General features: G+C 34.5%; 1 protein-coding gene across 1 annotated transcript; it reads left to right on the forward strand.

Annotated features, from left to right (window-relative positions):
- Window positions 1–45,410: 45,410 nt before the first annotated feature.
- LOC131164109 (protein RGF1 INDUCIBLE TRANSCRIPTION FACTOR 1-like) lies at window positions 45,411–47,776 on the forward strand. The gene is made up of 4 exons (XM_058121074.1): window positions 45,411–45,788; window positions 45,961–46,158; window positions 46,677–46,892; window positions 47,235–47,776. The coding sequence occupies exons 1-4, from the start codon at window positions 45,786–45,788 to the stop codon at window positions 47,463–47,465; spliced, it is 648 nt and encodes a 215-aa protein (XP_057977057.1). The 5' UTR covers window positions 45,411–45,785; the 3' UTR covers window positions 47,466–47,776.
- The last annotated feature ends 24,313 nt before the right edge of the window (window positions 47,777–72,089 follow it).

Raw genomic sequence — 72,089 nt, forward strand, 5'->3', positions numbered from 1 at the left:
ACAAAGTTTGGGGCACAAGCAACATAATTTGGAAACTTTTAAACGCTATTTTAAAATAGCCATTACGAGATTCAGGTGCCTGGACTTATTGGGTTCAGTCACCTGGACTTTGAAATTCAGCGTAATATCAAGGTCAGAATAGAGTCAGCTGCCTGAACTCACAAGGGTTAGTCGCCCGAGCCTATAATGTCTTCTCAATTTTAATTCAGCATAAATGTCAGTCACCTGACCAGTCAAGGGTCAGTCGTCTGGGCAGTTAAAAACCTGTGTTTTAAAATTTGTTTCCAAAAGTTCTTGCCAACTTGTTTTGATACTTTTCAAAGTATTTTCTAGTATTTTCAAAATATGGTCTTTTAGTCCATGATTAACCCTAATGAGCTCCAAAACATTCATTTTGACCTTTAATTGAAGTGCTTACACAAGACTTCCTTAAGACTTAAAACTTTTCTAAACTTGAAGTCTTCATATACATCTTGCTTTGAGGCCATCTTGTCTTAAGCTTTAATATTCTTTAAACTTTCATAATGTTTGTCTGTCGTTGACCTTCTTGAGCTTTCTTTTGATCACTTGGCTTTGGAATGCAATTTTTCATAAAACTTGTGATCTTGGACTCTTATGCTTGAACTTTTTGAATTTCCTATGTTTTGTTTCCTGAAACATCATTACTTAAACCACAACATGTTAAATTATCTTGATTTGTTATCATCAAAATAAGATTCGAAAGCCATGTTAGGCCAACACATTGATTATTGTTAAAGGAGTTTGGGCAGCGTTTAGCCCATTTTATTGTAACTCTATAGACCCTCTTCCACAAACTTTAATAAGAAAGAGTCCTTGAAAATACATGAATTAGAGTTGTTACATAAATTGGAGTTTAACATGTACTTTTCGTGTTCTTGTAAGTGTATCATTAAACACCATATAGGCATTCCTACAATGCCCACAAACATATAAAAATTTACAGCGTAAAAATTTCTACGTCAAAGCCAATTGACTGTGTTGCTAATAATTAATTGTTGATAAGGGATTGTAAATTAATGTAACACACATGATCAAAAAAATCTTCAAATACCCAAGAAAAACATAGAGAAAAAAGAGGAATCAAAAATCAAAAAAGAAATAAAAAATTTATTCACAAAACATTAATTTGAGGTCAGGGGATAAATTTAAAATTGGAAATTACATGAATACAAACATATAATTAAAATTGTTGCACATTGAATTTACTTGATATGCTTGTATTATTGAGACAAAGAATTGTTGCTTCTTATGGATTTTTGGTTGAAAGGAATCCATTTATACTTTTATAAGAATCTATTTATTATTGGAGAAATTTGGCATTCCATGGCTGAAGGTTCGGCTTCCAAAAACATTGTGCATAACTAATTGTTGAGAATTCCACTTGTGAGTTTGAGTCACATTGAAAAAATTGAGTGGATGATGGGTTCTTATATACATGGTTGAACCCAAGACCCAATAGGCTTAAGCAATTGGGTCAAGTTGGTATTCGCATGTGTATCAAGCCCCCCCATGGGCTCATTCGGTGCTAACAAGTGGTATCAGAGCCGACGGTTCGTAACTTTGGGTGAGCGACATCATAAAAAGTCAGGACGTGAACCTAATTTTCCTGACGTGCTAACAGTTAGAGAACCAAGTGTGTGGCCGAGGCCAATAAGGATCATCTAGTCTGGGGATGGATTCGAATAGGGTCAAAACGTGAGACGTAGGACTAGTTCGAAGGCACGTGGAATGCAATCCGACGCACGTAAGGCGCCAGTGGTAAGACTCACTTGAGCAACTGTTGGGGAATTGGAGTTACTCCCATAAGGGAGATGGTTTTTGTTCAAGGGGGAGTGGTTGGAACTCACAAGTGAGGGGGAGATTGTTAAGAATTCCACTTGTGAGTTTATCCCATATTAGAAAATTTGAGTGGATGATGGGTGCTTATATACATGATTGAGTCCAAGGCCCAATAAGCTTAAGCTTTTATGTATGTGTTGTTTATGATAGCCAGAGTGCTATTCATCTTGCTAAGAATTCCAGTTTTCATGCGAGATCAAAACACAGTAATGTATGATATCATTGGATCAGAGATGCGTTGAACGATAAGTTACTAGAACTTGAGAAGGTTCACACGGATGATAATAGTTTTGATATGTTGACAAAGACACTACCAAGGGAGAAGCTTAAAGTTTGTTGTTCGATCGCCGGAATGACAATTCCCTCCACATAGTCGGAAAGGGGGAGATTTGTTGGGTTATTTCCTTCCATGTGGAGGAAAGCACAAGTGGGCTTTATTAAAAGCCCAAAGTCTAGCCTTTTAGTGTGAAAACCTAAAGGAAGTTATAAAAAAGAGAGGGGAGAAGGGAGGAGTCGTCACTTCTAAAAAGAAAGAGAGAAAAACGTGATTTTTCTCATGCTGTCCATATTTCATCAAGAATCCGATTCCGCTTCATCTGTGGTCCGATTGAGTTAAAATTTGGCGGAAAGGTTCACGACTCAAGGAGCTACAATCTGAATGGTGGAGATCAAAATTTGAGCTCGGGAGTTAGAATTTTTGCCCGTGAACAGTAACTGCGAATTTGGTATATTCTCTCCAATTCTCTTTGTATTTGCCAAGATTGTCGATATCTTGATGAAATATATTTGTAACCTCTAATTGAGATTAGAGAAGACTTGGTGTATCCATTATTTGGTTGATAGTAGAGGTTTCAACTGGATTAGGTCCCGTGGTTTTTCGTTCTCACACTGGGGAAGTTTTCCACGTAAAAAATTGCTTGTGTTCTTGTGGTTTGGTGTGATTGATTATTTTTCTTACTATTTTCAGCACGCATGAAAGTAGAGATACGCTATATTTGCTTGCATATAGGGAGAAGAATTAGTCCCCTATGGTTATTTGTTGATATCTTTCACAACAGATTAAGCCCAAGACCCAATAAACTTAAGCTTTTGGGTCAAGTTGGTGCTCATCCATATGTATCAAGCCCACTCATGGGCTCCTCTGATGCTAACACTTATGACTATAATTAAAGGGTCATGACACAGCTAAAGATGGTGTTCATAATTCGACATGAAGAGTTGTGAGAGATATTAATCAGGTGAAATGGCCAAATTGATTATTGTTGTCTGCATTTTGGGACATGGAAGACATTTTAAATTTGAAAGGATGAATCGTTAAGGATAAGTTTGGTATTTTAAATTTTGTCACTTAAAAGACTACCAAAGCTTGGTTTTTATGAGAATTCATACAAAATTAATAGTTCTTGAAGGCGTATTCAGTTGGGCAACAATTTCCGTATTCGTTTTACTATAAAAAAATTCAGTACCCATTTGCCCAAATTTATGGTTGGATTATCAGCAAATTACCTTTAGGAAGACGTCATTAATTGAGTTCATGTCGAGCCCGCTGGTGCCTTTTGTGCAAGAGCATATAGATAGAATAGATGAGATTGTAGCATTGGAAGCAGAAGGAGATTCCTTGTGGATGTCAAATTTGCCAAATTATTTGTCTTTCTTGATGAGGATGCCAAGGAGAATTTTGAGCACTTCCTTCAATTGCTTGATTTATATAACAAGATATAAGTTGAGGAGATTAAAATTATGGCATGGGAGAGTGAAGTGCGAAAGATGAACATGAAGAGGTGCGGATGATGAAGATAAAAAAGTTGAAGATAATCAAATGGTTGTTTGCTTTTATTTTTTGTCACCTTAGGTCTTATAAATTTTTTCTTTTACGCTTTTAAAGTAGTTCAATAACTTTAATCATTCGATTTTCAATAGTTTAAGTCGAGTTTGAATTTTGACTTTATAAATTTTAAAATTAAATTCCAATCTCATTTATTAACACTTAATACCAAAAGGCACCAAAACAGCATGGCACAACCCACACATCCCTACTCACAAATAAATAAGTAACTGGGCTTTTGACGACATGCCCCCGCAACCCTCACTGAAGCTCCTTGTATTTGACTATTTATTTTCGTAAGCTATAAAGGGACAAACTGAAATCCATCTATGCTATAAAACAATATATTTAAAAAAAACAATAAAAAATGAGAGAGAGAGAGAGAGAGAGAGAGAGAGAGAAGAAAGAAGTGAGTGTGGCAAATTGGGTCGGGCTGCCAGATTGCCTTCTGGGTCAGACCTAGATACGGCTGGGCCCTGCATGGGTGGGTGGGCCGTGCTGGCACAGCGCATATTGAAGGCACACTGGGATTGGGATGTTTCTCTGACCATAGTGGGCTGGGCCAGCACAGCCTGTCCAAAATGAAGTTGGTGGGCTGAAGCCGCAGGATTACTAGGTGGGCTGCACTGGCCCAAAATTTGGGCCTCCTGGGCCTTCTCTAATTGGGAAGTGCCAGACAGCCCAATAGAAAAGATAAAACCAACAGCAGTTCTTTCCGACGAAGAAAAGCAAAGGATACAAAATGAAAAACAACAATGGATTATAGACCAAAAATTACAGCTTTCTCCAAGAAGAAACTGCTAGTACTTTCCATTCTTCTTCTTCTTCTTCTTCTTCTTGGGGCTATTGAAAGCTCACACTAAATGTGAAGGGCACAAATATTGGTAACACATCTCTTTCTTTAGATTTGAGGATAACCCTTTTAAATAAGTGTATATTCAAGTCGAGTCAAGTTAACATAATAAAGCTCTTGAACTTGACTCGACTCGAAAATGTTAAGCTCAAAGTTTGACTTGAATTCAATCAATTTCATAATTATTAAACTCGAATTTAACTAGATTACAAGTTTAAAAAACTTGAGTTTAATTCGATTATAAATTAATTTTAAATACATATATAAATATATATAATGTATATATAATATTAAATATATTTATAAATATATATTATATGACTTATATTACATAAAATAATAAAATTAAAATGCTTGGTTAGACTCAAAACTCGACTCGAGTACCGTTACTGAATTCGAACTTGACTTGTTAAAATACTTTAAGTAGTTCAAACTCAACTCAAACTCGAGTAGAATTGAATAGATTATCCTCATGGGTTTTTGACGAAAAAAATAAATAAACAAAAACAAAAACACGTAAGGATTAGTCACATGACTTTCTCGTTGCTTTTTTTTTTTTTTTTTTGCGGCTCCTACCTTATCTTTGTGTTTGCTCACATGACTTTCGCATGGCTTTATATAAAAAGCTGCGGCCGTGAATCCAATAATGGGGGGTGAATGCCTCTCCAAATTGTGAAAGATCCAACATTTTATTATTTCTTTTTTGTCTTAAATAAATATTTAAATTATATTGTTTTTCTTATTAAATTTTATAATTAAAAAATTATTAAGTTAAAGTATGTGTTACATTTTATATAAAAAATTAAAATACAATAAAAATATATATATGTTTTTAATTTTTTGTAGACGAATTTTAAAAACTAGAAAAAGATTGGCTTTACCAATTTGAAAGCCAAGAAATTAAAAAAAGATAAATAACTTTAGCCTTTTTTTTTTTTTTTTTCAAAGTCTATTAGAGGCTTAGGTTGGGCAAAACATTAGGAGGTGGCCTATTTCCATCTCGTATCCTTTTCTATTATTTTTCAAGATTAAATATATAATAGTTTTCAAGATTAAATTGTCAAACTTTAATCATTAGAACACACTGAAAATAATATTTGAAAGAATAAAATTTGAGTTTTGAATTTAAACTTATGTGAGTTAAGTTAATATAATTTTTTATTATGTCTTTGTCCAAACATAAATAATTTCAAATTTATGAATCAAAATCAAGTGACACTTAATTACACCATGTTCGGAGAGACATTGGATTTAGAATTGTATTGAATTTAAAATAAAATACAATATAAAATTATATTGAAATTTGTTGAGATTCACCTAATTCAAATTTAAAACCCGAAACCATGTTACCAAATACAATCTTACAATAAATTATCTACTTAGGTATGTTCATGCATTTACTCACTGGAGAGAGAGAGAGAGAGAGAGAGAGAGAGAGAGAGAGAGAGAGAGAGAGAGCTAGGGTAATATATATTCAAGCTTTTATTTACTAAAAGAAAGCAAGGAAGGTATGTTCATGCTTTTACTCACTGGAAAAAGAAAAAACAAGTGGAGAGGAAGAGGAAGAGAAAGAGAAAGAAAGTTAGGGTATATTCAAGCTTTTACTCACCAAGGTAATATATGTTGAAGCTTTTACTCACTAATAATTAGGTTCCATCAACACCATAACATATCTGTACTTGCTTTACAAAACCAATTAATATAAATACTTTAGTGGCACTGCCAGCGACTGAGATGATCAAAGTGAAGGACAAAAGATGCAGCAGAAGTGCTTAATTAATTAAGAGGAACAAAGCAAAGCCTCCAAAGGAAAAGGGTGCAAAGTAGGAGAGAGCCATCATTGATATGATGTTGCATGTAATGATGGGAACTCTGGGTCTCTATAATTAATGACCAGTTTCTTTCAAGCTCACGTTTTGGAATTTGGAAGACTGCCTTTTCTTTCTTTTGGCCCCTTGACATTCCATGTGTGGGTTTGGTTCAGAGTTGCTTTCATTTCTCTAGTGTCGATGACTTGTGACATGCACCTTGCTTGTTGCTCCGGAAGTTCTTAAGTAAATTATCTATGTGCCTTTCATTAGTCCTGTGCATTATTCCACCCATAACAGGGTACATAAATTTATATGGACGCAAGCCATTATAATAAACTTAAAAAATCTTATGAACATGGACGAAATTTATTGGAGACTACAACCTTTCCAACTTTGGTGTAAGAACACTAAATTTTTTTAAGAAATGACATGGGTACCGCAATAAACTAGGATGAGCAGTTGTGTTTGGAGCCTTTCACCTAAAGACTTTATTTGGTGTTTTTTTCAATTCTGTTAAAATTTGGCCAAAAGTTAATTTTCTCTATTGATTCACCTATTACAAGGATTACAAGGGTATATATAGACATACATAAGATAGTTGAAAAAAAAAATAGAAAGTGTATATTTATCTAAAATAGAAAGTATATATTTCTCTAATACTCCCCCAACCCCCTTCAAGTTAGAACATGAACATCCATAATGCCCAACTTGCATGATAAGTCTTGGAAATGTTCACGACCCAAAACTTTGGTGAAGATATCGGCAAACTGACTGTGAGTAAGAATATGCTTAGTGAAGAAGAGATTAGCCCGTAACTTTTCACGAACAATATGAGAATCGATTTCTATATGTTCTGTATGTTCATAGAAAACTGGATCCTGAGCAATGTGAAGAGCCGCTTAGTTGTCATAATATAATAGCATAGGCTGGGAATTCGATACTCTAAGATCATGTAAAAGAGTTTTGAGTCATGTAAGTTCACAAGTAGTAGAAGCAAGTGCCAGGTACTCAGCTTCGGCGGAGGAGCGAGACACTATGGTTTGTTTCTTAGTTTGCTAAGAAATCGGACTAGTACCCAACTGAATGAAAAAACCAGTGGTGGAGCGACGAGTGAGGGGACAACTAGCCCAATCCGAATCAGCATAGGTTAAGACTTTAAGAGTGTTGGCAGTAGGAAAAAATAAGCTCTGTCCTGGAGAAGTCTTAATGTATCGAAAAACACGTACAACAGCATCATAATGTGGCCGTCTAGGCTGGTACATAAATTGACTGAGAATGTTGACCGGAAATACAATGTCGAGACGAGTGATGGTGAGATATATCAAACATCCAACGAGTCGCCGAAACGAGCTTGGATCGAAGAGAAGATCACCATCAATATTATTAAGTTGAGATTTTGTTCCATGGAAAAGTGGGCAGGACGAGCACCAAGATGACCGCTGTTAGTGAGGATGTCAAGAGCATATTTGCATTGATTAAGAAATATGTCAGTGGGAGAGTGAGCAACTTTGAGGCCAAGGAAATATTTCAATTTTCCAAGATCCTTTAGTTTGAATTTCTGAGCAAACATGACTTTGAAAGTGCTAATATTAGAGAGATCATTACCTACCATAAGAATGTCATCAACATAAACAAGTATGAGAGTAAAAGATTGACAACAGGTGAAAAGGGAATGATCAGCCTGAGATTGGATGAAACCCGCAACAATTTAAACAAAAGATAATTTAGAGAACCAATTGCGAGAGGCTTGCTTAAGTACATAAAGGGATTTCTAAAGATGACAAACACGAGGCTCCCTTTGTTTGCAATAACCCGGTGGAGGGAGCATATAAACCTCCTTATCGAAGTCACCATGGAGAAAAGCGTTGTTGACGTCCAATTGAAGGAGATGTCAATTCCCAGTTGCAGCCATTGCAAGAACACACCTAACAGTAACGCATTTAGCAATAGGAGTAAAAGTGCCATGATAATCCAAACCTTCTACCTGATTGTAGCCCTTGGCCACCAAGCGAGCTTTGTGTCTCTCTATGGATCCATCGGCCCGAAGTTTTGTTTTAAACACCCATTTACATCCAATTGGTTTTTTTCCAGGTGGAAGGTGTTGAAGAACCCATATATTATTAGTTTCTAAGGCTTGGATTTTAGAAGCCATGGCATCACACCAATGTGGGTGCAGCAAAGCCTGAGAATATGAGGTGGGTTCAGGATATTGGGACATGACAGAAAGAAAAGCCAAATGTTGATTAGAGAAACGATGATAAGATAAAAAAAAGGAGAGACAATGAACCGTACCTAAGGAACATCTTGAAACTTGTGAAGTCGTGGAGGACTTTGGTAAAGTAGGGCAGATATAATCAGCAAAGTATGAAGGATGTGTGATAGCTCGTTTGGGCCGTGAAGAGGTGGGTGGAGAGGGTGGTGGGGAAGCGGGTAAGGGTGGGAGTGGCGAGGAGGAGACCAAGGAAGAAGGAGGGAGAGATGAGGGGGCTAGGGTTAGGTGTGGTTGGTGGAAGAGGTAAAGTGTAGGAAGGATATATATCAGGAATAGGAAGAGGAAGGACTGGAGAAGATGTAGTAGTTGGAGAGATGAGATGATAAGGAAAAACATTTTCTTCAAAATTGACATCACGGGAGATGAAATTTTTTTGTTTTGTTTTCAAGATCGTAGACACGATAAGTCTTATTATGAGCAGGATAAACTAAGAAAACACATCGAAGAGCATGGGGAGCGGCGTTGATGAGCAGTTTGGGCATAGCACAAGCACCCAAACATTCGCAAGTGTGTATATGACGGTGATTTATGAAAAATAAGTTCATAAGGGAACTTATGATTGAGGCTAGATGAAGGAGTGCGGTTAATCAAATAAGTGGTTGTGAGAATGCATTCACCCTAAAAAGAGATGGGAATATTAACTTGAAAACATAAACACCGAGCCACATTAAGAAGATGACGATGTTTACGCTTGACAACACCATTTTGTTGAGGTGTATCCACACATGTGCGCTCATGAAAAATGCCTTGATCATGGAAAAAGGTTTGAAGTGGAGTGAATAGAAATTCTCGACCATTATCAGTGCGCACGTGCTTAACAGTGCAATTGAATTGATTTTTAACCATGATGCAAAAATTCTTAAGGCAAGTGAAAGTATCAGATTCCATGCACATAAGATAGACCCATGTAGCATGCAAGTAATCATTCACGATTGTTAAAAAATAATGTGCACCAGAAAGTGAAGCTGTAAAATAACTACCCCATATATCACAATAAGTCCGATTAAAACAAAATGTGCTCTTATTTGTGTTCAAAGAAAAAGGTTAACAAGTGTGGTTTGCTCTAGCACAAACATTATAAGGCAAATGAGAAGAACAAATATTTAAGGTTTTCGGAATACATGAAATAGAAGGGTGACCAAGACATTGGTACCAAAGAGTAGTGTTAGAAACACGCTAAGAGTGGAAAACTAAGGCAGAGGGAGGTTTATAGTGGTAAAGCTCATCCCATACTTCACACGTTTCAATCAGCCTCCTCGTTGATAGGTCCTGAAAGACACAAAAAATAGGAAAAAATACAGCAACACAATTGAGATCAGTGGTAAGTTTACTGATGGACAATAAATTAAATTTAAATGAAGGTACATAAAGAACATTAGAAAGAGAGAAATTAGGAGAAAACCACATAGTGCCGGTATGAGTTACTAGAACAATGTCACCATTGGGAAGCTTAATGCGGCATGGCGAATTGAGAAGTTGAATATTATCAAGAGAAGACAAATTGGAAGTCATATGATCGGAGGCACCTGAATTAACAATCCATTTAGTATTAGAAAGAGAAGCAGAATGGCAAGAGGCAAGGTTACCAGCAAAATTGGTAAAGGTGGTGTTCAAGGGCGATAAAAGATCCAAGAGTTGACGGTATTGTTCATTGGTGAGACTAGGGATAGCAATCTCAGAAGAGGTTGAAGAATCTGTGACAATATTTGCAGCCATTGAAGAACCAGATGCTTCGATAATGGCAGATCAGTTCAGATGAATCAAACCACCGAATCAAGTCAAATCTAATCTTTGTGGTGATAAAAAATAAACGTTCGATTTGATAATCTCGCCGTAAGAACTTGCAATTGAGAGATGAGAGAGAGCCAGAGGCCAGAGATCTACTGCACTGACCGCTACTTCGCCGGACTATAATAATGCCAGAGATGATGACGCCGGAGTACTAAACCGATACGGAATCGTCAGAGAAGACGGCTGGGGTAGCTGGTTGCAGAGATGATCGAAGATGGAGGGATGGTTGCTGGAGATGATAGAGAGAACTAGTATGATGCCAAGGTGGGTGCAGATGGAGATTTGAGAATGAGAGGAGGGAGATTGAAGAGCCCTAAACCGTGTGCGTGTGCCCCCCTGTGCGTGGAACTAAAATGAAGAATCCCCTATCTGCTTTCTACCTTGTGCAAGTGGCGAAGGTGACGTGTTAGCTTTGGTGCAATCCCAAGACGGGGGTGAATTGCTATATAAAAATTCTTCTTAGGTTTAGCTAATCCAGTAGGCAATATTTCACAAACTTAAGGTCTTTCTACATATTCACAATCCCAAACAAATATTCAAATAATAAACATAAACATACAAGTGTAGAATGTAAATTGTGGAGAATAAAATCAACACCAGATATGATATCAAGGTTCAGCCAATACTGCCTACAACTCCGCCCTGGCACACCCGCACAAGGATTACACTATAAGCTCACTTAACGGGTGGAACGGCACCGTTTACAACCAGGTCAATTCACGAGACTGACCTCAACCTATACCTTACTAGGATGGTGCACTTAGCTTTCCTAACCGGGTCTAAGCCAATTCGGGACTATTCAACAAGGCTAATCTCCCTCTTCAGGCCCATGCTTGGAATACAATCAATATGAAATTTTCGTACAAATAAACGCTTCTTACATAAGAAAATATGTACTACAATACACACAATATAATCAATGCACTACCAAAAGATAGGATTTGATAAGCTTAGTGTAGTTTTAGTGTCTTCTCTCAAAATTAATGCCAATAATGCAATCAATACATGAGAGTGTAAGTGATAGGATCTTTGTGTCAAAATAATATTCTCACTCACAATGCATTAACAATGATCACAAGTATACTTCAAATATCTCAACAAGAGTTTTTATCAAAATAAACCACAAGAGATATTCGACAATGGTTTGTAAAAATTTATTTGATCTTTGTATTAAAATGATAATCTCAATTAAGAGGTATAGCAACAAAGATCTTTTAGCACTCAAGCAAATATCTCAAAATATATATTTCTCAAATATAAGCACAAGAGCTACTTTGAAAATGATTTGTAAAATATTTTAGCAATCAAAATCCAATGTGAACTCCTTGAGTATTGCAATGACAATGCAAAACTCAAAGGCTCAATATATTCCTAAGGAAGGCTTATTAACAAAGTTTCCTAAGGAGACTTGAAACTTTGCTCTCTAATAAAATAATCTCAATCAATCAAGAACAAGGGAGAGCTTAAACTTAGTGAGATTAACACAAGAAAACTCTTACAAAGAAGTATTTGCAATATGAATGAGTAAGAGGAGTAGTATATGGCTTGAATATGAGATTTTGGCTTTTTGAAAATCAGAGGATATTTGCTAATTATAATTGCTAATCTCTCACTAATTTTTACAAATGAGGGGGTATATATAGAATTCTCCAAAATTATAACCATTCAAGACATGTAGGGTATTATTAGGATTATTTTAAAATATTTTAGTAAAGTTAACCCCATTAAAAAAATTTAACCTCAGAAAAAAAAATGTCCAACTCGAGAGCATCGGTCGACCGAACTTAAGGTTCGATTGACCAAGTGACAGAGTTTAGTCGGCCGTGCAAAAAATGAACTGAGAGTTCAGTCGACCGGACTTGCATGGTTCAAGGGCAATTTTCCAATACCGCGTGGTTTGGTCGACCAAGTCAAGTTGGACTATGAAGTTTGGTCGACCAGGTGGTTGAGGCTTCTCCCGAAGATGTTCGGTTGACTATAGTGCTGGAGTTCACTTTCTGGTCGGTTGACCGAAGAGTCAATTGTTGACCCCAAGGAGGTTCGGTCGACCAGGGTATTGGAGAACATTTATGGTCGGTTGGCCGAGCAGTCAACATGTTGACTCGGTGGAGGTTCAATCAACCGAAGAGTTTTGCGTGTAGAAGTTCGGTCGACCGAACATGCCCTTTTTGTGCATTTCGGTCTTTTCTACTTTTAAAGTTACCCCTATTCATATGATAATCAACACTAAGATTATGGGGGTCATTTTAATGTTATTTTGTGGGTCTTATGGTCGATCTAAGGCCTTTGAGTATATACCTTAAAAATCTGGCGTCAGTCAACTGAAGGGTGATTCCTAAAGTCCATCTATGGTTTTGAGCTTATCAATCCTACCATGCAGGTAAGCCATTAATTATTACAGACCATTTTCCTATGTTACTATTATAGACCCAAAATGATAAATATAAATTACAATAAACAAATATGTATATATATCGGATCTTTATAATTCTTCAAGTTGCTGCATGCTATCAATGTGATCCAGTTAGTATGATCTTGGACACAAACTTGAAAGCCATCAAATACAAAGAGCATTTGTCATTATCAAAATCGGGTATGACCCATAGGGTCAACATGACAAGTCGGCGGCGACGTGAAGTAGCTGTGTGGATGCTTGGCGCTGGTGCAGGAAAAGGGTGTGGCAACCCGAAGTTGTGGAGAGGCCGACATGGCACTGGTGATACTTGAGGTTGAGTGAGTGTAGGCGGTCGTGGCTGAGGGATTTTGCTAGTGTGGCTGTTGACAGCAGAAAAGAGCCAAGTGACGACAATGTAATTGAGAGAGAGCCGAGAGAGAGTGAGACAACGCTGAAAAAAATGCCACCGAAAAAAACGAGATGCTGCGAGCACTGGGAGGGAGGTCGGAGAAACAGATCGAGACTGAGGCGATGCTAGAAAAGACGAGAGACGGCTGGACAAACTGAGGGATGCTGCTGAAAGCCGGGATTACACCGGAGCGCTGAACGAACCGCCGGAGAAGAAGAGCTAAGAGAGAGGCGGCCTGAGAGATAACGAGAGAAAAAAAAAAATGATGGCAGCCATAAAGGAAAAATGGGTTAAGAAAACCTAAGTTCTGATACCATGTTAAAATTTGGAGAAGTTAATTTTTCTCTATTGATTCACCTATTACAAGGATTGCAAGGGTATATATACACATGAGATAATTGAAAAAAAATAAAAAGGTATATTTGTCTAAGTTGGAAAGTATATACTTGTTTAATAAATTCATAGGCAAAAACCTTTTTACTGTGGTGAGGTGGTGATTTGGCTTTGGGAAGATAGTAGAAAGTGTGTTTAGGATGTTATGCTTGCCACTATTGTAGGGATGAATGAGAGAGAGAGAGAGAGAGAGATAAAACAACATTATGGTTTATTGTATTAGCATTAGTTGGTTGAATAATGTTTGTATATTCTTACATGATTATCATTAGGACTACTTATACACAATTTTAAGTCAACTCTATAGTTACAAATGACCCATTAAACTTGCGCAAAATTAATAATTCTAGGCACAAATTTCGAAGAAATTTCCAAACATAGAAAGGTCTATTCACAACAATTTCATTTATTATAATTGACTTTGTCCATATTTCTTTTATAAAATCAACCTTCTTTAAAATATAAGTATAGTCAACTCTTTCTTTTGGTTGTTGTCGCGACGTCTCAGACCCGCCAAACACTAGTGCAGGTGCGGCTGTGAATTGGGAAAATAGGGTGAATTTTGAAAAGAATATTTTTCGTGAAAAATATGGTATAATGGAGTCGTCACTAATCTTTTGGAGTATAGTTAGAACACTTGATTACTACCCAATTAAAAGTAGAATCAGTTTGCATTACCAAAGTTGGGTTTGGGAGTTCGGTTACGTGAGGGGAAGGTATTAGCACCCCCTACGCCCCCGTTCTTAGGAACAGTACCTAATTAATTGAAAATGATCCCAAAATAAATTTAATAAGCCTTTGAAATATTTTGAAAATTTTTTATTTTTGTGATTTTTCAATATTTTTCCCAAAGTATTTAAATAACAGAAAGGGAATTAAAGCAAAATCCGTGAAGATTGAAAAAAAAAAAGATGAAAAATAAAATGGAAGGTTAAACCGGTTTCATATCGATTCAGAGGACTCAAACCAACCCGAGAATGAACCGATTAAAGGGGGTCGACCATTTAGGCCCAGTCAAAGCCATAGTGAACACGCGTTGCCTTCCGCGTGGGTTATGTGTCTTCAGGTGTATGTTAGAGTGCATGAATGATGCATGATGCATGTATAAGCATGAATGCATGACTATGTATACACATGGATATGAATGAACGTGCACGTATGGCGTGTGAATGGGCACACATATGCATGCATGCATGAATAAATAATGACCTAGATAATGACATGATGCATGAATATGTGTATGCATGGATGAGAAAAAAGATGCATGCATGATGTGTGAACGGGCGTGCATATGCATGCATGAATAAGGACATGGATAATGATGTAATGCATGTGTATATGTTTGCATAGATAAGAACAAACATGCATGCATGGTGTGTGAACGGGCATGCATATCCATGCATGCATGAATGAACAATGACGCGTGTAATGATATGAGGCGTGAACATGTGTGTGCATGGATAAGAACGAACATGCATGCATGCATGATGTGTGATGGGTATGCACATGCATGAACGGATGAAGTCATGGGTGATGATATAATGCATGAGTGTACATGTGCATGGACAAGAATGAGCATGCACGTATGCATTATGTGTCATGGGTAGGCACATGCATGAATGGATGAAGTCATGGGCAACGATGCATATGTGCATGCATGGGTATATGTGTATATGCATGAGGGTATGTGAAAACGTGTATGGGTGAGTGTAAATGTGTGCATGAATGTGTGTAAAGACTAATGCGTGCATGTGTGTGTGTGTGTGAGTGTGTGTGTAAATGTGTGCATAAGCAAGTAAATAAGTTAGTACAAAAGTTAGTAAATGAGTTGGTATACAAGTAAATAAATGAGTTAGTATACAAGTAAACAAATGAGTTAGTAAGCAAGTTAGTAAGTGTTAGTATGCAGGTAAGTAAATCTTAGTAAGTGAGTAAATAAATGTTAGTAAGCACGTAAATAAATGTTAGTAAGCAAGTAAATAAAGGGATGGTAAGAGTTAGTGGATGTTAGTAAGCAAGTAAATAAGTGTTAGTAAGCAAGTAAAAAAATAAATGGGTAAGTATACAAATGAATAAATAAATGTTAGTATGCATGGGTTAGTATGCAAATGAATAAATAAATGTTAGTAAGAGTTAGTATAAATTAATATGCAAGTAATCAAGTTAGCGTGTCAACAGTGTGTGAAATGGTGTGTGAACAGTGTGTGTAAGGGTGTGTGAACAGTGTGTGTAATGGTGTGTGAAAAGCGTGTGTTAGTGGGTTGCAATATTCACAAGGCGCTCATATCAAACACCTGGCGTGTATGTGTTAGTAGTGTGTGTAGTGTTGTGTTCAAACAGTGTGTGGGGTAGGTGTGAATATGTGTGCAGACCGTGAGTGTGGAGTGTGTAAACTTGTGTGCAAATAGTGTGGGTATGCGTGCAAATGTGTGTGTTGTGTGTAACAGTGGGTGCCAATGTGTGTGTGAAGGTGTGTATAGGAGTTAGTGTGAGTTGTGTTTGTAATAGTTGGTGCGAAACGCACTCCCTGTTACAATATCTAGTTTGGGCATTTCATCAAACAGTTTGCAAGTGTCTTCTCTAAGACCCGTTTTACAGTTCATGTAAAAGGTACCATGCCCAGAAAAAACAACAGCAATCTAACCAACCTTCACTACGAGTGTATGAAACTGTTTTTTGACTATTTCACACACCTTGTTCACAATCTCTGGTTTGGGAGCACAAGAAACACGTAAGAGGGATTGTCTCGTTTGCAACCTGAGTGATGGATAACTAATTCCCTTGACAGACAAAGAAATTGAACCCAAATTTGAGATTCTTGTAGGTGCCAAGTTATGCTTGAAAGATCATGAGAAAAGGGCCTTTGAAATCGATGTAGCTGCAACTGGAGACGAGAGGGCAAGGTTGTCGAAGTTGCTGATAGGGTCGGGATCGCTAGTGGTGAACTGGGTAAAGGAGCAAGTGTAATGCCCCAGTCCTTTATACGAACTCAGAGTGCTACTACACATACGTTATACCTGTATCTGATAAACATACATAAACAACCCGCCCTAAACAAGGACAACCGAGTGTATTACATATATATATATATATATATATCCATGCACAACGGAAAACATAAACATTCTTACGAGATTTTATTAGACATATACCAGAGTTCTATCTGTATTCTTCAGTACATCAGGTCCATACTTAAAACATAAACTGTATTACAACACTTTACATTCAACCAGGCTAGAAAGCCAGTACTGATACAAAACTTACGTCTACTAACAAGACTTTACGCACCAAAGGCTCTTTAGAAGACTAGGACCGATGTCATGTGGGACCTGAAACAAAGGTTGTAAGATTGGGGTGAGACAGTTCTCAGTAAGGTGGCATATATTATATCAACACGTGACTACATGAGTTTATTCTAATTAGAAATGTTTGCACAATATCACATCCACAATGTTGTACAATAGGAGATATATAAACATAATTCAACATCATTAGAAGTGAGAGTTCCCGAGGTTAGGGTAGGGTACAAGCCCATACACTGTATGATCCCTCCATATGGTACTCAGCCTTATGACTTTGCCCATTTTAGTTTTAAAATCATGTATATGAAAATTTTGGACAATGATCAGCTTTGGAACTTTCATAAATATGTCTAATTACCTCGTGGCACAGGTTGTGTACTGATAAACTCTAACAAGGTCTTGTTCATGCAGGCACTGTCAAGCATCACATATATAGTTTGACTGCTCCACCTGGTCAATTATTTCACCAATGGCCCCAACACTCCTACAAGCCGACTATCTCGATACCCACACTGATTCACATGTGTGGTTACACTGTACGTCAGTTAGCAATGGAACCACGCCTCAAGCTATTTAAAGCTTCAGATAATCTAAAGTGTCTTTCAACTCCTTTAAAGTATCTTTCAACTCCTTTAGTAACAAGATGTGGTCCCAATTTATCATATATATAAATTACAATGAAAACATAGTAGCATGTGCAATTCCAATAATTTCACAATCGTAATCATGCAATATTTCATGCATTCTTTCTTTCTTTCAGACAGTGGTGTTAACTGGAACAAACACTCTCAATTCAACCCTTTATACATATAAAGCTCGGTAATTAACCAGCACCTGTTTTCCACATTTTCAGATAACAAAATAGAACTTCAATTCTCATAGTTCATTACAAGTATAACAGTTCAGTATATTCCACTTCATATCATATGTCGCGCTTGTTTCGTCAAAATCCACTATATATAGTGTATAACTCGAAAAATACCATTTGGACCACAAACATGGGTATCAAGCAGCTCTTACTGTAGTTCTAAAACAAATAAAGTAGTTTTGGAAAGTTTGGAGTTCATATGCCAAAACCTCATTTTTTTTCCAAAAATCGTAAGAAACAGCATATATACCCAGTAAAACTTTGCAAATAAGCAGTCAAACATTCATAAAGACATAAGCCAACTTTCTAGAGGTTTAGTTTTCTAAAAATGCTGATGTAAACAAATCCCGTTACCTTAATCCCAGAAATCGAAACACAAACGAATTGATCCAGAACAACGACTCGAGATCCTTGAAACCTAAAAACCAAAGAATAATACATTACTATAATCTCAACTACTATATAACTACCGAACCAAAAACGAAATCAGATCCTTCCCTTGATTTTAGGGAAAACCTGAAAATTCTCAGAACGAAAATCTGATCCGCTATAACTGTAGAGATTCTCCTCCTAATCCACATAGTGATGTCAGATTGTTGATTCCGGCAACAAACGGCACGAAATCAGAGAGAGAGAAAGAGGGCTGGTTCGGGTTCTAGAGAGAGAGAGAATGGAGATAACTTAGCATGGAAGCAATGGATATTTAATTTATAACTAGGTTAACCTAGCCAGCCTTGTCGACGAGTTGAAGTTCTCATCAACAAGCCAAAGGAGGTCGCTCGTGGCCGAGAAAGTGACCTCGTCGACGAGCCTAAGATTTTAGAATCTTTGAAAATCCCTCGGTATCTTCTCTTCAATGGGTCCCTGCGTCTCATCGCCAAGCCATAGAAGAGACTTCATCAACGAGAAATGAAGCCTCGTCAATGAACTCCGCTATTTTATCCTTTTTAATTTCCCTTCTGTTTTCTTTATTTATTTTTCGAATTCGGGTCCCTATAATCTCCTCTCCTTATAAGAATTTCGTCCCTAAAATTCACCAACCGATACCAAGCACACTCTACCTTATGTCGGAGACCTACAGAAAAGTTGGCAGGTACCCACAAAGCAGCTCTAGCCCGAATTTATTACCTACCCTCACTTATGACGGAGGAATACCGTGGTTACAACGTAAAGTTTTGGGAGCTTACAATATGCATACAAAACTCTCCCAAAGATCTACTTACTAAACATACTAACATACATACATTCACTTACGTGACTAACTTATCCGTCTTTGAACATGTATAGATGGGTGTATTCCTCGGTACCCCACCTTAGGTCCAGGTTGACTTTATTATTATTATTATTATTATTATTATTATTATTATTATTATTATTATTATTATTATTATTCTGGTATAAGAGATATATAATAAAAAAAATGGTAGAGAAAATAAAGGCGTCACAGATGTTTCCTAGTGCCAAGGTGAGAATTGCATATAAAGCTCTTTAGGGGAGGGTGAGTGTTCATCAATCTTGTAAAACTCACTAGGTATTATAAACTTGTTTAGCCTACTTGTCACCCTCGCTAAACACATAATGTTAACGGTGGTGTTGTAAATGAATTACGTTGCTTCAATGTTTACTGCTTACTTGCCACTACTTTCATAATTGCTTACTACTTTCACTGATATTTGATTGAATGATAATGAAAGTGTTTCGTGGATGAATTGTGGTAAACAATAGGTTGGCTAGTTAAGCAAGAGTGCTTTAACTAGCGTGGCACGATCCTTTTACAAATGTGTGAAATAATCGGCCCGTGACACCTAGCATGCCTCAGCCAATAAGCAGTACAAAAAAACTGACTTTTAGTGACAAAATTGAATTCATCACTAAAAGTTCATATTAGTGACGGTTTTAAAACTTCACTAATACTTTCATCACTAAAAACAGTGCAGTAAACAATTTTCGCGTGAAAATTTTTTCGAAAAAATATTAGCGACGATTCTAGGGTATTAGTGATGGATTAAATTCGTCACTAAAAGTCACTTATTAGTGACGATTAACTAACCATCACTACTAATATTTATGAATAAAAAAAAAATTAGTTAAGTGTATTAGTGACGGATTGGGAGAATCGTCACTTATAATAGGGTATTAGTGACGGTTTTGAAACCGTCACTACTAGTGTTTTTATTTAAAAATATATATAAAAAATTAGTTAAGGGTATTAGTGACGAATTGGAAGAATCGTCACTAATAATAGGGTATTAGTGACGGTTTTGAAACCGTCACTACTTGTGTTTTTATTTAAAAAAATATATAATAAAAATTTGTTAAGGGTATTAGTGACAGTTTTGAAACCATCGCTGATGCTTAAAATCTAAAATCCCTTCCTAATTAACCTGCATCTCTGCTCGTCCCTCATCAAAATTTGAAATCCCAAAATTTTCTTCTCCCTCCTGCCGTCTCCCGCCTCCTTCTCCCATTTTTTTTTTTCTTTTAAATCTGTGCGCCCCATCTGAAAAATGATAAAACTTCCGACCATGTCTGAATTCCCGGCCTTCTTCTTCCTCCTCTCTGTGCTCGTCGTGATCACCATCGTCGTCCCAGTGCAGTCCTGTACTAAGAGCTCAGACATCTCAGCCCTCAGAGACATCAAAGCCTCCATCACAAGAATCCCTTCCTCCTCCTACCTCACCTCCTAGGTTTTCTCCAATCAAGCCACAGAACTTTGCTCTCTGGCCTTTTGCGGCATCGTCTACAATGAGACCTCCACCCGAGTCACTCGACTCAACCTCACCACCCAGCATTGAGAGTAGGTGTATATATTTTAAGGCACTCCTCTATTTCGGAATATTAAAATGTTAGCTAAAAATATATAACATCTGTTCAAATGTTGAGCTCTTTCCCTTATTCCCCTTGCTATTTTTTGGGCTGTTAGGAAAGAAATAAACAGATGGGCTTTTGATGGGATGACCTCTTCTCTGCAAGCTGTCAAGGATAATTGAATTTCTATGTTAAGTGTTAACACAGTTTAAGTCTCCCTCTGAATTTCCTGTATTTTCTCCTGATTCTCTCTGAATCTTCCTGATTCTTAATTTAACTCAGAAATACAGCCAAATGTAAAGAGCATGTCACTAAATGAAAAACATATTTAGTTTCTTATGTATACGCATATATATATGTCTTGTGTTTTCAAAAAATGTTCACTCTTAGGAATATCTGTGACAACCCGAATAAAAATGGAATTTAAATAATAAAGGGGAAAGGAAATTATCAGAGGACTCATCGACGAAGACAGGTTTCGTCGACGAGGGTATAATAAAATTCGTCGACGAAGACAGGATTCATCGACGAGGAAATACCGAGAGAGATTTTGAGTCGACTGAATTTTGTCGACGAAGACTGAATTTCTTCGACGAAATTATTAAAGGACTCGTCGACGAATGACGTGGCTCGTCGACGAATCCCCTATTCTATAAATATCAAAAATCCGAATTTTAACTTCTTAACTAAACTAACTCTCTCCTCTCTTTCTCTCTCTCTCTCTCTCCCATTCGGTCCTCTCTCTCTCTCTCTCTCTCTCTCTCTCTCTCTCTCTCTCTCTCTCTCTTCGATTTTGGGCCGAATTTACGCCGGATCGACAATCTGAAGCCACCACGATGCTCCTGGAGAAGTTCTCTCCAAATTTGCCGGAGCGGATCGTTGGTAAAAGCAAGTTGAAAATCATCCCTAAGTTGAGGTAAGGCTTTTTAAGCCAAATTTGTTCTTACGGTAGTTATAGGAAATGATATACATGTAGAAATACTGAAGTTTAATACTCGAAGTTTTTATTTTCAGGATATTAATTAGGAAATCCTACGAGTGTGAGACCAGAGTTCATAGGGGCTTTTCTCAGTAACCAGGTAAGGGAATAAACTAAAGCAGTTATTTTTATGCAAACTATCATTATTTATGAGAAAAGTTATTTTCTGAAAAGCATGTGTTATATTTGTAAATTACGAGGAAAGGTACATTTGAGAAAAATACTGCTCTTATGTTGAAATGTATATATATGTATGAGATGCTAGAAATTATGATTTTTAGAATGCAATGCATTGTTTTATACAGCAATTGTGTGGCATGAATATTATTTTACATGGAAGAATATCATGATATGATAATGAAACGAATGGAATATGTTTTGAGAAACTACGGAAGAATACAGTACCTTATGATTTTGAAATGCATGATAAATTAATTATTTTTAGAATGACATATATGAAATATTCGGCACGAGGCCGTAATTATGAAACGTTCGGCACGAGGCCGTAATTATGAAATGTTCGACACGAGGCCGTAATTATGAAATGTTCGGCACGAGGCCGTATTTATGAAATGATAGGCACGAGGCCGCTATAATATCATGTATTATATGTTATCAGAATCCGGATGTTAGTTTAGTTCAGTTTTAGGAGTTCGGTACCGTAGCTATATAGATTAGATATCCATATTCAGATTAATGCTAACCACTCCATGAGGGGGTGGGAGATAGATAGTCGATGTGGCTTGTAGACACCCTATTTTTGTCCTAACCGAATAGAACAAAGGGGTCCCTTCTCATTATATTATTATTATTATTACCTTATTTTTATTATTATTTTCTTATAATTATTTGTATTGTTTATTATTATTCATTACTAGTATTATAATTAGTGTTACTTTACTATTATTATTTTGGGTATATTTATTTTTATTATTATTATTATTATTATTATTGTTATTTATTTATTATTATTTTTATTATTTTTATTATTATTATTGTTTTCCTATATTATTATTTATACTTTATTATTACTATTATTTTGCTGTTATTATTATTATTATTATTATTACTATTACCAATATTTTTAGTAATACTATTATTATTATTATTATTATTATCTTATTATTATTATTGTTATTATTATAATTACTATTATCATTATAAAAAGAAAAAACAAAAAAGGAATGTTGTTTTAGGGTTTTAGGTGAAAAGCCTGTTTAAAGGCTTGATTGGGTAGAGGCCAAAGGGGGGCAGCGCACAGCACAGGGGAGCCAAGAGAAAAAAAATTAAAAAAAAAAAACTGCTTCATCATCTGCTTCTCCTTCTTCTTCGTCTTCTCCTTCTTCTTCTTCTTCTTCTTCTTCTTCCCGCTCCCTACTCACCACCACCGCCTGCAGAAGAGCAGCTCTCTCCGACCACTCAAGCAGCGCCAATACGAGCAATCAAACCAGCAGATACCAGCGACCTCTGCACAGCCAACTCCACGGCAGGCCAGCCTCTACCCTGACCATCCTCTGAAACAGCAGCCGTGGCAGCCAACTCCAGCATAGATAGTACCACCATAGCAACCTCTGGCAGCCCCCCACTAGCCCCAGCTCTCCGGTCACCTTCTCTAGCAGCGGCTACTCCTCCGGTACCCCCTCTGTAAGTTCTCTCCAACCACACGCACACCATACACGGTTCTCTGCAAATACACAGACCACACACACACAATAAACACACACACACGCACTCACTCACACACTAAACACTCACACATATATATATTTATTTTATTGTTAGTGTTAATATATATGTACCTATATATTTTACATTTATTGCTATTCCTATATTATTAGTAGTATTAATATTATTATTTACATATTATCATTAGTAATATTGTTACATTGCTTGTATCTTATTATTAATAACATTATTGTAATATTTTTATACTGTTCTGTTCGTATTTCATTATTAGTAAAATTACTATATTGTTTGGATATTGTTCTTAGTATTGTTATTATGTTGATTATCATATTGATTTTATTATTATTGATATTCTATTGTTGTATTATTATTGCCAAGATTATTGTTGTATATTATTGTTAAAACTTTTGTTATTGTCATATTTGTATGTATATGGAATTTTTATGTTTTTATTGTCGTTATTAATTTCAATGTATACATGTCCATATTTAGGGTTTATATTGTTTATATTGTTACGAATAATTGTTGATTATGTTAAGCAGTTTATATATATATTTAGTTATACATGTTTCATGATTTAACATTGTTATTACAGGTTACATATCCTTGTCGTGATAGTCGTTTAAATTTCTTTTGTGCTACACTAATTGGTTTGTCTTCATTGTTGTAGGATTTTTTTTCATTGCCAAGGTAAGATTTCAATTGTAATATTTAAATATAATAATTTTTGTTGTCATGTTAATATTATCATTGTATATTTATTTTGCATATTATTATTATTATTATGTTGCATATTTATTTGATTATATATTTTTGCATATTTATGTGATTATTATTATGATGACCTTATATATTTATATTTATGTTATTATTGATTGCATATTTTAATTGTGTATTATTGTCATTGCCTTAATTATTTATTGCCATATTTATATTATCACTTAATTGTATAGTTTACATCTTATTATTGTGATCACCTCATATGTTTATGTGCATTTTTATGTTACTTTTACCTACCCTTCTTATCGTATATTTGATTACATATTTATTTTCGTATTATTATTGTATCTCCATGTTAGATTTTAGTATATTTCCTAATTATCACATGTTTCCATATTGTACGCATATATATATTTGCATAATAGATTATAATTTGAACTGTTCCCATAATTTCACTTGATTTGTTTCCAAATTGTATAACTTACGTGTTAATTATAGGATTAATTTATTTCTTTAATTATTTCCATATTGTACATGTTATCATTAATTATGTGTTAATATTAAAGTAGGTTTGGTATTATTAAAATATGCTTATTCTCATTATTAGTATTAGTATTGCTGTAATTATTATCTTTATTATTATATACATATACATATGTATGTTTTTAGATGTGTAGTATTATTTTATATTATTATTATTTTTATACAGGTATATATATATATATATATATATATATGTATGTGTTAAAATAGATGTTATTATTACTATTAGTGTACGTATATATATTTGATTTACGTATTATTATTACAATATATAAGAGTACAGGTCATTTATTATTATCATACATACATATTCATATGCTAAGGTAGCGTTAGTATCATGTGATATTATTATTAGTATATAATTATTATTCTTTAATTATTTATGTAGTGTCATTGTAGTATCATTGTATGTTATTATTACAGTATAGCTTGCAATATTAATATGGTATTATTAGTATATGAATATTATTATAGTATTATGTTTTCATTATTGTTACTATTGTTATTAATTTTTATTATTATTATTAATATCAAATATTCTTTGTATTTTTGTTTCTCAGGTATATTCAAATTTTGTATTATATATTATGATATTTACTCTTATTATTTTATTTTACTATTTATTTTCGTGTACGTAAATCCCTATGATTTTAATGTTAGGGTATTAGCCTTCGAGCTTCACGTACCTTTAAGCTCTGAGGAAATATATATGTATATATTATATTTATTTATTTATTTATTTTTCATGTGTATTTATAAATTCATAAAAAGGAGTAATTTAAAGACTTATTAGATTAACTTAGGGATAATTTCAAATTAATTAGGTACCATTCGTAAGAACGGGCGCGTAGGGGGTGCTTGTACCTTCCCCTCGCGTAATCGAACTCCCGAACCTAACTCTGGTAACGTAGACCGATTCTACCCCTAACGGGATCGTAATCATGTGTTCTAACCACACTAAAAGGTTAGTGGCGACTCCGACATTTCATATTTTCCTTGAAAATTAAAATTGATTTTTATTTCACCGCCCGGGGCACACGCGCTCCCGGGACGTCGCGACATGCCTTTCAGTAGAGTGTGGACGTCCACCTGGTAGTCCAAACCAGGGTGTGGCGGGCCCATTGTACTTACAGACATATTTGACTCGAAAGTGGTTAGCCAGCCATTGTTGGGTCCCATCTTCGGACTGCACAACCCGTCATGGGGGATAATACATGACATTAGCTAACTATTCATCCTGGGTATGTTTTCAGTATTATTAGTTATAACATATGTTTTACGTACGTTATGATTTATTAATAATTATGAAAGTATATAAGAATTTAGTATGTTATGATGAATGTTTACCGATATATGAAATGTATTGTATATGTATAATTGCATTAAATGTTCATGTTGTCACACAGCTGTATTTAGTTTATTTTCCCTTACTGAGAAGTGTCTCACTCCCGAACTTAATATATTTTTTAGGAAACCCTGAGTGACCAGCAGGTCATGACCGCCGTTGAGTTTACTAAGCTACCTCGTTAGGAGGGTAAGCAACGTACTAGGATCAGAATTGTTTTGATTATGGGATCCTAGACGTATTTTGAAATATTTTGGAAGAATGCAAATAGATACAGTATTTTGGGAATGTACATAACTCTAGTATTATACTTCTGGTATTATGCTTTATGGATGGATGATTTAGATTTTATGTTTGCTACTGCTTAGGTTTCCGCTGTGATTGACAGGTGTCCCCGTTACCCACGGGTTCGGGTTGACTTTTTCATTTATTATGTTACATTTTATATTAAGGAATTTGAGGTTGTTACAGTTTGGTATCAAAGCCTAAGATACTAGATTCTGTAGACTCTAGAGTGCAGCAGTAATAATACCAGAGTATAGGATAAGGGAATTTGAGGTCTGATTTTGTAATCTAAATGCAGAATTTCCGTGGTGGTTTGTGTGATTTTCCTGGGGTGACGATTTCAGGAAAGTCATGGTAAATTTTCGTCAGGTTGCGTATTTAGGTTGCAGGATTGAACCTTGAATTGAGATCAGGAAAGAGGGATTAATTAGGAGAAATATACTATATGAGTTGAGTGACATGTATAGTGAAGGGGTTTTGAGTTAAGTTACATGTTTTTCAAGATGGACCTTGGTGGCAATAGTGCCCACGCTAGTAGGAGTGAGGGTGCTCGACCCTCAGGCACTGCGGGTAGTGATTCAGATGCCGTTTTACGCAGCGTGGCGTAGCAGGTTATGGCAAAAATTGCCAAGAGTTCGAAGGAACAGGGTGCTCCATCGACAGGCCATAGTAGTTCGACTAAGAAGTTTATTAAGATGAGTCCTACGTCTTTCTCAGGAGGGACAGATCTTGTAGTTGCTGAAAACTAGGTGCAAGAGATAGAGAAAACATTTGCAATGCTGCAATGTTCAGAGGAGCAGAAGGTGTTGTTTGCCACCTACAGATTAGCTGGAGAGGTTGAGAGATGGTGGTCAGCAGTGAGACTTTTAGAGCATCAGAGGACTATACCTGTGGAGATGACATGGGAACGGTTTAAAGAAATATTCTTCGCCAGGTATTTTCCAGCCTCGTCTAGGGAGGCTAAGATTGAGGAGTTCCTAAATCTGAAACAGGGACAGTTTTTAGTACAACAGTACTAGGCGAGGTTCATCGAATTATCTCGCTTCGCCCCGTACATCATTCCAGATGTGGTGAAGAAGGTACGGCAATTTGAAAGAGGCCTAAGGAGAGAAATTTACAAGCAGATATCGATATTGAAGTTGCAGGATTTTGCTGAGCTAGTGGATAGAGCCACTATAGCGGAGATTGGAGAGCGGTTAGAGGCTGAGGAACAGAGACAAAAGAAGAGGTCCACACCTTCTGGTTCCCAGCAGGGGGTTGGACGTGGTTCGTGGAAGAGGGGTGGCTACTATAGAGACTGGAGGCAAGAGACCGAGAATCGCAATTTTTTAGGTGTACAACCACCTCCAGTTTGCCCGACCTATGGGAAGGGGCACCTGGGGGAGTGTCGTGCCGGGTGAGGTGTTTGCTATCGATGTGGGGAACTAGGGCATGTGACGAGGGATTGCCAGGCTCAGATGGGTGTTGCTCTTGCTCCTAGACCTACTCGAGGAGGCTACCAGGTGCCACGTGGAGGCCAGCAGAGGAATATGGCCCCAGCCAGGGTTTTCGCTTTGACGCCAGGTGATGCTGAGGCGGCCAGCGACGTGGTGACAAGTACGATTAATATGTTTTCATTGAAAGTTATTGCACTTTTTGATTCTGGTGCCACACATTTGTTTGTGTCCTTGGGGTGTGTTAAATTATGTGGGGCGGAAACATAATCATTAAATGTTAAATTGTTAGCAGCTACACCGGTCGGGTCAGCGGTGAGATGTAGTAAAATGCTCTGTGGTTGTCGAGTTGATGTTCAGGGGAGAATTTTATCTGCTGTTTTGGTGGTGCTGGATATGCACGGGTTTGATATCATTTTTGGCATGGATTTGCTAGCAGCTACTTCTGCTATTATAGATTGTCGTGCAAAGGAAGTGAAATTCAAACCTCCAGGTAAACCAGAATTCAGATTTATAGGATCACGAGTGCAATCTTTACCTCAGATGGTCTTAGCAGTTCAGGTGAGGAGACTACTCCAGAATGGCTGTCTGGGATTCATGGCTTTTGTGAAGGAAATGTCAAAAAATGAATTGAAGCTTATCAATATGCCTGTGGTAAAAGAATTTACAAATGTGTTCCAAGATGAATTACCAGGTTTGTTGCCTGATCGTGAAGTGGATTTCCCTATTGATTTACTTCCAGGTACAGCGCTGACCTCTAAAGCACCGTACTGAATGGCGTCAGCAGAGTTAGCAGAACTGAAAGATCAGTTGCAGGATTTTCTTGATAAGGGCTTCATAAGACCTAGTGTATCGCTGTGGGGAGCTCCAGTACTGTTCGTGAAGAAGAAGGACGGGTCTATGAGGATGTGCATAGATTATAGAGAGATTAATAAGGTGACCATCAAGAACAAGTATCCTCTACCGTATCGACGATTTGTTTAACCAACTCCAAGGTACACGAGTGTATTCCAAGATCGATCTCAGGTCAGGCTACCATCAGGTAAAGGTGAAAGCAGAGGATATATCAAAGATAGCTTTCAAGACTATGTATGGGCATTACGAGTTCCTCGTTATGCCATTTCGTCTGACAAATGCTCCTACGATATTTGTGGATTTGATGAATATGATTTTTCATCCATATTTAGATCAGTTTGTAGTTATTTTTATTGATGATGTACTGGTCTATTCGAGGAGTTATAAGGAGCATGAGACACACTTGAGGCAGGTTTTGCAGATGCTTAGGGAAAAAAAGATGTATGCAAAATTCAGTAAATGTGAATTCTGACTCGAGAAAGTTGTGTTTTTGGGGCATGTTATCTCAAGAGATGGAATTTCTGTAGATCCCAATAAGATTGAGGAGGTAGTGAATTGGGCTAGACCGAGAAACGTCCAGGAGGTTAGGAGTTTCTTGGGGTTAGCCGGGTATTATCGTCGTTTTGTCGAGGGGTTCTCAGCTTTGTCCGGACCTTTGACATGACTGACGAAGAAAAATACTAGAGTTGAATGGGACGACAGCTGTAAGCAGAGTTTTTAGGAGCTGAAACAGAGGTTAGTCACAGCGCTTGTATTGATCATCCCGTCTGGGGGTGAGGGTTATACTATTTACAGTGATGCATCCTTAAAGGGACTTGGTTGTGTATTGATGCAACATGGCAGGGTAGTTGCGTATGTGTCTATACAGTTGAAAGAGTATGAAAAGAACTACCCTACCCATGATCTTGAATTGGCTGTAGTGGTACATGCATTGAAAATTTGGAGGCATCACCTGTACGGCGAGCAGTGCGAGATTTTCTCTGACCACAAGAGCTTAAAGTATTTCTTCACCTAGAAGGAATTGAATATGAGGCAGAGAAGGTGGTTAGAGTTGATTAAATATTTTGATTGTACTATCAGTTACCACCCAGGGAAAGCAAACGTGGTAGCTGATGCACTGAACAGGAAGTCTGGAGTATCAGCGTTGGCAGCTATAGAGATCCAACTCCCGATCATGATGGATCTAGAGAGAATCGACATTGAATTGATAGAGAGTAATACTCCAGTATATATCACCAGCCTAGTGGTACAGCCTACTCTGTAGGAAAGAATTAAAGCCGCCCAGAAAGAAGATCCAGAATTAGTAGAGGTAATGGATAGAGTGCAGAGTGGTCAGGGAGACGAATTCCGCATTTCAGATGACGAAGCTTTGTGGTTCTATTCTAGACTGTGTATTCCTGCTAATGCTGACATTAGGAGAACTATTTTAGAGAAGGCTCACAGATCCTTATATTCGATTCATCCTGGCAGTACGAAGATGTACAAGGATCTGTGAGAGTTTTACTGGTGGGGTGGTATGAAAAGGGAGATTGTCAAGTATGTAGCCCAGTGCTTGACGTGCCAGCAAGTAAAAGCTGAGCACCAGAGGCCAGCGGGTCAGTTGCAGCCGCTATTTACCCTAGAGTGGAAGTCAGATCATATATCCATAGACTTTGTTTTAGGGCTACCGTCAACATCCCATGGCCAGAATGCGATTTGGGTAATAGTAGACTGGTTGACTAAGTCCGCCCATTTCCTCCCTATCAAGATCAGCTATTCCTTCAGCCGTTTAGCGGAGATTTACATTCAGGAGATAGTTCGTTCTCATGGGGTGCCTGTATCTATTGTGTCAGATCGAGACCCACAATTCACGTCACGATTTTGGAGGAGCTTGTAGGAGGCTCTAGGGTCTCAGTTATCGTTTAGCACGACATTCCATCCTCAGTCAGACGAACAGACTGAGAGGACGATACAGATACTAGAAGATATGCTTCGTGCATGTGTATTAGATTTTGGGGGAAGCTGGACTCAGTTCATGCCACTGATGGAGTTCACGTATAATAAAAGTTACCAGTCTAGTATTGGCGTGGCACCATTTGAGACCTTGTATGGTAGGAGATGTCGATCTCCTTTGTATTAAGATGAGATAGGTGAGCGGCAAGTTATGGGACCAGAGTTGGTATAGCAGGCGTACAAAAAGGTTCGGCTCATCAAGGAAAGAATCAGTGCATCTCAGAGTCGACAGAAGAGTTATGCCAACAATCGCCGCAGGAATTTGGAGTTTGATGTGGGTGACCAGGTATTTTTGAAGATAGCTCCGTTGAAAGGAATTATGAGATTCGGAAAGAAGGGTAAACTTAGCCCTAGGTTTATCGATCCGTTTAAGATTTTAAAGAAAGTGGGGTCGGTGGCCTACAGGCTAGCTTTGCCACCTACACTATCCAAGATACACGTCGTATTCCATGTATCTATGTTGAGGAAATACGTCCCAGATTTTTCTCATATTATCAGATATGGTGAGTTAGAGCTCAGGGACTCACTAGTCTATGAGGTGGTACCAGTGCAGATTCTAGACCGAAAGGAACGGGAATTACGTAATAAGAAAATTCCTCTAGTAAAGGTTCTATGGAGGAATCATGCAGTAGAAAAGGCTTCTTGGGAGCTTGAGGAGCAGATCAGACAGAAATACCTGCAATTATTCCAAGAAGTCCATATATAAATAAGAAATGTAAATAAATATGTAATGTTTCTTTTGCAGGTACACGTAATACTTTAGTTAGTATGTGGTCTTTTATTTTCGGGGGGAATTTCTTTTGGTATATGTAATCTCCCAGAACTTGAGTTGTAACTACGGTATTCCTCCACCACGAGTGAGCGTAAGTAATAAAATAAGTAGACCATTTTGCTTAAGGGATGATAAACTATGTGAATAGTAAATTTCGAGGACGAATTTTTATAAGGAGGGGAGAATGTGACAACCCAAATAAAAATGGAATTTAAATAATAAAGGGGAAAGGAAATTATCAGAGGACTTGTCGACGAAGACAGGATTCGTCGACGATGGTATAAGAAAATTCATCGACGAAGACAGGATTCGTTAACGAGGAAATAGCGAGAGAGGTTTTGAGCCGACCGAACTAGGGTGTGGCGGGCCCATCGTACTTACAAACATATTTGACTCGACAGTGGTCAGCCAGCCATTGTCGGGTCCCGCCTTGGGGCTGCACAACCCGTCTTGAGGGGTAATACATGACATTAGCTAGCTATTCATCCTGGGTATGTTTTCAGTATTATCAGTTATAACATATGTTTTATCTACGTTATGATTTATTAATAATTATGAAAGTATATGAGAAGTTAGTATGTTATGATGAATGTTTGCTGATATATGAAATGTACTGTATTGTATAATTGCATTAAATGTTCATGTTGCCACACAGCTGTATTTAGTTTATTTTCCCTTACTGAGAAGTGTCTCACCCCGGAACTTAATATATTTTTCAGGAGACCCTGAGTGACCGGCGGGTCGTGACCGCCGTTGAGTTTACTAAGTTACCCCTTTAGGAGGGTAAGCAATGTACTAGGATCAGAATTATTTTGATTATGGGATCCTAGATGTATTTTGAAATATTTTGGAAGAATGTAAATAGATACAGTATTTTGGGAATGTAGATAACTCTGGTATTATGCTTCTGGTATTATGCTTTATGGATGGATAATTTAGATTTTACGTTTGCTACTACTTAGGTTTCCGTTGTGATTGACAGGTGTCCCCGTTACCCACGGGTTCGGGTTGACTTTTCCATTTATTATGTTACATTTTATGTTAAGGGAATTTGAGGTCGTTACAATACCAGTACGTAGGGTGGCTCAATGGGTTGTTGTACTTTTAAATACTCAAACTATATACAGCAGTACTGCTGTACTTTTAATTATTCTTACTACATTTTTGCTAGTCCCCATGTTTACTTATTATGTGGATGTTATTCAAACTCCTACTATATCTACATATCTCATTTTGAAATATTGATTTTTTCATCTAATACATTTCAATGCAATTGGAATTGTAGTGTCACCCTCTGACTGCTGGTGGATGGAGTATAGGTGGGTGAACTTGAAGGCCATTAAAAGGCTTGTTGAAATTGATCCATTATGGATGGAGAATTTTTTTGTTTCAAAGGTACTCCTGCTTACATCATTTAGACGCATGCTGGTTTGAGGAACAAGGATTAACAATGATACTATTATTGCCAGGAAAATAATAATAGATTTATTTTGCAAGAAACAACAACTGGTTCATCTATACGGGTATTAATCATATATATGATATGTCACATCATGTCTTTATTTTCTATAAATTATCTTGGTTCATCTATTATTTTCATCATTGTTTGATCCAATTTTTTGATTGTGTGTTGGTATTAATATTCCCCAATCTCAATTTCTTCCATTTGAGTCAACTTCATATTTGCTTCTTGTTCAGGTCACACCAAAGTTTGTCTTTAACTATCCTTTGAGCATCTCATGCTTATATGTTACTTGAGGTTTTATTTATCTCCAATATTGGTATCTGCAGTCAAATCTGTACACCATAGATGAGGGAGTTTTAGTTAGAAATAAAGTTAGAAAAAATCCTGTGAATCCTTGCATTAAGTTGGGACCTGAATTTGAAAAGGTAAAAATTTGTTTGGTTTGTTTACCCAATTGTTGTTTTTAGTATTTATATACTTATAAATGTTTATTTCGATCTTTTCTTCAGGTTAGTGACTTTCTAAGTCGATTCAAGTCAGTTCCTAGCATAGTTGAGCTTGATAGTTTGAGGGTAACTAGTGACGTCTGGTTTGGAACTGATACAGCTCTCAAGGTATCAAATGTGCTACTATTGAATTACTATTACAGATTTATTGAGGTTTTTCTTGATTCATATATACTTGATTTGGAGCACATCTCTATGGAAAATGTCGTATTTACAGGAAAAAAGCTGCCAAAATTTTTCAAAAAACGTATACTAATTTTTTTAACTTTCTTAATTTGTAGGATTTGCAACTGTTACAACGTCAGCACAATGTCATACACTACGGATGCAGCTTTTGACTTTTTTTGTTATCTAAACAGATGAAATTTCTGTATTTGAATTTGAATTTGTATAATGTATTTGTATTTAAATTTAAATTTATATAATATATTTGTATTTGAATTTAAATTTGTATAATATATTTGTATTTGAATTTGAATTTGTATAATATATTTGTATTTGTATTTGTATTTAAATTTGAATTTTGAATAATTTATGATTTTTTTAGCAATTATGGTTTAATGTTATGTATAAGAAAATGTAATTACAAATTTTTATAAGAATTAATAATTGGGAAAAAATTAATTTAACATTTTAGTGACAATTTTAAAATCGTCACTGCTAAATGTTCAATTTAAGTATTAGTGAAGGTTTCAAAACCGTCACTAATAGTATGGTAGTGACGCTTTATTCATCACTAAAGTCTTATTACTAATAATTGTCTTTTTAAAAAGTTTTAGTGAAGATTTTCAAATCATTACTAAAGTCGTAGTATTAGTGACGATTCTGGTGAGAAATAGTGATGGTTTGAAAACCATCACTAATAATAGAGCATTAGTGACGAATTTAAAACCGTCACTAATACTATGGTTTTAGTGACGATTTTTTATCAAGTCGATATAGCATCTATAGTGATAGGCTTAGGTTTTTAGTGACAGTTTAAAATGGTCACTAATACTCTATTATTAGTGACGATTTGAAAAATTTGTCATGAATAAGTATTAGTAACGACAAGTATAGCGACTAATTCAAAACTATCACCAATACTCACAAAATCGTCACTAATACTATAGTGACGATTTTGAACCTTCGCTGATAACCTTATTTTTTGTAGTGAAATTCTTTTTAATTTTCCCCAACATACTACTATCAGCATTATCTTGTTCTATAATTTGCAACTTTAAGTGTTGGATTGTTCTTCTTTTGAGCACATGTTAATGTATAGTATTTGAAAGCAAAAAATTGATAGAATACGGAAAATAAATTACTAAAATATTATTAAACTTTTAATTTTTAACTATAACCTCTAATAATAACAATAAAAATAATTATAGACAATAACAACAATAATAATAGTAAATAGTAACAACAGGCATGCATGATGCGGTGGAAAAACGTTTGCACGTAAGAACGGAGCATCTTGTGTTCGAGTCCTAGTAGACGCACTCAGCGCAAACAGTGCTAATAGTTGACCAAGTTTGACCGGATCTTGTAACCTGTAACTAGACATAGGTCCTAGGCTCGGATTTGACGAACGTCCAACCGACGTCTGAAAATCGTGACCGCATCTAAATTAACATGGGAGGTGCATCAGGGGGGTAAGGTCACCGCCCCCTAAGTTTGGTGTCGCACCAAGGGGTCCGAAGGGCTCATCGATGATGACAGGAGTTTTCACGAGAATAAAATAATAATAATAATAATAATAATAGACCGTAGCACTAAACGTGTCTTAAATCTAAATTTTGTTTTGGAGTCCAAAACATAGATGCAATGAAGTCTACATCAATGGGACTTCAACTTGCGCAAGTCGGTCATGGCCAATTTCAATTTTACATTTTTCTCTTAAAAATGGTAACACGAAAAACGGCTGCCCCCACCCCGCCTGCCCTTTTCCTTCTTCCCTATTTATTTACGCCGGCATGGAATCAGTAAGTCGGAGTGGGCAGAATGAGGTGGCAGAATGTGATTGGCGCAGGAAGGGGTGACGCGTGCGGATTAGCACCGAGTGAATCTGGTGGGTGGGTGGCGCCTGGGGCCCGCACGGCCGGCCGTGATGCGGGGCCCGCGAGATGTGGGGACTGGGACTTCAGCTGGGGACCACCGTGGCAATTATAGTGATGGGACTCTTTCGCCCCCAAACTAAACAAAAGTGTGAAGGTGCGGCCATTCAGATTTCAATTCAGTGGGATAGGTCAAACGGTCAACCTGAGCTGCGTGAAATCGCACCCGCGTCGATCCTTCCTGTGGTCTTGCGTGGCGTGCGGCGACTGATGACTTTGGCGGCGTTTGTTCAACCCAGTTTGACCCACACAGTCAACTTTTCAAAAACACACACCCAATGTTCATTGTTTAGGAAATGCTTCAATTTAAATTTGTATAGATATTTTGTTATCATATATTTGAAGAACCTTACATTTAAGTTTCGTTTTGATTAAGAATTTTTTTTAAAAAAAAATTACTTTTTACTTATACTTTTATTCTCTATTAAATAGTATCAAAAATGAAAATATATTATAATATGATTAAAAACTTTAAAAATAAAATATTAATGATGTATAAAATTAAATTTTTATTTATAAATTTAGTATATTTTTATTTTCTTAATATCCAAATATGAAAAATGAGGATTTTATGATATTTTCCTTTCCTTTCTGTCATCTATTTTGAGTTTCAAAAGGGACTTTTTTTTTTTTTTTTACTAAAAGAAGGTGACATCTTCATTTATTTATTAATATATCCTCACTTTTGGCGGAAGAATACTATGATTACAAGATAAAACAAAAGGGAGGGTACAGAAATTTCGAAATTCATGTTTCCAAATACTATTTTACTTTATGTTTGAAGAGAGCATGAATTTGGAATTATATTAAATTTGGATACGATAAATATAAAATTGTATTAAAATTTATCTTAATTTACTCAAATCCGAATTCAAGGTCAAAATTCCATGCTCCCAAACACTATTGTAACTTAAATGTAGTGGTATTTATGAGTATGGATTTTAAATCTAAGATTTAGATTTGAGTAAATTTGGATAAATTTCGATATAATTTTATATTACATTTTATCAAAATTCAAGATGACTCCAAATTCAAGGTCTCTCTAAATATATAACTAATGTAATATAAAATTGAAAATTTTATGTAAATATATTCAAATCCAAATTCAATATCCGAAATTCATGCCCTTACATGCAACACTAACCCTATGTTTAGAAAGATTTTGGATTTGGATTCGTATTGAATTTTCATAAAATATAATATAAAATTGTATTGAAATTTGTTCAAATTCTAATCCGAGGTTTGAAATTCATACTCTCAAATGCAGCATAAAAGAAGTGACTTTTAGCTTTAGGATTTAAAAATTAAAACTCACTATTTGTTTGATGCTACTTTATTATTTGGACTTATACACTTGAGAGATATTATTTAGTATAAATTTCAATAATATAGGTTCTATAGCATTTCAGTGGGTCTGAATATTAATATAATATTTTGTAATAGATGGGTTTTAAGATTTATGTGGAGGAATTGTTCTTTTTAATATTTTTCTAAAGTCAAACTCACATGACTTCATTTCTTCATTTTATTTGTTAGAGTCGCGTCACTATAAAAAAAAATTATGAAAATAAAAAACAAGTTAAAATTAAAAACTAACAATTTGTTTAGTTAATATTATTATTAAAATAATAAAAATATAAAATTATATAAATAAAAATACTAAAATAAAAATAAAATTATTTTTTTACTTTATTATATTTCAAAATTCACTTTAGCATTCTTATACATGACAATTGAAAAAAATAGTAGAAATATTTATAAATAATTTTATTATTTTAAAAATTTTACGAACATTTTATTTTAATTATATTTTAAATTTATATGGTCATTTATTTTAACTTTAATTTAAAATATATATTAAATGACTGTTTTAATCTAAAAATAAAAAGTTATTTAATTCTAGATAATGAAATACTTTGGCAACAAGCTGTCAAAGCAACTTAAAATATAAAATTTAGTTTTCAATTTTTTTTACAAATAGATGAAAACCATCAATACAAACATAAAACTAACAATATAAAGAAATATGTTTTCATAATATGTTTGTTCACTATATAAAAATTTAAAAAAAATAACAAATAGGCCCTTAATTATTCTTCCATACAACTTTCATTAGTCCAACAATGATACCATAGTAAGTCAGGTTACAAACAAGTCAAATCGTTTATACGCAATTCAAGGGTTCGATTCAATAAGAGCTCACTCAATACGTAAATGAGACATTTCCGTACTAATTAATATTGAAGCTCATAATTTAATAAATATATCAAATCTGAGCATAAACAAACTTAATTTGTGAGTCTGTATAGTAAGCTCGAATTAAACAGTTTCATATATAGTAAGTAGGATCGAATTAGGTTCAATGGACTATAGTAGACTTATTTATCTTTTAAAGTATTGTCTATATGACCTGAATTTGTTTAGACCAAAAATCATAACCTAAATTTAATGATAGGACCACAATGCAAGGTTAATGGGTAGGCTTGGCGAGGGTAAAGAAACCCTTAGGCAGTCTAGTAAGAGTGTCTTTTCATTTTTGACCTAACTTAAGAAAGTATATTCAAGTTTAATCTGAGTTTACTTCAAATTTTAATAACTAAGTTTGATTCGAGTAAAGTTCGAATCAGTTCAGCTCATTTGCAACCATAATAGTAATCAATTTAGAAAATCTCAAAAGGGTTTGTTTGACCTCAATTTACCTCTTTAACTAAAAATATTTGTCAAAAATAGTTGGTACGTTTTCTATAATGAAAAATGGGAATTTCGCGCATCAATTACCCCAATGCATAAAAAAAATATATTTATATCATAGGAGCTTCTAAAAAAGAATCAAGTGTCTTTTTTTTCCTTAAAAAAATTGAACCAAATATCTTACCTAAAGAACCAAAAAAAAAAAAAATCTAGATACAAAGATACCCTATTTAATTTATGTCTTTTTATTGGAAATGTTCTCATGCAAAATAGGCCATATTCTTAATTTCTTTCATGCTCTCCCCTACTTTATTTGGATGCTTGGGGAGGCTAATGTTATGTTCATCCAAATCTGTTTGAAACCAAATGTAGATATGAGCTTTGTTTTTTTATTGTTGGGATAGAGTGGAAGATGTGGAACATATCATATATGTCATTGTCCACTAGATTTTCTATACTATTAATTTCAAATATATATTTAGGCACAAATCTCTGAATCTATTTCTATATCTATATATATAATCAAATTAATGCATTTGTTCTTGTCGAATTTGGGACCATGCTCTAAAAATTTGACAATTTTAGACTCTTATAAGTACATATAGGTTTCATTTAGAGAATAAAATTTTTTTTAGGAAAAAAAAAAAAGGAAAAATACGAGAGAATGTATTTAGTTATGTTTAGTAATCAAGAAAAATGAAAAAGAAAATAAATTATTTTTCAAATTGATAATTAAAATTTTAATTTTCACATAATTAATATTAAGTTTGTTAATTTTTACTCACATTAATTAGAATAACTTTTTTATAATATTTGATACAGAGAGAAAATAAAAACAGAAATAGATATAATTTTTATTTTATTTTTCTTTCTTTCTTAAACAAAATCCTTGTCCAAACAGACACGTATATAGTTTCCCTGAAGAAGTTTAAGGCCCAATTTAGAAGTTAACAAACATTAGAGAAAGGAAACAATGAAAAAAATCTATGTACCTTTTCATGTTTGATTATTAAGAAATTTAAAAAGTAAATAAAAATTAGTAAGCAGTTAACAAATATTTGATTGCAAAAATTATTAATATTTAATTTTTCTTAATTTTTAATCACATTACGATGAATTTGTATTTTTAGTAAAGCTTTATTTAAATAAAAAATATAATAAGTTATTTTCATTTTCATTTTATTATATTTTTTCAAACCAAATCCTTGATCCAAATTCATTGGATTTAACTTGTAAACATTAGTCATTTTCGTCAATTGTGAATGCAACATTTTTGCTCCATAGGGCGTTTAAAGTATATGTCAAATTAAAGTTTTTAATAAAAAAATTACAAAAACCAACTATAATCTCATCTATGAAAAAAGAAGGCCTAATTACTACATACCTAATAAAGTAAATATTTAGGATTATATAGAAGGTAATTTGACAAAGACGGGAGCGATAATTAATACTACTCACCATCTATTTCTAGTGTTTTATTTTTTTTTTATTTTTTTAAAAAAGAAGGCAACACCTCTAATTATTTATTAATATACCCTCACTTTTGGTGGAGGAATATCATGATTACAAAATAAACAAAAAATAGATTACAAAAAACCCTCCCAAAGAAAACAACATCAGCAACCAACCAAATTAGGATAATAAAACTAAACATAACTAATAAAAAAATAAAAATATAAACACAACCAAAATCAAATCAAAAGACATCAAACGAAACTCTAGAATTGAACTAACGACGAATGGAAACGAGACCCCACCTATCCATCCTAAGAATACCTTTCAGATAACATGATAGAAAGTGTTGTTTTTCGTAAATTACATTGTTTATTATCTCTTCTTCTTTAGTAAGAAAATTAGCCACACTATTATCTTCTCTATATTGATGCATCACCATGACGTTCACTTCTTTTATTTCTAGCGCTTGTGAATTCTTATTTAACATCGATATTGGTCCAATCCTCGAATTTAAAATTATTGAACACACACATGGTGATGTGCCTATATGCTTGCTTATAGGGACAAATTTATTTTTATGGTCTTTTTTATTCATTTTTTTTCTGTGATCTATTGGATGCTCATCAACTAAGGTCATAATAATATGTTTGAATATTCTATATCTTGTGCTATGCGCCGCCTCTCGTATTAAATACAATGTCAAAAAGGTTTATTAATAAGAAACTATTTTTCAAAAAATAATAAATATATGCGCATTAAATTAACTAATAAATTACAGGGTAGCTAATAAATATTTAGAGGCGTCTTTGATTTGAATTTTATTATAATTAGACAAAAAATTTATTTAAATCAACCCAAATCGAAATTCAGCGTCCGAAATCGAAGTTTCCGAATGCAACGTAAGAATAAAATAAATATCGTAATTATTAATTATATAACAACCCACTCTTTTAACCCCCACATTTTCTTCATTCTCTTTTCATTAATTAACCACCCACTTCCATGAATTAAGTATAGATGGTGCTTTTGTTCCTTAATCATTAGCCTATTGTCCCTATTTTATAAGAAAATAAGTGGACAAACAAGAGCATCCACCCACTTTCTTTTAAAGAACAACCCAATCGGGCAATTAGCTCCATCCATATGTGTTATAATTTTATGGGCGTGCCATGGACTATCACTAGATGATTGAGACTTGGACCGCCCCGGGCCCCTAACTATACACTACTAGATTATTTATATGCTGAGCTTATCCATGTATTGTAGATGGACTGCTGCTCTTGATTAATTCATTAGGACGTTCAGACTAACCGTGCATTTGTAAAATTTGTTCCACATGCATCACGTTTTCTCATCTATGTTATTGCAAACATGGGTGGCTACCTTTATTTGTATGTTAGAGAAAAAATAAAAGAAAAAAGAAGAAAGGATCGTTACGATATTGTATGCAAGTTAAAGGTCATATATAAAAAGGGTAAAAATTACTCAAAAAGTGTGTGGGTAGCGTTTGGTTCAAAGTTGGAATCGGAATCAGAAATGAAATATTAAATTCCTCTCTCATGTTGGTTTAATACAAAATCGGAATCGAAATTGAAATTATATTAAAGTGTTTGGTGTATATAGACATAGGAATTGAAAATGATCAGTCTAATTAATATAAACAATTTTATTCAGTTAAGTTATATAATGAGTAATGTTTTACAATAAAATTATTTTGATAATCGTATACTTGATTATGATTTGCGTATTATATTTTATCGTATTTTTATTATTATTTTGAAAAAATATTGTTAATATTATATTTTAACATGTAATTTATTATATTTAAATAAAAACCTCATGTAATATAACACTATAACATAATTTATTGTTTAATAATATGAAATAACAATATAATAAATAATCACTATACTAATATGTTCAATCGAGTTCAAATGTGGCTTATGCAATCTAAATTATGAGCTTTATCAAGAAATTACTCAACGACACAACAAATTAGCTCAATGAATGAGACTTTCCCTCACACTTAATAGCTGTTCTTAGCATCCTTCAAAGAAGCAAAATATAGTGCATACAATTGAAAATAACAACAAAAGTTGTCATTCATAAGTTTACAATTTCAATCTAAATTACCCAAACCTTAAGGCGGTGATTGGAGATATGAATTTCAAAACTTAGATTTAGATTTTTTTTTTTCTTTGGGTGTAATTTAGAATAAACTCAATACAATTTTATACTGCATATGATCCAAATCAAGAAAAATCGTCAAGTACATCTATGGTTCGAATTTCATACTCCCAAATGAAGGAAGGGTAAGGTAAATTCAGTTCTAGTTTAGGAGTATGAAATTCGAATCTTGAATTTGAATAAAATGTAGTGTAAAGTTGCATTGATTTATTTTTCAAATTTTTAACATATCTAAATCTAAGTATAAAATTAATGTTTCCAATTACTTCCTAAGAAAATTCAAAAAAAAAAAAAAGTCACTTTTCATGTGTTTACCATAAAAAAATCAAAAATATAAATATATATATATTAAATCGAACAGTAAATAAAAATTTGATTTTCCACATTATTTCCATCTATTTTCATTTACTTTTAATTAAGTAGATTAGAATAAATATTATTTTTAATAATATTTAATATAAAATATATTAAAAATAATTTTATGTTGTATTTTTTTTTTTATCTTCTTTCCAAATAATTAAAATCCTTAATCCAAAGGCAACTTTCTTTTTTCCTCCCAAAATGAATGACAATTGCTATAGAAAGCACTATCTATTTAATAAGTTATATATGATGGCTTATCCAAATTACGTGGTGGGAGAATGGACAATGCCACTAATAATTTTGGAACTATACCATTTGGTAGAAGACAATGATGTGTAAAGTTACATGGCCAAGTCGTCGACCAATTTGGAAATCTATTTGTACCACCACAGTCATGATTGATTTAATGTTTGGCCATTTGAGCCATTCATTTGGATGGCTTCTAAATTTCACACAATTCACATGTGATTTTTTTTTTTTTTCCAAGTACCAATCGTATTGTGTCATGTTAATATTTTTTTACAAGATTCATTATTTTAACATGTGGGTTGTTAATAAATGTTGGACCAATTTGACACGTGTCTAACATCTAAAATGCATGCATATGAATAAGTGGAGGGGAAAATTGCCCCTACGGGCATAGAGCGGTGAAAATGCATCAGCACGTAAGAAAGAGTATCGGGAGTTCAATTCTAAATAGATGCACTCACAGAGCGAGCGGTACCCGTGGATGGTGAGAATTTACTCTGTTAGCCAGCGGGGACCGTGAATGGTGAGAGTTCGCTCTGTGAGCCAGCGGGGACCGTGGATGGTGAGAGTTTTCTGTGAGCTAGCGAGGATCGTGAATGGTAATAGAGATGTGTCCCGGGGGTCGGGTTAGCCGAACGTCCAACTGATGCATGGAAGTCGTATCCGCATTCTGAACTTTACCTGATCAGCGAGACCTAGGGGGAGGACACTGATCCGTAGGTTTGGTGCCGTACCAGAGGGTCCAAAGGGCTTGTTGGTGGCTGGAGTTCCTATGTAATCAAAAAAAGTGGAGGGAAAGATCTACTGTATAATTTCCTATATAATTGGTGGGTTTCAAATCTTACGTGGAGAAACTTTTCATTATTTATCTATTAACTTGTTTCCATATATTGTGCAAGTAAAATCTATTTTTTCTACTAACTACATATTGGGTACATGAGAATGGAGTCGAACCAAATTTATCACTCGATTTCATCATACTTTCCATTCAAATTTACATTCTGTTAATTTTCTACTAACTACATATTGGGTACATGGCATAAGTTGATTTTACTTGGAAGAAAAGTACTATAAAACTAACTTATATAGTGTCCCGTTCCATCCTTACTTTTCTCTTACCCTAGGTTTTGAAAAAATATCAAAAGAATGAAAGGAAATAAAAAAAAATATTCATTTTTCAAATTTAGTTAACAAAGAAAAATAAAAAATAAATAAAACAGACAAAAAAATCGATAAATAATATTTTGATTTTATATATCATAAACATTTGATTGAGTGTTTTCTTAAATTTTAACTACATTACATAAATATCTATTTTTAACAATATTTTATATAAAAATGCAATTAAAATACAATAATTTTCCTTTATTTTCCTTTTTTCAAACGTCGTTCTTAATCTAAGTGGCGTCCATTATTATTTCAAGTTATAGTGTCATCTTCTTCTTCTTTTTAATGTTTGAAACTAAAATCAAACCAACAAATACAACTAATCTCATATTCACTTTATTTTCTTTTCTTGTTGATTTAAACTTGAGACTTCTATATAATACCTAATTTTTAGCCAAAAAAATGTGTGTGTGCGCGCGCGTGCGCAGGAGACAGAGTTAATAGATAAATATTTGAATTAATAAACAATAGAACATAGGCAAATTATTTAAGCATGAGGAGGGATGGAATCTAGGAGAAGGGGATCCCAAGGCAACATGATTAGGGCTATGCATCCTTTATTCAACATTTTTATGTCCCCAACCCCAAGCCCTGCCCTATGCCTACCTACATTAATGCTATGTGAGCTGGTTTTTTACGACGCTGCCTCCCACCTTATTCATAACTCCATGTTCCCTCTAGCCTCACGGGCATTCAAAATTTAGGGTACATATGCCACTCTAGCTTCTTCATTTTTACATGTGAATTCATATGCCATGCTTTACCCAATTTGGTGCTAAATCTCTTCAATTTGTGAAAAAAGAAGAACTCAAAAACCATTTTGCCTTAATTTACTTACTAAGTTGAACAAAAAAATTTTAAGAAAAAAGGGACTTTTTACAATAATGGGGTTCAAAAGTTTTCAAAACTCGACTTATTCCCTTACAGCAAACTCCCTGAAATTTTTTTTGTTACCAACAATGAGATAAAATTAAAACGTGCCTTTGAAAAAACACAGAAGGAGTTATAATATACAAATTATTTTTACGAAGAAATAAGATAAGAAGAACTTAAGATTGTATCTGTATTAAAGATTTATGATTCCTTTGGATTAAGAATTTTATTTGAGAAAAGGAAAGGAAAGGGAAGGAAAATTATAACTCACTTTCTCTTATATTTATGTTGTTTATTAAATGCTATCAAAAAAAGAAAGCTTGTTTTAACATGACTAAGAATTAAGAAAAATTAGATCTTAATGATAAGTAGAATTAAAATTTTGTTCATAAATTTGGTATATTTTTTATTTTTTTATTTTTTATTTTCCTTGATAACCAAACATGAAAATGTGAATTTTTTGATATTTATCTTTCCTTTATTTGCTAATTTCTGAGTTCCGAATCGAGCCTTGAGAAATTAACGAAATTATTTTCAACTGTATTTTCTTTCAATAGTAAATATATATTATATAAAATAAAACATTGCTCTAATAAAATCAAATTATCAAATATTAATAATATGTAAAACTAAAATGACGTTGATTATTTTTTTATTTATAATTTATTTTTAGTATTTTTATTGATAATTATGTGGGAAACATGTGGTTTATTCTCTTATATTTCATTCACTCTTTAATTATTTTTCAAATTTAAAATAGTGAAGGAGAGATTTCTTAATATTAATTAGCGCAAAATGGGGGTCACAAGTTAATATTATAAATATTCATCCATGGGTGATAGCAATTGAATGCCTCACTTTCATTGCAACTTTATGGATGCCCAAGCCTTGATGGCTTCTTTTTCTAGATGCCCATCCCCAATAATAACAATAATAATATATATTTTTATTAAAAAAAAATAGGGAGAATATATAATTATTGAACTTGATGATCATGAGGGGTGAGTTTTTAATTATTAAAAAAAATTAAACTTTAAAAGTGTAAGCATGCAAATCTAAATATTAAATACCTATTTATTTATTTAATGAATAAAAAAAGAACTTTGTATTACTAAGAAATAAATAAATGGAAGTGAAGGAAAATTTGAAAAGACCCAATAAGAATATGAAAAGGAAAGAAAATAAAAAGGAAAGAAGGAGATTAGTTCCTTGAGGGCAACGTTTCTCTGGTCCGGGTCCGGATCTGGGTTCTCAGTTAGGTTCGGAGCTAGCCTCGGATGAAGACTTTGTGCGGATAAGAAGGACTCCATAACTCTTCTTACGCCATCGGCCACCACCACTTCTACAAGAACCCCTCTTTCCTCTGCCCACAACGCCTCCATTCCTAAAGCTTAAACTCCCCAATATCTCCCTCTCCATCTCTGCGCGCTCAGTCTGAAATAACTGAACCGAGTACCAATCTGGTTTTTCAAACTGGCGATCGATAATCAGGAGACGACTGTCCGGGAAATCAAGCCCAAGAGCAGGAGAATCATGGTGAGAACTTCGGTATTTTTTCTTCAATCATTTGCATTGATTTCCGCCATTGTTTTGTGTTGGTTTTTATTGGGGTTTCTACGGTTTTTGGTGTTGGACTACTCTATGGGCGATGGGTTTGTCGTTTTCTGATTTGGGCTTCTGTTTTTTCGTTTTTGTTGGACGAGAACAGGGAGCCGGAGGGCCTGATGACGAGGACCACAGGTGGCCGCCGTGGTTGAAACCCTTGCTGCGGGAGAGCTTCTTTGTTCAATGCAAGTTACATGCCGATTCCCACAAGAGTGAATGCAATATGTATTGCTTGGACTGCATGAACGGCGCTCTCTGTTCTCTCTGCCTCGCCTACCACAAGGATCATCGTTCTATTCAGGTTCGTGTGATCCTGTCATTTCATCAAAATTTTGCATCTGGATTTGGTTATTCTTGTCTCATTTTCTTTCTAAAAGAAGTTGTTTAATCCCTCTGTTTTCGTCTATTTTTGGGATTGTTTTGGGAATTGGGTCTTCTACATTCTGTTTCCTTCTCTTCTTTCTCTTACTGAACGCGGAATCATCACGCTTTCCCCCCCTCCCCGCCCCCCCCGGGCGGCACAAGTAGGTTTATTGCTATAGTTTTCTTCGTTGACCCACGAGAGTATTCACTATTCACCCGTAAGAGTTTTTTCCTCTGCTCTTCTTTCTTGACTTCAAAAGCCATTGTTTCCGCACACGCTGCCTCTGTTTTCTATTCTTCACATTTTAAAGTAATTTTTCAATACGGAGTTGCCCTGTTTTCCCGGCCTGACGGCGAAAACCCGTTCGATTTGAAGTTTGCACAGGGTTTTAATTTTCCACAGAAAATTGTCATAATTTCTGATTAAAAACTCTCCTTTTTTACTGTTCTCGGCAGATACGTCGATCATCATACCACGATGTGATTAGGGTTAATGAAATTCAGAAGGTGCTTGACATCAGTGGAGTTCAAACATACATCATCAACAGCGCCAGAGTAGTCTTCCTCAACGAACGCCCACAGCCGAGGCCCGGCAAAGGCGTCACGAACACCTGTGAAGTCTGCGAGCGCAGCCTCCTCGATTCCTTCCGATTCTGTTCTCTTGGTTGCAAGGTGAGCCAATGCCCTGAAAATCAATTCCTCCTCATTCTCGATCGATTTTTTTTTTTCAATTAGCATGAAATTAATGTCAGAGATTTCAATTCGTATTTGGGTGTTTGATTATTTAATGGGCGATGATGATCATTGGAATTATCAATTCCACATTTTTTATTTTTGGGGGCTCAATTCAATGATTGTACCGATGTAAATTTCAATTAACATGTCCGACTTCTTCAAAGATTTTTGAGGGGAAAATTTGAATTGGGTTTTTGCCTTTTGGTGATACTCTCATTACTACTTTCAAAGAATGCAATAATCATGCTGCGATTCTTATTAATATTCTGTGAATCGCAGATTGTCGGAACGTCGAAAAATTTCCCGAAGAACAAGCAAGCGCCGCCGCCATCGGCGTCGGACTCGGAGGAGTCGTACAGCAGTAGGTGCAGCTACGGCCGGCAGAAGACCAAAGTCCAGAGCTTCACTCCGTCGACCCCTCCCCCAACCGTGGTAAATTACAGAACGGCCAAGCGAAGAAAGGGTATTCCCCATAGAGCCCCACTTGGAGGCCTTATCATAGAGTATTAGCAAGCTAGTACTGCTATTAGTGTTAATTACCGTCATGCCCCACGCATACAATGTAGCTATCAGAAACACCCCCCCACGGCCCCACCGCCCAATACTCGAGCCTTCTTGGCGAACTGAAGAGGCCGGTACCGGGACGGGGCTTTTCCGTACATAAGACGCCAAATAGATGATAGGAATGTGAAATAAGACGAAGCATAAGGGTTTAGAGTGATATTATACTTAAGTTTTGGGTGAAAATGTAAATACTGTTTTTTGTGGCACAGAAGACAATGTCTAGATATGGTATGAAATAATGGACTTGCTATTGTGTATGTGCAGTGTTACTTTCCATTTTTAGCCTTTGTGAACTGGTTCGGATAACATCCAATCAATGGGCTCCAAGGCTGCCGACTTGGGCTAAACGTTAAAGTCGGCTGCGTCGGATGACCGACGTGTCGATGACTCATTGGATGGAGGAAAGATGGTTGTCTTGTTTTGCGGACCCGTAAAGTGGGTTAGCATAGCCGCCATTGATGGGCGGATGTCTGGGGTTGAGTGGAATAAGGCCCAAAGTGGAGTTTGTGGTCGAGCAGCGGGATGACCGTAGGATCGTCTTTGGACGGTGAGAAGGTGGTGGATGCTTTTATGAGTTTTTCATTTGGTACAAATTTAAATGGTTCGTAACTTCGATATGGTACATGCACGTGTATGATAGTCGTTCTTGTTCTCTCGATTAGGACCGTTCATTGTTCGGAAAAATGTAGAGTTCCGCATTTTGGAGCCGCCGTAACAAAATTCTTTCTTCACAAAATTCTACATTTGGTTGCCGCCTCGTGCGTTTTTTATGTGAGGGCGTTTGGAGCTTAATTAATTAAGACAATAATTGACAAAAAAAAAATAGAGTTTTTTGCCCTAGTTTTTAACATTTTAAAGTATTATTGGTAATTTTTAAAATATTAATCACATTTTATATATTAAAAGATAATTTTGTCTTTTAATTTTAATGAAATGAAGATTTTTTTTTTTCACTTGCAAAGTAAAAAAAAAAAGATAAATTTTATTACCTAATATATAATAAAATAAATGTGAAAGTTCAATGATATTTTTTATAATGCCAAGGTATACCAAAAATGACGACTCGCAAAAAAAGTAATTTTGGAGTTTTGAAAATAAAAATAGAAGAAGCACGGTGGCGATTACTAGAAAAACAAAATTTATCTATAAATAAAGCAGTTGACTTGTTACTAAAAAAGTAAATTTTTATCAATAAAATTATTTTTTTTTTAAGTCGTAAATAATTAAGGTTACGCTTAGTTTTCAAAATGTCTGTTCTTAAAAATAGATTAGTTTTAGTATGTTAGTTATAATTATTTATATAAATTATGTTACTATAAAATAAATAATAATATAAAATATTCGTAAATCTATAATAAAGAACATACAAGGAGTGACTATTCCTAAATTAAATCATGGCGATATTTATTTTTTTTTTTTTACATGTTGAATGAAATAAGTAGGAATATATAAGAATAATTATTAATTCCCTTAATTCTCAAAATTTAAATTATATTATATCCTATTCTAATGAATAGTTATTCCACCGAATCAAATGTGATGTAAGATTGCATGTTATACCGATTCTTGCATGCTATTTACCCCAAATAGAAAAAATTTTATTAAGAAAAATTTTTCGTTTTTAAATACTCCAAACAGAGGTATTCTATAATATTTATCAAACATGTCACTCTAATAATAGGAATACACGAATTCCATAGAAGTGTTAGATTTGAATTTGTATTGAATTTTGACAAGATATAATAGAAAATTTCATTGATATTTATCAAAATCCATCCAAATTAAAATTTAAAGTTTGAAATTCATGCACTTAAATACAACTTAAGAGGTGATTAACTTAAACCTAATTAAGGATTAGCAGAGGGTAAAGAAATATTCAGTTAAGGATTACATGTGTGCATTGATCAATTTATAAGTAGACATTGAAAGGTTACATAAAATGGAGACATACTTACATGAAAAATATTAATGTCGAAAAAATGGTCGTTTTTTGTAAATCCTATATTTTATTTTCGTTCCACATAAAATTTTTCTTAAATCAAACATAAATTTGACATTTACTTTTGATCAATCAAAATTTATGCTCATTGGTATTTTATGTGAATAGTCACAATCCTTACTAAACCAAAAATTTTAGTCTATCACAAAAATGGTCCTCGTTGCTTTGCTCTTTAAGTCTCATCAAAGAGTGTGATTGTTCTTAATGAGAGAGAGAGAGAGAGAGAGAGAGGGTCAAAGGATGTGGACAGCAAGTCTAGGCTCTCATTGTAAAGAAATACTTTTATGTAGTATTTGGAATCATTAATCTCAAATTTTGGATTTGAGTTTGTCTAAATTTTTTAAAAAAAAAATTACTGTATTTTTTTATATATTGTATTTTATTTAATTCTAAACAAATATAAATTTAAGGTATAAATTTCATGTTTTCAAATATAAAATTAAGAATTGGAATAATTCTTCCACTCCCCCCCCCCCCCCGCCCCCAAAAAATCTTTGTGATCCACTAAAATGGTATAACTTAAAGTGTTAATTACACTTTGTAATTTGATAAATTTCAATTTTCAATTTTCAAATCTTATGCACAAAAACTTTTCTTTACTCATCTTTCTTTTCATATGCACGTGCTCACTACCTTACACGCAAGATATGGCAGGCCCATAAATTTTTGTCACCAAGGACAAAAAAATATATAAATAAAAATAAATATTTTTTTCTTATTTTCCGATACAAATAATAAAAATGTATACATGTAAATTTAATTCCAGTAATAATTATTTCAAATAAAATTATTTATCAAAAAACTCAATTTTTTTGTATATTTATTGTCTTTAAAAATAAAAATAAATGAATTTTTTTTTAATTTTCATCAAACTAATTGATTAAATATTAATAAAATTATTAGAGACAGTTTCATGATAGTTGTTTTCTATTTTCAATTTTCTAAAAAAAAAGTATAAATATTATTTTTAAATTTTTCAATATTTATCATAAATTTTTGTAAAATTAATTTTTTTTGTTATTTTTAAATTTTTCTATATAAAGTGTTAGAAATCAAGCGAAAGAATTAGGTGTTTTTGTAATTTTTTAAAAACATAAAAATAAAAATGATTTCTTACAACTGAATAAATCTATCAACAACAATTGTCCCTTGAGATGTACTTATACTTAAATCTCAATATTAATAAACCAAAATGATCTATAAGGAAAAGTCAAATGAAAAGTTCGACCCTAATTTTAAACATCTTAGTCGATACTAGTTCTATTAAAAAACAATTGCCCCTTGAGATGCACTTTGCACTTGAATCCCAATATTAGTAGACTGAAAATATCACTAAGGAAGATTTATACTAACTTAAACATTGAATGGTTATTAATTTTTGGAATTTTGTCTCCAGTAATCCCAGTCCTTTATCTTGCAATATTCCCAATAATTCTTTCATGGACCAATTCATATTCTTGAGTCATAATCAACATCAACAAAAATTTTAGTCTATCATAAAAAAAGACCTAGTTGCTTTGTGATTGTTCTTAATGAGAGAGAGAGAGAGAGAGAGAGAGTCAAAGGATGTGGACTCGCTCTTCAAGTCTAGGCTCTCATTGTAAAGAAATATTTTTATGTAGTATTTGGGATCATTAATCTCAAAATTTGGATTTGAATTTGTCTAAATTTTTAAAAAAAATTACTGTATTTTATATATATTTTATTTTATTTAATTCTAGACAATTTATGGTATAAATTTCATGTTTTCAAATATAAAATTAAGAATTGGAATAATTCTTCCATGTGAATCAGCCCATTAAATAAGTTACATAGTTTCATCAAACTAATTGATTAAAAAATTTAATTAAATTATTAGAGACTGTTTCATGACATGCTAAAAATAGTTGTTTTCTATTTTCAATTTTCTTAAAAAAAGTATAAATATTATTTTTTAAAATTTTCAATATTTATCATAAAATTTTTTAAAATTAATTTTTTTGTTATTTTTAAATTTTTCTATATAAAATGTCAGAAATCAAGCGGAAGAATGAGGTGTTTTTATAATTTTTTAAAAACATAAAAATAAAAATGATTTCTTACAACTGAAGAAATCTTAATATTTTATTTTTTTAATTCATTAGAAATTCATTAAATTTGGACTAACTATTTATCTTTTATTTAATTTTTTTTATATTCTCTCTTAAAATTTAAATAAAATTTTTTTTAAAAAATAATTTATTAATTTTACCATTAAAATGTATACTACTAAAAACATCAAATCTAAATACTCAAATGTTAAAAAAGGCGTATACAAAGCATAATACAAACGAAGGTGTTTAATGCATGAATGAAACAACGGTACCAAATAAATAAATAAAAATTAAAAAGCTTTTTGGGGAAAGAAAAAAAAAAAAAATTTTTATTTTACCGGCCAAGTAGTAGAAAGGGACATGCTCCAGGCGGAGTCCAGGGGAGCTGCCAAGCGGGACACGTGGGGTAGTCTTCACCGGTTTTGCCGGTGAGTCTTTCGATGTCCTAGAAGAGAGTGACCGGGAAAAGTCAGATACGTGCCCAACTTGTCATGGCAGTCTAGTCATGTGCCTAACATTAATTAATTTTAATATATATAAGTGTGTTCCGCAACACGCCACGCGGCTCACACGTCATCACTACTTGTCCACATATAATCCTCATCCGCTTGAACATTCGCTCCAATTGTGCGTAGAATGTACCGAGTGGGGACGGTCGCAATTATGGGCCCCACAATTAATCAATAGGACAGTGTTTGGATATGAATAATAACCATGATAATTACTAGAGTAACGTACACGGGTTTGAAAATGTGACACATTTTCAAAAATATCATAAATTTTCTTTAGAATTTACCAAAATGATATAAATATCTCATCCAAAAACTTATCTTCTTATAAAATACAATAGGAAGTTTATATTTTTTTTGATAAATCTTAGGAAAGATGTCTAAACTTTTTAAAATTTTAGGAAAGATTCCTGAAATTTTTTAGACTTGAGGGAAGGTCATTTGCCTTTTTATAAAATCTGAGGAAATGATAGTATTTTTTATGCTAATTATTTTTTATTTAGATTTAGATTGTTGCTAATTAAAAAATTTAAAAATTAAAATAATTTTAATAAAATGAATAATGTAATTTAAAATAAAGGATAATATAAATAGGCTAGGTCCTGTTTTTCAACCTAAACCACAAGCATACTGTAGGGTCCATTTCTTTTATGGGTGTATTTAGATGTATGAGACTTTTATTGTTATTCATTGTGTTCGATTTGTTTTTTAACATTTGTTGACGTTTGTAATAGGTGTGGTTGGATAAATATAGTCTTGTCTTATGATTGCAGAGACTTTGAATTTGAATTTGTATTGAATTTGAATAAAATGTAATATGACATTGAATTAAAATTTGTCCAAATCTATCTAATTCGAAATCCATGATCCTAGATGTAACCCTAGAAACATTCCAATTGCTAGAACTTTAGACTTAATTTTATACACAAAGCTAATCTTGAATAGTGAAAGTAAGGAGTATGGAATATAAGACGAGTTATGTTCCATTTATGTAATTTAGGTTCAGTGTACTTCTAATATATTTAAAAAATATAAAGAAATGGTCATGATGAAGTAAATAAAGTACTCTATTTTAATGCGTCATTATTAAAAAGTTATGGTATCGATACTAATGTAGGTGTTTTATTCCTCTTTATATTCTCTAAATTTTTTAAAAAATTTACTAGTAAGATGACTTGTGTCTAGTTGAAGACATATTAAACAAATTGATGATTAGAGAAAGAAAAATATATCGCAAAATTTTACACTTCCATTGATAAACTTTTTACCATTTTGTGGGAGAGAGAGATTAATTATCTTTTACATGCTCTAACTACTACCTCTAACAATAAATATGTGCTAGAAAAAAAATAATAATATGAACTTAGTACTTTTATATACAAATAAGTTTTATATTCAAATTTTGAGAATAAAAGGATTAAGAGATGAGATATTTTACATTACATAATTCAGACAAAGTAAGGTTTCTATTGAACCAAAAGTATAAAAAAGAAATAATATATGTAAATATGTACCCCTAACCATCTATCATATTACAAAATACCCTTCCTAAACTTTTAAAGGTGTTGCTGTAAAAAATTGGTTGGATTAACCGGATCGACCACAATCTTGGTCATCTACTAAGAATTAAGAAAAAATGGTTTGGAGGACTTGGGGTGTACTTCAAGAGATTACTCTGATGCCTAAGGAATATATAAAGATTGAGTTATTAAAACAATAATAATAGATGAGAGTGAGATGTCTTACCTTTTCCCAGAGTACCCCTGTTATAGTTGTTAGAGACATGCCTTCATTAAGTTTGGTATTTAATGGTCAATTATTTAGATGGTGGGGGTTATATTTTGATTTCAGGATATTTATTGGGGAAAATAACTATGGTGCTATGATTTTTGCCTTTATTTAGTACTCTATTGATCTTGTTATTGTTGAGGGCAACCTATTATTATTTTTGAAAAGTAAGGTGTATTCCTAAGAGGGGAGTGAATTGGGTTCTTAAAATTTTCTTTGAAACCTCTTTGTTTTATGAGTTCCTTTAGTTAAGAGTTAATCCAACAAATTAATATTTAGCAATCACACAATTACAATGATATTGATTTGCAATCTCACAAGTCCAACCAACAATCCTTTTGAATATGTCAATCAAATCAACAAGGTAAGTTTGATTTCACAATATGAAACAAAATAAAAAATTTCAGTAAGTTTCCAAAATTCAGATTTTGATATCAAATAAGTTACTTAAATTTAATCAATAAGTTAATGAGTTTTGATATTTATCAATCAACGTATTCCTTTAAGGTTTCCGCAAATTTTGATATTTATCAATCAATGTACTCCCTTTAAGGTTTTCACAAACTTTGATATTTATCAATCAACATACTCCCTTTAAGGTTTCCGCAATTCCTAAAAACTAATTAATTTTCAGCAAATAAGTAAGCATCCATGTATTTTATGTATGCAAAAAATTAAAGAGGTTTAGGGAAGAGAAATACATCAAGATTTTACAAGGTTCGGCTATACCCACCTAAGTCTTCGCCTTAGGTAAATCACCCAAGGATTTCACTATACCGCTCCCTTAATCGGGCAGAGCAAATCGTTTATACGCTCCTTCAAGTATGTAGTAACCCGAACCCAAAAAATAAAAGAAAAATAAATAAAATAAAAGGAAAATAAATAAAGGAAAGAGAAAAAAAGAAATTGGTGAAGGACGGGGCAAAATCGTTGATGGTTTGGGGAACCCCAAACAAAATCGTCGTTGGTTTCCTCCAAAAAGGCTCACGGGATTCTCTAGCTCAGGTTTTCCGTCAACGGTTTCAAGATGGCTAGAAAAACCGTTGATAGTTAAGTCTTCTGAGGGCATTTTAAGAGCCAAATCGTCAATGGTTTCGTTAAGCACAGAAAAAGCGTCGACGGTTTCCTGCAGGGCAGCTCTCCTATAAATAGAAGTTCACTCTTTTTTTTTTGGAAAAAATATTTCCTCTCTCTCTCTCTCTCTCTCTCTCTCTCTCTCTCTTATCCCTTACGTGACTCTCTCTCCTTTCTACACGCACCCAAAGCTACCTTCGCTCTCGGATCACCTCTCTCCTCTCTTGGGTGGCTGGATCAGTTTTAGCGGCGAGTGCAAAAAGCTAGGGTTTCACTTTCCTGTTCATTTCAAGTATAAAAGTCGTGTATATATAAGTATGATTTTTGAACGATTTAGGCATTTGAAAAATGATGATTTTGAATATAATTTATAGTTGGGAAAAATCGTCTGACATGAGAATAACCCTTTATAATTAAATGGTTGTGAATATTGTTCAGTTGGGAATACTTGTTGGAATTGATGTATTCCCAAGAAGGGGGTGAATTGGGTATTTAAAAAATTTCCTTCCTAGGTCAACTAATCAATAGCGGGATAACACAACCTAAGGTTGTCTAAGCATTCCCCAATAACACAGATGAACAACTAAGCAAATATTTAACCTAATAAACCAATCTCAGTAGTATCAATCATTCAATGTATATTAGTAAGAGCAATAAATTGCGAAAAAATAAAAGTTACACCAAATATGTTATCTGGGTTCGGCAAATATTGCCTACGTCCCCGCCTCAAGCTCACAAGTAAGAGGATTCCACTATGACTTGCTTAATGGATGGAGTGACACCTAATACAACACCTTACAAGATGGTGCACCTAGTTCTTCTAACCGGGTCTGAACCAATCCAGGACTTTTCATAGGGCAAGTCTCCTTCTTTCGACCACACGTCGGAAATAAAACCAATAAAATATTTGTATAAAAATAAATTACTTCTAAACAAGCTGATGTGTACACCAATAAGCTCAATATGCACTCATGTATGATATAAAAATAAACTCAATGTGAGTATGGTGATTTTCTCATAAAATAACCTTTGCATAAAGATGTTTATGATAAGTGCTCAAAGATTTTAACCCAGATAAGAAATCCCTCCAAAAATATTTTTCTAAATAAAGTGCTGGAAAATCTAGGGTTTATGGCTCAAAAATATTTTTGCAAGCACAAACAGGTGAACCTTTGAATCTTGCAATGGATATGCAAGATTCACAAGCAAGAAATAGTTTTTCTCTAAAGATGTTTATTAATGAAAATATATGGTTTGGGTAACCCCAAACAAAATCGTCATCGGTTTCCTCCAAAAAGGCTCTCGGGATTGTTGAACTTAGGTTTTCCGTCGACGGTTTCAGGGTGGCTAGAAAAACCGTTAACGGTTTAGTCTTCTGAGGGCATTTTAACAGTCAAATTGTTGACAATAACCATCGACGGTTTCCTGGGGGAAGCTCACCTATAAATAGAAGTTCACTCATTTTTTTAGGAAAAATCATTTCCTTCCTCTCTCTCTCTCTCTCTCTCCTTTCTACAGGCACCCAAAGCTACCTTTGCTCTCGGATCACCTCTCTATTCTCTCTTGGGTTGCTAGATCAGTTTTAGCGGCGAGTGCAAAAAGCTAGGGTTTCGTTTTCTCGTTCATTTCGGGTCGTTTTTGGAAAAACAAGTAAGGGGAGTAAGTTATATTAGTTTTTATTAATTTTAAACCAGTTAGTTTCGAGTATAAGAACCATATATGTATAAGTATGATTTTTGAACGATTTAGGCATTTGAAAAATGATGATTTTGAATATAATTCATATTTGGGAAAAATCGTGTGGCATGAAAATAACCCTTTATAAATAAATGGTTGTGAATACTGTTCAGTTAGGAATACTTGTTGGAATTGGTGTATTCCCAAGAGGGAGGGTGAATTGGGTATTTAAAAAATTTTCTTCCTAGGTCAACTAACCAACAGCAGGATAACACAACCTAGGGTCTTCTAAGCATTTCCCAATAACACAGATGAATGACTGAGCAAATATTTAACCTAATAAACCAATCTCACTACTATCAATCATTCAATGCATATTAGTAAAACTATCAGAGCAATAAATTGCGAAAAAATAAAAGTTACACCAAATGTGTTATCGGGGTTTGGCCAATACTGCCTACATCCCCGCCTCAAGCTCATAAGTAAGAGGATTCCACTATGGCTCACTTAATGGATGGAGCGACACCTAATACAACACCTTACAGGATGGTGCACCTAGTTCTCCTAACCAGGTCTGAACCAATCCGAGACTTTTTACAGGGCAAGTCTCCCTTTTCCAACCACACGTTGGGAATACAACCAATAAAATATTTGTGTACAAATAAATTGTTTCCAAAATAAGTTGATGTGTACACCAATAAGCTCAATATGCACTCACGTATGATATAAAAATAAACTCAATGTGAGTATGGTGATTTTATCATAAAATAACCTTTGTATAAAGATGTTTATGATAAGTGCTCAAAGATTTTAACCCAAATAAGAAATCCCTCCAAAAATATTTTTCTAAATAAAGTGCTGGAGAGGTTTATGGCTCAAAAATAATTTTGCAACATAAGCAAGGGAACCTTTGAATCTTGCAATGGATGTGCAAGATTCACAAATAAGAAATAGTTTTTCTCCAAAGATGTTTATCAATGAAAATATATGGAGAAAACTTTGGATTTATTCTCAAGATAATGATTTTAAAAAGAATGAGATACGAGAGGATAAGTAATATGATTTGTAAAAAAAATAAAATGCCCAAGATAAAGAATACTCTCTTGAAAATGATTTTTCGAATAAATAACAAAGAGAGGATGAAAAACTAGCTTAGGAAGATGAAAATATGGTATAAAATTTCAGAGGATTTTCTAACTAATCATCTTGCTAATTTTGAGTTATGAGGTGCTTGGGGACCTAAGGTCAGTCTATGGTCTAGGCTATTAAATTAAGCCTGAAAATTCAGCCTCGGTCGACCTTTGATTTGGTTCCTTACGGTTCATCTACGGTCATTACAGAGCTTTCATTCATACCATGCATGCGATGCATTATTAGAGACCAAATAGAAAAACTAAATGCAATATAAATGAAATTTTAATATTTTTAATCTTCTTTACTCTTGTGACTTCCCTAGAATGCGCCAGATGATGTACATGTTCTTCGAGTTTCTTCTGACTTCCATTTTCAGTCTCCTTATGTATGTGTTCTGAAATGTTACCTGTTCAAGCACTAAATACACACATAATGCACTGGTGGTTTGTCAGCATCAAAACAGAGATTGGACTAAAAAAGTCAACAATCTCCCCTTTTTTGATGATGACAAACACCGAGGAACAAAATGGGTTAAGCCTAAAAAAGCTCCCTTTAAGAATATACATAAATTAAATTTAGACAATATAGCACATGCGTATTAATGAAAGAAGACAATTCAAAAATTATGCATTTAATTTTGTCAATAGAGCACAGAATTTTATCATTTTTATCATTTTGCTCCCCCTCTCCCCCTTTTGGTATTAACAAAAGGGTTAAGTAAAGAAAAATATTTGATGAAAAAGTCTTAACTTAAAATGGCACTCCCCCTTTCAAAAAGAATATTCATTTAGCTCAAAAAGATGTTCCCCCTATTGATTTAAAATCATTATATTGATTCTATGGGTCATATTCGGTTTTGATAATGACAAATACTCTTTGTATTTGATGGTTGTATATTATTAAAATAGAATTGCTTTTGCTTTTTGCTTCTTAGTAGGCTTGCTTTTTAGGTCTTTAGGGGAGTAGGGTTTTAAATGTTTTGAAAGGAGGTTTTTTTCTTTTTTTGGGGGGGGGGGGGGGGGCGGCTTGGAGGAGTTTCCCCTCAACGGATTGTTCTCTCTCTCTCTCTCTCTCTCTCTCTCCTCTCTCTCTCTCTCTCTCTCTCTCTCTCTCTCTCTCTCTCTCTCTCATTATTTTTTATTTGAATCTTAAACAATTGTTGGATCTATTTTCATTACTAAAAGTTAGTTTGATTTTCTTGTTATTTAAATATTGTTAATTAGTTTTAGATTGATACTTTCTCTCTCTTTTACTCCCTTTTTTAGTTTATTTGTTTAATAAAAAATTGTGGTTGGAATTTTATTTTGGTTTGAATTATTCAATTTAGATTGTTCTTTCTCAAGTCTTGCGTTGAATCTTTAATATTTGTTTGGGTCATTATTCAGTTTTTTTTTTTAGAGTCTTTGTTGGAATTTAAATAGTTCTTTAGGCGTTTTTATTATTAAAGTTAGTGTTTTTATTTAGTTAGAGTTTATTCTTGTCTGGGTTTATGTTTAGAGTTAGTATTTTTATTTAATAGAATGATTACAGAGTTTGTTTCTTTCATTATTTTGGCATTGAATCTAGCATTTATTTACTTATTTTTATGCATATTAAATTTCCAGTTAGGATTTACGTTATTCTAAGTTTCGTTGCAAAAATCCCAAAAATCTCAGGACTGAATCTGAACTGTGTTCAGTAAACCTTTCTTTTCTTATTTTCTTTTGAAAATACACAAAGTTTGAAATTAAACTACATTCCTTGAGGAGACGATCTGGCTTTCATGCTAATTATTACACGACTGAACTCCTATACTTGAGATAACTTCCGAACTGCTCATTTTTAGAATGAGTCAGGGTATGTTAGCACATCTCTAGCATCTATTACAATGTTTTACTAAATCCAATGCATCTTTTTTTATGGTAGGCTAGTAATAACCCTGTCGCAAAGCTTCATGGGCAAGTGCCCTTCCCCCTAAGTGATTCCCACATATTCCTTCATGGATTTCTTTCAATATATACTCTGTTTCATCCTTATCCAAACAATGCAAGTACATTAATGTAAGAGATCAACAATACAACTCTTTGTCTATTAGTGTGTACTTGGCTCCCTTTCTTCTGAGTTTTAGTGATTCATTCTTGTCTTCTAGTAACCACCCATATCTATGGTTTTTTAAGATTAGGTTCTTCCAATTTTCTTCTCGTGCCAAAATTTCCATCGTAACCTCCTCATAAGTAGGTTTTCCTCCCCGCTCCAAGTAGAATGCTCTTTCCTAATCTGGTTTTGAGGTGGAGGCTAACCTTGAGAGAGCATGAGCCTTTGTGTTCTCCACTATCGGAATATGTTTAATGCTAAATTACGAGAGTGCATTTGCATTGTACTCCCATACTTTGCCAAGTACTTTATCATCTTTGACTCTCTAGCTTCAAAATCACCCTTTACTTACTCCATCACTAGCTGTGAGTCACTCATTACCTACGGTTTATTTACACCCAAGGATGTTGAAAGTCATAACCCTACTAGCAAGGCCTTGTATTCTGCATTATGGTTAGTTTTAGTGAATTTCGACTTGAAGGCATACCATAATTTAGTTCCATCAAGTGCTATGGGAATCAATTTTGCACCTCCCCCAGTGTTATTAGAGGATCCATTTACGTGCAATATCCATTACTTTGTGTTTTTAATGTCTTCAAAGGTTTGTTCAACAATGAAGTCGATCAAGATGTATGCTTTAATTACTGGCCTTAGCTTGTAATGGATATTAAACTCCCCAAACTCAATTGACCATTTAATCATTCTTTCTGATAGTTTTGGGCACTAAAGAGTTTATCTCAAAGGAATATAGTAGGGTCTTAGTTTCCTTGCCAAAGAAAAAACAACGAAAGTAGCTTTTTGTGCAAGGAAATAGTTGATTTCGGCCCCCATAATACCTTGCTTATGTAGTATGTAGGTTTTTGTTGCCTACCTTCTTCGTGTACCAAAATAGAACTCACTATATTGCGGGTAAAATCCAAGCATAAGTACAAGTCTTATCTTGATATTGTTTTAGTAAAAATGGTGGAGAACTCATTTGGGCACTGAAGGGTTTGTCTTAAAGGAATATTAGTTAATATGATGACCTCATGAGCTTGGAAGTAGGGTCTTAGTTTCCTAGCCAAAGACAGGACAATGAAAGTAGCTTTCTCCACAAGGGAATAGTTGATTTCGGCCCCCACAATACCTTGCTTATGTAGTATATAGGTTTGTGTTGTCTACCTTCTTCTTGTACCAAGATAGAACTCACTATATTGCAGGTAAAATCCAAGCATAAGCACAAGTCTTCTCTTGAGATTGCTTTAGTAAAAAATGGTGGAGAACTGAGGTATTGCTTTTGCAAAAACTTTATCTTGCTTTTCACCTCATTCAAACTATAGAGACCCGAAAAAATAATAATAATGAAATAATAAAGGAAAAGAAAAGAAGGAAAAATGAATTATATTAAGGAGCATCAGCAGGAGTTCGTTAACGAACCCAGGGTTCTCGTCGACGAACGTCCTTTTAGATCTCGTCGACGAAGTACACGTGTCTCGTCGATGAAAAGATACCGAGAGCATGAAAATCAGACCATTAAGGGTTCATTGACGAACTCATTATCTTTGTTTACAAACACCCTTCTTCAACTCGTCGACGAGTACACGTGTCTCGTCGATGAAGCCACGTGGCTAGCAGTCTATATATATATATATATATATATATGTAAAAATCAAATTTTCAGCAAGGGTTTCAGTTTCTTTTCATTTTTCTCTCTCTAACTTTCAGTTTCTCCTCCTTCTCTCCTCTGATCCGGTTCTGTTTTTCCCCGTTTCAATGATTGTAAGTTATCACGATGATCCCGGGGAGATTCTTTACAACTTAGCCGGGGTAGATTGCTGATTTGGGGTTCTTGAGCACCATCCCAAAATTAGGGTAAGTAAGTTATTTTAGGGTTTCTACGGTTATTTGGAATATGTGAACTCAGGAAATGTGTTAGATGGTAATATACTGGGGTTTGAGTTGTTTAAACTGGTGTTAATGCAATTTTAGGATTTGGAGTTCTGGACGTTGTAAGCGTGGTTTAAGGTTTTTAACAGACTTTTCATGAATCGAGTAAAGGAATAGATTAAGTCAGATATTTTTAGAAATTTATTTATAAATTAATGTAGTTTTTGGGAATACTGGTCGTCTGAAACAAATTTTATAACATTTATCTATAATACGGTAGAACTCTACTCTGTGGCATGAGTATAAGTTTAATGGAATAACAGTATGTCAGAATATGTTATTATTTCATGAAATAAGTATGATTTTACAGTAATTTTTAGAAAGATCTTAATCAGTACAGAATAGACAGCTGGTGCAGATGCCCGTTGGAATGATAAGCTGGCCAGTGCGCGTGATATATAAGCTTGCTAGATGTCCGTGATCATTTTAATATGATACTTTATTCATAAATTATGAAATGACAGCTTTTATTTTTTATTCAAAAAATACGTAAAAAACCCGATTTTTATTTCAGAAATATGCAAATGTTATTTATAAAGAACTCTATTGTGTGAAATTGTTATATAGTAACATAACCTGGATGGTTACACGTATTCTTTGAGCACGGTACCCCCGGACTTTATCTTACTATGTAGATCCAGGATCAGGATACCCATGGTTGCCGACCCGTTAAAGGTTTACGAAGAGTAGATGGGGCTGCACCAGATTAGTGGTAAGATTAGTGTATCGCTACAACAGTGCACCACTATTCAAAGAAGTGGGGTTTAGAAGGGTTCATTAGTCCCTGAATGTCGGCGGTAAGCAAATACCCGAATGTGTACTGACCCTTAGAGTTGAACAGAATATGATGGGTCAGACCGGATGGGTGGGCAACTCGTGCGTATTTATGTCAATGTTTGACTTACCTTGGTATGCCAAGCTAGCGTTAAGTCCAGCCTATGGTCGCAAACCAAATCATGCGAGGTTTAATTCAATGATATGCAGATATACATCCCGGTAGCAATTTCATAATATACAAATTTAATCAATGAATTTTAATGATATGAAACTTCATTTGATATAAGTACGATTATGTTAAAAGTCGAGATTTTTCATTATAGCTTAAATATATATTAACGTTATATTATTTGCAGTTAAGTTTCTAATAGGATAAACTCATGGTTGCCACGCAACTAATTTCGCTATTTTCCTTACTGAGAGATTCTCACCCCAGTATTAATAAATAGTTTTAGGAAACCCCAACAAACGCGTGAGTCGAGCTCCATGATAGGGATTCCCGTTGGTAATTAACCTTCAGTTGCAGGATAAGTACCAGAGGTCGGTGGTAGGATGGATTTTTGAGATATATGTGTATATGTAGAAACATTGAAACTCTGGTATTGTATATAAGTTAAGTATATTATAGTTTCCGCTGCTTAAATGACATGTATGTATAAACAGGTAATTTCCCAGTACCTATGGGTCTGGGTTGACTTTGACTATGTTCTATGGTATCAGAGTATTAATAGTATATGGGAAAAAAAATATATATATATATATAGCAGAAAATTTGAGGTTGTTACACAAACCTTCTAGCTTTTTTGTAATAATTTGAAAAACTATAAGCATTTATCCTCTGAGCATAAGACAAATCTACTTAATGACGCCAATCTTCTCGTGAGGACTTGTACTTCTTTTTTACTTTATCGGGTACGCATTTCCATTAAGGCTTGGATTTTATTAGGATTTACCTCTATCCCCCCTTATGGGTGACCATAAATCCTAGGAATTTTCTTGTGGATACTCCAAACATGCACTTGGTTGGGTTTAATTTCATGCAGTACTTCCAAACTAATTCACATGTACTCTTAAGTCTCTTTATGATCACTAGGAACCTTTAGGCTTTAACAACTTATCCTCTCTATATGACTTTTGATGTGTTTCCCCATTAATTTTTTGAAAATTTTGTTGACCAACCTTTGATATATTGCCCATACATTCTTCGAAATGAATGGCATTACCTTGTAATAGTGATAAAAGAAATTTTTCTTCATCCTTAGGGTACATACATATTTTATTATAACCTGAATATGCATCCATAAAGCTAAAGAGCATGTGACCCAAGGTAGAGTCTACTAGATGATCTATTTGAGGGCGAGGGAAGCTGTCCTTGGGGTGTGCTTTGTTCAAATTTGTGAAATCATTGCAAGTTCGCCACTTTCTAGTTATTTCTTCCCTAACTTTCACTTACTAAGCCATTCGGGGTATGAACCTCTCCTCTGATGAAAACGACTTTTGAAGTTTGTCACTTCTTCTCAGTTACTTTGGGACTCACTCAAGATGGGGCAAAGTTCCTCTTCTTCTATTTCAGTAGACAATGACTAGAGTCCACCTATAGCCCTATACCAATGACTAGCAAGTCATCCTAGCAAGTCATCAGTAGACCAATCAAAGATATTTGCATACTCTCATAATAAATTTAAAATTTGTTGCTTTAGTGAACTGTGTTTAGTCTCCTTTTACTTCCCTAATTCCATTTGGGGTTGAAAATTTAACTTTTAGGTAACAAGTGGAGTTGATGGCCTGATCTGTATTAAGTGTTGAGTGTCTAAGCATTGCATTATAAACTAATGGACAGTCCACCTGTAACGACCCGACCCTTTACATGGACTCAGGTGTCACTCACATACATCAAATACCTATACCTGTTCAAGATATAGAAACAACCCGCCCTAAACAGGGACATACGGGTGTAAATCATACATAATCATGATGTAAATGGGTCGCGGACAATACATATACACATCCATTGGGAATTAGCTCGAGCCTTATAGCCGGAGTCTCACTAATACATCCATAATTTTACATACTTCTGACTAGATAATCGTCATTTACATCCCCTCCACAAAGGACTTTATCAAGTTTATACAAATTTAGAATGCTTACGCTAAGCTAACAAATAACCTCCCCCATCCCGTTATCTACGAGACCAACACGCAGGATTGACCTGACAACAACGATTGTAAGATAGGGTGGAGACACCTCTCAGTAGGAAGAAGGATTTACAACAGTGTGTGATTGCATCCATTCATATTTTCATTCATCAACAATTGGATATAAATCAAATATTTTCAATACAGTAATCATCAGGTATAATCATTATTCATATTACAAAAGCCCCACATCGGTCTTTCAACCATTTAATGATTTATCAGATGACCAACAGCGCAAAATATCCCTATAACAGTTTTACCACCGTGGCTCGGGTTGTGCACTGTACTCGTCCAATGCCCTGTTCGTGCAGACACTACCGAGTACTTACATACGATCCGAACTGCCACCCATTGGCCCAATATCAGCCAATGTTTTCACGCCGCTAGCCGACCATCTTGGTACCCACATCGTTACAAATACGTGGGTTGCACGTGTACATCTATGCTACAATATTGTGCCGTATCATATAACAATGGTTTCATTTTCACCCTGCAAAGAAAGTATTTTTTTCACCCTCCCCGGGACGCTCAAGCTGTGGTTCGTGTATCATAAATTCATTATCCAATATGATAACCGGCGCATTTCCGTATTTTCACAATTCACATCAAGCTTGGTTTCAAACTGTGTCTTTCCACTTAGTTTGCCCTTCTTTGGTTACTGATGCGGCTCGGTGCACACCGGCCTTGTTTATTCACATTATCAGTAATAACAAATTTTGGAACTTCGTTCCCATATGCTATATCATAGTAATAGAAAATCCATTCATTCCCTAACAACTATTCACACAGTTTATACAAAAACTCCCTAAATGATAAAAGTTCAATTACATGTTTAACTGAATAAATAAAGGATCGAGCCATCTCCTACTATAGTATAATACAAATCAACAATAGTTTGTAAAATTTGGAGATCACAGCCTGTTGCCCGTCGAACTCCTCGTTTTTTATTAAATCGTAAAATCGCAAAACCGACATTTCTACTCTGGATAATTTTAATAAATTACGCCATTAAATCATACACTATAACATAACTAGCTTTTTTAGCGTTTTATGTTTCCAAAACAGCTGTTGTAACAAGTTCGCCCTACCTATACTAGAAATGAAGTTCGTATGAAAACGTTTCCAATCGACAACCCGAGATCCCGAAAACCTAAAACCACAGAACATAACCTTACATGTTTTTCTACTGCTATCCCAATATCCAATCAAAATTTAGATCATATTCTATTCCTACCTCGACTCTTGGGAAACCTGAATCTCTGAAACGCGATCCTATCCACTAAAAGCTAGAGTTTTCTCTTAGGATCCATGCAATACCTCTGTTTTTGGAACGGACGACGAAAGCGAAGGATCTTAGCGAGAGAAGAGAGTGAGAGAGAGAGAGATAGAAGAGAGAAGAGAGACGATAAGAAGAGAGAGAGAGAATGAGATAATGCTAGAGACTAATAGAATTTATAAGAATAAATCCTAACTTAGCCCTTAAGTAAATCTAATAAATATCTTCTCCAGGATATTTATTATAAATATCTCAGAAATATCTCTTCAAAATATTCTTCGTTCTTCTCCAAAATATCTTTTTATTTATTTATTTATCTATTATATTTATTATTATTATTATTATTATTATCATTTTTTGGGGTCAGGTTACTACACCACCACTGGGAAGTTTGTTATGAGAGTGATCTGGTGAGGTAGTGTTACTATGGCCAGGGAAAGTGTGATGGTTCCCAAGGGGTGAACCACATCTCCTTTGAATCCCACCAAAGACATTGAGATCGTCTTTAAAAGTTCCACAACTATTTTCATTTCCTGTAGAACTAATCAAAAGATTATATTAGTTGAACTTCCATTATATATAATGATTCTCCTTACCCGATTATTGGTAATGAGTAAGGATACCACTAGAGCATCGCCATGTGGTTGTTGAAGCCCCTTCATATCCTCTACTATCAAGGTAATGACTTTGTTTTTTTTGTAGTTTTTTCTGAGTTTGTGTTATTTGCTAAGAAAATTTGTTTGGTATACCTCTTCCTTACTCCTCTACTATCACGCCTATTAGCAAGCCCTATGAAAATCAAAGCAATTTCACCAACGACCTACTCCCCTTTTTGAGAAATTTTTTGTTTTTTGCTTTTATTGTGTGCTTATGCCTTGTGATCATTCTTTTTTATGAATCTAGATAGGTATTCTCATCGGATTAAAGCTTTAATCTTATCTTTTAGATGGATGCATTCTTGTATATCATTCCTATGATTTCTATGGAACTTACAAAATGGGTTCAGGCCATGCTATGTAGCTTTTCTACCTTATATGCATCAACATACAGGTTCGAGAAACATTCAAAGGGGTATAGGAGTGGGAATTTTTTTTTGGGGGGGGGGGGGGTTAGTCTCATATCCGTCAAATTACTGGACTACTTATTGGCTTCTTGTTTCTTACATCCTTTGATCGTTTCATGCACACCCCTTGAATTTTGCTTTTCAAGCTTATTATGCCCCTTCTTGTGGTGATAACCTCTTCTAGGTTGATATACCTTTGAGCTCACATCATCAATTCTCCCATATTAATTGGGGCTTTTTTTTTCCTAGGGAATTCAAGAATCATCAAGCTGGAAGGTTGTTGTCAGAGTTGTTACTGCGACCCTATGATATAAGTTTTTGATATCTAACGTTGCATTGACAAAACAATGCATAAATTCCCTCATGTTTCCCTCCTTGAACAAGGCTCGTGAGGTGGGTTGAAGTTTTCACCATTTTTTAGCTGCTAATTGAAATGTCCTACAAACTGCCATTCCATCTCAAAGAAAGACCCGTTGAGCCAGGCTTTAAAGTCCAATGCCATGCCTTGGCGCTCCCTTTCAAGGGTTTTGCAAATGCTAGACACATAATTGCATCAGGTGCATCTTGCAATTGCATCAACATTATGAAGGTATCAAGGTGGTTTGAAGGATCTAACAACCCATCATACCCTTTTATGCTAGACATCTTGAATTTATTGGGCAAAGCAATATCCATTACTTCCTTGGTAAAAATGGGATCTGAAGATTCTGAGGTTTCCCCACTAAAGGTTTGCTATGAACTTCTTTTGCCAACTTCTCTGGGTCAATTTTTTTTTTGAATTTGTCTTCAAATTCCGAGGATCTTTGTTCATTAATACCCACACTATAAATCTTTTTTTTTTTTTTTTTTTTTTTTCGGGTTTGACATTTTCAAAATTGCTTCCTATGGTACAACCACCTTACCCTCAGTGTCGCTTATGCTTGAATAGCCTCTAGGTCATGTTTCACATGCTCTTTTTTCTGTTGTACAATCATACTAACCATATCTTACACCCTTTTTTGGAAGCTAATTTTTTTTTTTCTAAAAGCACACTTTGTGATGAATTTTCAAGTGGTGAAGAGTGAATCCACTAGGGTGATTAATACCTAGTAACGGGTCCTGATTTGGAGTTATGTAATGCTGACATGGTCAAGATCAAAACCAAAATCTTTTTAAGATGCCAATAGGCAGATGTTGTTGCCAAAAATTGGCTAAATTAACCAGATAGACTATGACCTCGATCACCTACTAAGAATCAAGAAAGAAAAGGCTTGGAAGACTCAAGATGTACTCTTAAGGATCACTCTAATGCCTACAACAACAACAAAACCAAGCCTTACTTTAAGTCCCACTAGGTGGAGTATGCTATATGAATCATTTTCCGCCAATTTATACAATCATTGACCATTTCTTTTAAAAAATTTAGAGCTATTAAATCCTTAATCACTATCTCATTCTAAGTTATTTTAGGTCTACACCTACCCTTTCTACTGCCCTTTACAGTAACTAACTCACTCTTCTTCACTGATACTATGTGGCTTATGTTGCAAGTGCCTAAACCATTTGAATTGTCCCTCCCTTATCTTTTCTTCTATAGGAATTATACCTAACTTACCATGAATATGTTCATTTCTTAATTTATCTTTTAGTGTTATACAACTCATTCCGTCTAAGCATTCTTATTTCAGCCACTTTTACTTTTTGGATATTCTGTTTTTTCATCGTTCAACATTCTAATCCATATAGCATAGATGGTCTTATACCCTTTTTATAAAACCTCCCTTTTAATTTTAAGGATATTCTACGATCATACGCACACTTTGAAGAAAGGTTGTATCGCACTTCTCCCCCTTTTCACCGGACACCGCTCATTTCCAGCCCTCTCTTCATATACAAACCTTCCTCTCCTTCAATTTCTCCTTCACTTTGCATAATAGATCCAATGTATTGAAATCTACAAGTGTTATTTATTTCTTCATTATCAAGTCTAACTTTGTCTCCAATATTTCTCCTACTACTATTGAAATTACATTTCATATATTGTGTCTTATTTCTACTAATCCTAAAGTCTCTAGATTCCAAAGTTTCTCTACATAATTCTAACTTAGCCTCTCTGCTCTCCCCTTAGTTTCATTAATCAATACAATATCATCTGCAAACAACATACACCATGGAACGTCATTTTGGATATTCTTAGTCAGTTAATCCATCATTAAAGCAAAAACACTCGCCCACTATTCACTGCACTTGGGTGGCACAAGTGCAACATGTTGATTGTAAGGGATGCTCCAGCAAATATTTGATAAGGATTCATGTTAGCTACCTAACGCAACCTTCCTCCTTTAACCGGGCTTGAGACTGGATGTGTGTGAAAAGATTAGGACATTAAGTGCATTATAGGTGGAGTTGATCACTCCGATGCCTAAATTAAGGAATATGGAAGGATTGAATTATTACAACGATAATAACGAGTGAGAGTGAGCTGTCTTACCTCTTCTTTGAGTACTCCTTTCATAGTCGTTAAAGACATGCTCTTATTGAATTCGATATTTAATGGTCAATTATTTAGATGGTGGGGGGGGGGGGGGGAGGTTATATTTTGATTTAAGGAAATTTATCGGGAAAAATAATTGTGGTGTCATGATCTTTGCCTCTAATTAGTGTACCCTATTAATCTTGTTATTATTGGGGTCAAAGTATTATTATTTTTTGTTATACCAAAAGGTAACATTAAAATCCTTTCAACTATCCTTTTATTTACAAAAGAACTAACTTTTAAGAAAAGATTGGTAAATCTAACATACATATTAGCACCATGTGAATAATTAATAATTTTTTAATAAAATTGCTCTTACAAGTCTAAGAAAACACAAATAATATTTGCAGTATATGTTTATAATATGATAAAACTCATGTTGCCACACACTGATATTAGTCTATTTCCCTTACTGAGAGGTGTCTTACCCCAATATTATAAATATTTCAGGAAACCCCAACAGACGAGTGGAGTGAGCTCCATGATAGAGGAGTTTGTTGGTATTACCTCAGTTGCAGGGTAAGTACCAGAGGTCGGGTATGATGGATTTTTGAGATATATTTGTATACTGTAGAAATCTTTGACACCTCTGGTATTTATATAAGTTATGTACAACTTATAGTTTTCCCACTGCTTAATGACATGTAATGTGAAACAGGTAATGTTCCTGGCACTTAATGGGTTTCGGTTTGACTTTACTATGTTCTATGTATCAGAGTATTAAATAGTATATGGGAAAAAAAATATATATATATATATCTATAAACATTAGAGGTCATTACATACCCAAACCTTCTTCATCTTTTTTTGTAAATAATTTGCGAAAACTAAAAAAAAAAAAAAAATAACAATTTTCCTCTGAGCAAAAGACAAATCTTAGTAATGACGCCAATCTTCTCGTGAAGACTTATACTTCTTTCTTACTTTATTGGGTACGCATTTCCATTAAGGCTTGGGTTTTATTAGGATTTACCTCTATCCCCCCTTATGGGTGACCATAAATCCTAGGAATTTTATTGTGGATACTCCAAACATGTACTTGGTTGGGTTTAATTTCATGCAGTACTTCCAAACTAATTCACATGTACTCTTAAGTCTCTTTATGATCACTAGACTTTAGGCTTTTAACCAACATATCATCTTTATAAGCTTTTGTGGTGTTTCCCAATAGATTTTTGAAAATTTTGTTGACCAACCTTTGACATATTGCCCATACATTCTTCAAAATGAATGGCATTACCTTGTAACAGTGATAAAAGAAAATTTTCTTCATCCTTAGGGTACATACGTATTTTATTATAACCTAAATATGCATCTATAAAGCTAAAGAGCTTGTGACCCAAGGTAAAGTCTACTAGATGATCTATTTGAGGGAGGGGGAAGCTGTCCTTAGGGTGTGCTTTGTTCAAATTTGTGAAATCATTGCAAGTTCGCCTCTTTCTATTTGATTTCTTCACTAACTTCACATTACTAAGCCATTCGGGGTAACGAACCTCTCTAATGAAACTAACTTTTAGAAGCTTTGTCACTTCTTCATCAGTTACTTTGACTCACTCAAAAGCAAAGTTCCTCTTCTTCTATTTTAGTAGGCGATGACTAGAGTCCACCTAGAGCCTATGACCAATGATAGCAGAGTCAATACTAGGCAAGTCATCAGTAGACCAATCAAATATATTTTCATACTCTCAAAATAAATTTAAAAATTGTTGCTTTAGCGAATCTAGTGATTAAGCCCTTAGTTGGATGCACCTCTGTTTATCTTCTTCCTCTATAGGAATGCTGACTGATTCCTCAATTGATGTGCCAACCTTTGTGTAATGCCCCAATCTGGGTCTGTCAGGGAGCACTGCGTCTCTTCTCCTCCACTTGGACCAGACAACAGGGGGCGGGCCTTATCGAACTAATGACTAACCCCACAAACCAAACTTCCCAGGTGGTCACCCATCCCAAGATTGCTCCAAGCCAAGCACACTTAACTATGGAGTTCTTATGGGAAAGCTCCTAAAAGAAAGGTGCACCTTATTGATATGGGTAGTAACATCTAATCTTTTAAGTCTTTTATCCATGGGGTATCACATTCTCCCCCACTTATAGAACGCAACGTCCTCGTTGCGAACCCATATTTCCAAACCCAGGAGATGTGAATCTCATCACACTTCCGGTTGGGTGTTGGCTCTGATACCATTTGTAACGCCCTAACCTGGGTCTGCCAGGGAGCACTGCATCTCTCCTCCTCCACCTGGACCAGACAATAGGAGGCGGGCCTTATCGGACTAATGACTGGCCCCACAAACCAACACGTCTCCTTTTCAATGTGTTTTGTCATCACTCACACACTTAACTATGGAGTTCTTATGGGAAAGCTCCCGAAAAGAAAGGTGCACCTTATTGATAGTTGGGTAGTAACATCTAATCTTTAATCTTTCTCCCTGGGGTATCACTATTCTCCCCCACGTATAGAACGCAACCGTCCTCGTTGCGAACCCATATTC

This window comes from Malania oleifera, chromosome 9, assembly GCF_029873635.1.
Source record: "Malania oleifera isolate guangnan ecotype guangnan chromosome 9, ASM2987363v1, whole genome shotgun sequence".
NCBI classification, from domain to species: domain Eukaryota; kingdom Viridiplantae; phylum Streptophyta; class Magnoliopsida; order Santalales; family Ximeniaceae; genus Malania; species Malania oleifera.

Bases quoted from the DNA above. Each gene is read 5' to 3' on its own strand.
- LOC131164109 (XM_058121074.1), top strand. The intron at 46,159-46,676 runs GTTCGTGTGATC...TGTTCTCGGCAG, and splicing joins AGGATCATCGTTCTATTCAG to ATACGTCGATCATCATACCA. The intron at 46,893-47,234 runs GTGAGCCAATGC...TGTGAATCGCAG, and splicing joins TCTGTTCTCTTGGTTGCAAG to ATTGTCGGAACGTCGAAAAA.